Raw genomic sequence first — 71,172 nt, 5'->3', positions numbered from 1 at the left:
AACAGTTGAATGTTGTCAGGCTGCCGACAGGCTTAAACATGATGGCAACTTCCCGGGTACTATACTCCTAGTCTCTCTCCCTAAACGACTCTTTCACAACTCCTCTCCTCAAACTTCCAACCTTCCAGCTGATGACCTTGTCCCATACTTCACTGAGAAGACAGGTGCAATGACCTAAGAATCATGTCATCCACTACCATTAACCCTACCCACTGTCTGTGTCTGTGTCCCTATTCTTGCCTTGGCCTGGTGACCGTGGATGAAGGGCCTCAGCCCCTATCTAAGACCAGCTCCCATCCCTTTCCACTTCCCAGCGACACATGCTCATACCCTTGCCCCCTTCCTTTCTCTGCACCATCACCTCTCCTTTAATTAAATCTATCCCATCAGCAAACACGCATGCCATTATCTCACATCATTAGAAGGCTCTTTTGTCTCCACATGACAGCCCTTGATCTCTGTGCCTGTTCTCAGCAAAACTCTTTAGTAAAGTCACTTGCACCATTGTGCTCTTCCTCCTCCCCTCACTGCACATTGCAACGCTTGAGAGTGGTGGAGAGGATGAAGACGCACTAAGAACTAAGGAGGCCATGGGCCGCGTGAAGAGAGCCTTAGGCTTACAAAGTCCCAGGCCTTTGGAGTGGCCAGGATGCAGTGACAATCCCTCGTTGTTCAGATCCCGCAGGGGGAGCTGAGACTGAAGAGAGAATGGACTTGCCAAATGCCTCACAGTGATGGCATCGCATATGCAGCATATGAATCATGTTCATTTTCCTAGTTCTCAAATATCCCAAGCTGCCTTCAATTATTAAACTTTCTTCTGTGGTCCTTATGGTTTTAGTTCCTCAAGTAATAACATGAAATATTATAGGCAAAGAATTCTAGCCAGATTTATAGGGAGTAAAACCTAAAAGTACACCATGGCCCTCTTGCAGACCCACACACTGTATTCCTCTCCCCAGTGGTACCCATTGTCACTGTTGATAATGACAAGCGTCACACTTTACTGAACTGCCTCTGGAGAGCTTGCTGCACTTCCTCAGACACTCATCTGCCCTGGAGGTGAACTTGCCTTAGGCTGGTCAAGAACGAACTTAAAAGAGCTTAATATTCACTTGGGGGATGTGCTAAAAAACACTAAACTGAACACTTTAAAAGCATGGATTTTATGGTATGTGATATTTAAAATTTTTTATTGATTTCAGAGAGGAAGCGAGAGTGAGAGATAGAAACATCAATGATGACAGGGAATCATTGATCAGCTGCCTCCTGCACATCCCCCACTGGGGATTGAGCCCGCAAACCGGGCATGTGCCCTGACTGGGAATCTTACCATGATCTCCTGGTTCATACATAGGTCGATGCTCAAACACCATGCCACACCGGCCAGGCTGGTATGTGATTTTTAATCTCAATTTAAACAAGATAACTCATAAATATCCTATATAATAGAAAATTAATATGCAAATTATTCCCTTGGGCTGTTGTTCAATGGGGAGTTCTACTAGGAGACCAGAAGTTCAACTGCTTGCTACAACGTGTGCTGACCACCAGGGGGTGGCGCAGAACATGGCAGGCATTGGCAATGCAGCACTGGCAGAGGGTGGCATTGGAGGCGCTGCTGTCCCCAACGGGACTGCGGCAGGATGGTGGAGCAGGTGAGTGGGCGGTGCCAGGCCAAGGCGGGTGCAAGTGGGGCGGCCTGATCGCCCTGCTGGACGCCCCACAAACAGTGACTGGCTTCTGGGTGTGGCTGCCCGGCTCCCAGTCACTGAGGGAGCTGGAGGGGGGTAGCCCCGAATGATGGCCCCCCAGGTGGGATGGTGGAGAAGGTGAGGGAACTATGCCAGGCCAAGGCAGGGTGCCAGGCAGGGCTGTGTGGCTGCAGGGCTGCAGCCAGGCTGAGGGCTCAAGCTGGGGCCCGATCTCCGCAGGCCTCCTTGAGGGACCACACCCATGCAGGAATTCGTGTACCGGGCCTCTAGTCTCCAATAACTCAATACAAAGTAAAAAACAAACACCAAATCATTTTGGTGTAATGTGGTGTGATTAAGGGTGGTTTTCAATTAATTGAACGTGATCTTTAATACTATTTCATCTTTTAAGTGAGGAAACTTTCACTACATCCCTCTTCTAATGTGAAAAGAAATTCCCTAGGGGTGCCACAAGGCTTGCCCCCCTGAAGACCCTGTCTCAATAGGGGAAGAGCACCTACTAGTGTAATGCGTTAGTACAGTGGTCGGCAAACTCATTAGTCAACAGAGCCAAATATCAACAGTACAACGATTGAAATTTCTTTTGAGAGCCAAATATTTTAAACTTAAACTTCTTCTAACGCCACTTCTTCAAAATAGACTCGCCCAGGCCGTGGTATTTTGTAGAAGAGCCACACTCAAGGGGCCAAAGAGCCGCATGTGGCTCGCGAGCCGCGGTTTGCCGACCACAGGGTTAGTAAGAAGCTAGGAAAATTCCTGGGCAAGTAGAATGGGGAAACTGAGACAAGAAAATTAAACAAGGCCGAACAGTATGGGCAGCTTGCAGCCAGTTTGTGAATTGCAAGACCTTATCTCCCCTACCCAAGGACACTTGAGAGCAAATGGTTTATACCTCTCCTCCCGAACCAGAGAATACATAGCTTAAATCACCCTGGCCTGGGAAAATAGAGAACAAAGACCCAATTAATGCCATCTGTGCTGGCTAAACCCAAGGACAGATGAAGTCGGGAACAAATAACAAAAACCCCATTGATGCCAGGCAGACCTAAGATAAAAGTAAAACAATGAAACAGACCAAAGAACAATCCAAAACTCCCCTATATGCTCATTTTGATGCATCAGCATATTAACAGTGGACCTGGAGGCCGGCCGGTGTAGCTCAGTGGTTGAGTGTCAACCTATGAACCAGGTTGATTCTGGGTCAGGGCACATGCCCAGGTTGCGGGCTCGATCCTCAGTATGGGGTGTGCAGGAGGTAGCCGATCAATGATTCTCTCTCATCATTGATGTTTCTATCTCTCTCTCTCCTTGCCCTTCCTCTCTGAAGCCATGATTTATACTTGTATCAGTTTTTTCCTTCCTTGAGTTATTGTCTGCTCCACATGTACACTGTAAGGCCCACTGGAGCAGGCCTCTCTATGGCATTTGCCGCAGAATCCCAAGCATGTGGTGCAAGGCCTGGTCCAGATGAGGCCTTCCAGAAATGGCTCAGAATGAAGGGGGCGGTGATATCAGTAACAGGGTAGAAAGTGCTTGATATCAGTACTCACCAGGGGCAGATCCCCTTGCCTCCGTGTGTATGGCTGGGGGGGAGGGTATGTAGAAATGAAATGATCATTTCTTTGCCCCACTGCCAAGTCCTTTGCCTTCCCTCTGGAGTGGCCCCCTCACCTGGCCTCACTGCTAACGCGCCATCACCCGGCTGAGTACCACACTCGAGAAAACGGAGAGGACTGGGTCCTGCATGCAGAGCAAGAGTCCTAGGGGAAGCAGTGAGCACAAAGGGGCTGGAGGGGAATAAGGGAAGTAAGAGAAAGCCAAGTTCACAGGGGGAAGGTGGGGGCCCTTCCTATGAGTGGTAGGGGCTGCCTGGTGGAAGCCCCTGGGCCCAGTTCACTTCTTTGTGGCCTTAGGGCCATGCCTGGGAGCAGGTGGGAGCCAAAGACCAGGCCCACCCCGGGGCCTTCTGCCACCACCTCTAGGATCTCTGGCTCCACAGATGATTCAAGACTGCAGAAGAGGAAAGAGAAGCTGAGGACTCATGGCCATTGAGTCCCTGAGCACGGGCAGTCACTATGATCCTGTGGCACATGTCTGTCCAGTCTCTTTCTTGGAGGTTTCAAAAAGACATGCATTGGGTGAGTTTCTTGTCCCAATGGCAGAAGCAACACAAATTAACATCTGGGAGAGTGCCAATCTCCATGGCCCACGCACTGTGGGCCCTTCCATCGGCCATGTTTCCCAGTGCTGTCATGGTTAAAAATCTGCCTGTGTCCCTCAGCTGAGTTTCTGGGGCTGTCACTTTTAACCACACACCTCCAGTGTCCTTCAGCCGTGTTTCCAGGGCCCAGGCTGTGAGGTCCACCCACCTGGCCTGGAATCCCAGCACCTCCACTGAGGTGCTGCGGGCCTTTGGGCAAGTCCCTGAGCCTTCCTGTGCCCGGGGTCCTCATCTGCAGCAGAAGAGTCATAACAGCATCCACCTCCCCCAGGGCTCCTCTGAGGACTCTTTTAAAAATTCTTCACCTTTAAATATATATATATATTTATATATTTATATATTTATATATTTATATATTTATATTTATATATTTATATATTTATATATTTATATTTATATATTTATATATTTATATATTTATATTTATATATTTATATATTTATATTTATATATTTATATATTTATATTTATATATTTATATATTTATATTTATACATAAATATATATTTAAATATAAATATAAATATAAATATAAATATAAATATAAATATATACTAGAGGCCCTGTACATGAAATTCTTGCACGGGAGGGGGTCCCTCAGCCCGGCCTGCACCCTCTCCAATCCAGGACCCCTCGGGGGATATCAAACTGCCTCTCACAATTCGGGACTGCTGGCTCCTAACCGCTCACCTGCTTGCCTGCCTGATCGCCCCTAACCGCCTCTGCCTTGCCCCACACCCAGTACCCAGGATTCCCTCCTCTGGCGGGTCACAGACACCCGGGACCTGGGCTTCCCTCCCTCTGGCTGGCTGCAGGCACCTAGGACCTGTGCCAGCTTTGACCGGGCCAGCCACAGCCATGGGGACTGTGGGTGGGTGGCTTCTCCCAAGCTGCAGCCACAGGCGCTGTGCCTGGGACTGAAGGGCAGGTGGCTTTTCCCTCTCCCCAGGCCGCAGGCGCTGGTGCCTGGGACCTTGGGGCGGGCGGCTTGTCCCCCTCCCAGGCTGCAACCTGGCTTGTCCCCATTCCTCTCTCGCAAGCTTATTCGTGCCTGGCTTGTCCCAATTCCTCTCTTGGGAGCTCATTTGTGCCTGGCTGGTCCCCATTCCTCCTTCCCCAGTGTTGAGTGTCTGAACTATTATGGCATGAAACATCAATGATGAGAGAGAATCATTGATCAGCTGCCTCCTGCACGCCCCACACTGGGGATGGACCTGAAACCCGAGCATGTGCCCTGACTTGGGAATTGAACCTGGGACCGTTCAGTCCACAGGCCGATGCTCTATCCACTGAGCAAAACCAGCTAGGGCTCCTCTGAGGATTTTTGGGGAAAGATGCAGGCCCAGTTGCTCAGCCCACTGCCTGACACATAATAACGTCCATGTTACTTTTAGCTGTTTTTTCATAATTAAGGTCATGTGTTGTTTTTTTCTTTAGCATAATATTAACTATGCACACCTGTTCCTTAACTATTTTTGCATGATTGGCATATTCTGTCACATGCTATAATCTAGCTCAATTTAATGCCTTTGTAATGTTCTGGTTTAGTATCTTTTCCATGAATATTTATTTGCATTTCACATTATCTCTTAGAAATATCACTGGAGGATTGAAGAATATGAACATCTTTGAGACTGTAGACACATCTTTCCTAGCAGGCCTTTTGGCAAGAAACACCAATTTGCTTTCTTAATGCCAGCAAATGAAAATACCCATTTGTTTTCACTCAAATGATCATTTTTAATTACTCTCTTACAAATGGCAAACTTATCCTCTCCTTATTTGCATTTCTTTGACAACTAATTACAGTATTACTTAATACTTAATGGCTGTTTGTATTTTTCCTTTGGTGAATTGCCTGTATCTATTAATTACCCACTTAGCTGCTGGAGACTCAGTATTTTTATTCTCAAATTTTAAGACCAATCCATATATTAGCCTTCTGTCCATTATATTTGTTGTAGATTTTTGCTCTATGCATCACTTACATTTTAGTTGTGTTTATGATGCTTGATGTAAATATTTAAAATTTTTTATATTAAGATTTTTCTCTAATTTATTTTATTGCTTTCAAGCTCAGAATGTTCTTTTTTATTTTTATTGATTTTAGAGTGGAAGGGAGAGGGAGAGAGAGAGATAGAAACATCAATGATGAGAGAGAATCACTGATCGGTTGCCTCCTGTATGTGCCCCACTGGGTTTCAAGCCCACAACCCAGGTATGTGTCCTGACCAGGACTCCAACCATGACCTCCTGGTTCACAGGTCTATGCTCAACCACTGAGCCACCCCAGCTGGGCCAGAATGTTCTTTCCTATCCACAGAGGATGTAAGTATTCCCTGATATTTTAGGCTAATATTTATTTACGTTCACCTTCAATCCTTTTGATATGTATTTCAGAGTATGGTATGTGTTCAGGTTTTACAGTGATTTTCCCCCTCTCAATAGCTAAATGTTCTGGTACCATCTTTTAATCATCCTTACATTGTGATGACCGCTGTTTCCTTTATTTATATGGTAGATATCTGTGTGTCCCACTTTAGTCTCTTTTTTCAAAAAAATATACTTTTATTGATTTCAGAGACAGGAAGGGAGAGGGAGAGAGATAGAAACATCAAGGATGAGAGAGAATCATTGATTGGCTGCCTCCTGCATGCCTCACACTGGGGATCGAGCCCATAACCGGGGCATGTGTTCTAACTGGGAATTGAACCTTGACCTCCTGGTTTGTGGGTTGACACTCAACCACTGAGCCACACCAGCTGGGCCCACATTGGTCTCCTTTTGATCCCCTCATTTCTTGGATACCAAGGTGACTTGGTTACAGTCTATGTCAGTGATTTTCAACCTTTCTCATCTCATGGCACACAAACTAATTACTAAAATTCTGCCCCACACCAAAAAATACATTATATTTTTTTGCTAACCTGACAAAAATAGGTATCTTTTTGATTCATTCGCATCGGACGGCTCTTGTGTTGGCTGTTGTCATTTTTTCATTTGACAATCTAAGGGAAAAGAGGTCAGTGCCCCTGACTAAATAGTCAGGTACTGCATGTTTTAAAAATTCTTGTGACACCCTGGTTGAAAATCTCTGGTCTAGAATTCTATCTTGTAGCACTGGTAGAAATGTGAACCATGGGCAGAAATATATAAAAAACAATTTTTAAATATCAAGTTTGTTGGGAAGATAACCTGCATCATGCTACTGCCAAAGTTCCAACTTGCCTCAATGAACAGAGTTCAGCTTTGTAGCGTATTTTGTAGAGGAAGCTCAACTTCAGCAAGGAGTAGGAACTCCTCCACCTGCTGTACAAGTCTGAGGGCCACAGCTCCCGATATTTGCTGTGTGAGCTGTCCCACTGATGACCGCCTCCGATTGTTACAAGGCAATCACTAAGAGGCCTGTGTGTCTTCTAAAGTAAACCAAATGAGTAGCAGCTGTGTGGCAGCCAATGAAGGGAAAGCAACACTTGGAAGAGGCCCAGAAGTAGGCAAAGTTACAGGGAGTACAGTGCGATCTGACAAAATGAGTTTTGAAGAAAATCTGCTCTGTCCCACGTGGCCGAGAGGCATCAGAGAACAAGGGTGAGGGTCCTCCTTCAGGGGTGGCAGGTAACATGCTGCATTCACACTGGAGGAATCACTCAAATTCAGGAGACACACTTCACATTATGTGGAAGAAGAAACAGGAATGAGCATGACGTTCTGATTCTGGTGGGAGGCAGAGCACGCATGGCTTCAGGAGGAAGAAATGAAATTGAGGAAGGGAGAGAAGACAATAATTAAGAGGGCAATGGTCCAAGGAGGGCCCAGCTGGTGTGACTCAGCGGTTGAGCATTGACCCAGGAACCCAGAGGTCAGGGCACATGCCCAGGTTGTAGGCTCTTTCATCCTTGGTGTTTCTCTCTCTCTCTCTCTCTCTCTCTCTCTCTCTCTCTCTCTCTCTCTCTCTCAATTAAAACTAAAAATATTTTTAAAAGGAGTCTGAGGAGGCATTAAGGATGGGCTCCAGAGTACAGGTTGAAGGGCATGCTTCAAAGAGGAACCTAGAAGGAGTAGGAGAGCCTAGATGTCCAGCTTAATGGTTTATAGGTCCACCAGGAACCCTGTCATTAAAAGAGGACCCTGTGTGGGGGAATAAAAACAAGACATGGCTAATAAACACTTGGAAAAAAGTTCAATATTAAAACTGTTTTCAAAGTTTCAGGAATTTTTAAAAACAACAGTGCATGCTGGCAGAGTATGACATGCATTCTCTCATGCACTGCTATAAGAATGCACACCAGGAAGCGTTTTGGTAAGCAATTCATAACACAAATCAAGCTCCTTGATATCCAAGTGCATGACCAGAGCCCGTTTATAGGTATAATGTGTAACTATGTCCCTATATAGTTATATGCGCAGAGAAAAAAACAGGGGAAAGAAATATACCAAAACGTTAACAATGCTTTTTTTCTAACAAGTGATTTGATTTGCTCCTTTGTACTTTCCTGCCTTTTAATATTTTTCCTACAACCGACACATTATACTTTTATGATGGAAAAGAAACCGGCCAACAAGAGACATTATTTACAGACTAGGAGGGAAGAAATCCCAGTTCCCTGCAACCTTGAAGTTTAGGATTACACACACCCAAGACCAGCTCTAATGTGAAATTTCCCTCTGCCTTGAATAGCAAGCCAGAGGAGACCTTTGTTCCCAGAATGTGTGGGCTGATGTTAGCCTTGAACAATGGGGAGGGGAGAGAGATGTGGAAAGAGGAATCACGGGTCAGCCCTGGAATGTTCTTTCACACACAAGAAGAGGCGTATGTCCCACCAAATGAATGCAGTAACTGCCACAGCTTAATTCAACTGAGTTGGTCAGGGAGGAGGGGCACCACAGGTTGCTCACAGAAGCTGATTAGCTAGAGCATGGCGCACCTGTGTCTCTCACCTGCGTGAACTTGCAGGGGAAACACATTGGCTTAGATGCATCTGTGAGCCTCTGGAGCCAAATCTCACAGGTCTGACTCCTGGCTGAACCACATACTTGTTGTGTGAACTTGCACAAATTACTCTTCCAGGACCTCAGTTTCTTCACCAATAGAATGAAGATGATGGTATCTTCTCCCTAAAACTTGTTGGAAGATGAACTGAGCTATATTTGCAAAGCACATATATGTTTGCATGCCTGGCACACTGCAGAGTGTACACAAGTGTCTGCTCTTGTTATTCTTTGTTCCCATTGCCTGCATACTGATCTGGGATGATCTCAAATACAAATTGTGAATGTTAAGGGGCTCCTTTCTGAAGTGGAGGCAACCTTCAATCAGTCAGGGAGGCCCAGAAGAAGTAGGAACGACAAATTAGATCCTTGGGTGAAAATGAGTAAGTTAAAGGCAACCCCACCCCAGTGTCATCAATCTTCCTCACAGGCCGAGGAATTGTTCAGAAAATGTCAATTGATTTTTGTTGTTGTTGTTAATCCTCACCTAAGGATATTTTTCCTTTGATTTTTAGAGAGAGTGGAAGGGAGGGGGAGAGACAGAGAGAGAGAGAGAACCATCGATGTCAAAGAGATACATCTATTGGTTGCCTCCCACACTCACCCCCAACCAGGGCTGGCAATCAAGCCTGCAACTGAGGTACATGCCCCTGAACGAAATCAAACCCAGGACCTTTCAGTTCATGGGCTGACACTCTATCCACTGAGCCAAAGAGGCTAGGGCTCAATTGATTTTTTAAAAGGCCAATTCAACTTTATTTTGCATTTAGTTAAAAACAACCCAGAAAAGAAAAAAACAACTTAAATAAAATAAAAAATGACCAAGAAGTGTTCTGAGTTTTTAAAAAATATATATTTTACAGGTGTTGTGCTTCACCACCTGATCCATGATCCCACTGTGAGGAATGTATCCGTAGGAGTCAGGCTGATAAGTTTACAAAGACATAGTATAAGGTTGTTTGATTTTCACGTTGCTTAGAATAAGGAAAACCTGGAAACAACCTAAGTAGCTATCAATAGTGGATTGGGCTGAATAGATTATGATGTGTTGATAAAGTAGAATGCTATGCAGCCATGAAAGATGGTGAATATTTTTCTACACCTATATACTCACTGGCATGGAAAGCTGTCCACAACACACTACTGTACTGAAAGCAAAATGGCAGATAAAGGATCACAGCATGTACCTTAAAGCATCCATCTGTCCATGCATAATGTGCAGAGGATGCTCAGAAGAATGCTCATGTAAAGGTGGATAGTGGTTGTCTCTGGGAGGTAGTATTTCAAGACATGTGTGTTTTCTTCTTTATGTCTCTCTCTATTTTTTAATTCCTAGAATGAGCACATTTTACCTTTGCAATAAAGCAAATGTGATTGGTTAAAAACATTTAGAACCTCATAATTACATGAATAAGTAATAACAGAGATATGATAACAAAAATTGATATGCAAATGGAAAAAGACTAGAAGGAAATACACAAATTTGAAATTAGTCTTGTTGAGTAACAGAGTTATGAACAGTTTCTTTTTCTCCTACAAGAAGAAATACGTTAGTGTTAGTGTTCGTGTTGCTATAACATCTTTTTAAATAATTAAAAAAGACAACAAGCAATAATGTACCAAATGATAGCAAGGATTCAAAAGATCAAGAACCTGCTTTCAGGACAATTATTCAAGTGAAAGAGCAGAGTGGACTGGATTAACTGCAGACATCCTTAAGGCAGAGAAGAGCCTTGAGTAAACAGTATGGCACAACAGCTACAAAGACCACATGCTCCAGACAGATGACCAAGAGAGTCAGAGACCAGAACAGGCTGGCTCTGGGAGTATAGGCAAATGGAAGGAAGTCAGACAACTCCTAGACAACAGAAAGTCTTAACTTGTTTGGTGCCTAGAACTGCCACCTGTGTGGCTGGTACTTGAGAACACACCAGTTCTGTTGCATAGTTACCAGGGCCATATTCTTGCAGGTGGGGAAGTAGTGAATTCCCAAGGAGCCTGTTATTCCTTTGGGAATAGCAGAAGTTTCTGAGGATGAGGGGAGGCAGGAAGGAAAATAATATTTGTCAATTGCCTACCGTGCTAGGCACTGTGGTCAGAAGTTTACATGAAACGAACCTTCACAACTACCCCTGTAAGGTACATATCTCTTAGTATGCCCATTCACAATGGAAATACATTCAGAGTGGTTCTTGAACTTGCCTAGCACCCAGCCTGTAAGTAGCAGAACGACTTATGTATACTTATGAGCATCCTGAAAAAAATATATAGACAAATGAGAGATGATCACATTGGACAATGAGTTCATGGGTCCTTTCATGATGACCTGTTAGTTTTTAAAATATTGTTATAATAGTATTAAAATAATTTCTTTGGACTATAAGTTAAAAAGGAATTGGTTTGATGAATTCCTAGCTGTTCCCCCTCCCCAGATCCACTAATGTGATCTAAAATCCAGGTTAACAAAGTTAAGAATGAGGATTAAAAGTCTCAAAAGGTGATTGTTTGTTATAATTTTAAAGTAATTTTTAAAAAGATAAAATAACAAAAGCAAGATTTTAAAGTACAGTATAGGAAGATCTGGAAATACCAAAAACCAATCATTAAACTCTAAGTGTTTTGTGTGTGTGTGTGGGGGGGTGTTTTGTTTTGTTTACAAATAAGAGAATGAAAATATATGGACAGTTCCCTGAGGAGTAGCCAAAGGCCAGGGATCTTGGATCAGATGGCTCAGCCACGGCAGAGTTGATGCCCCTGCCAACAGAGCAGGAGAGATCCGGATGTCGGTGTTTCCATAGGAAAGAGTCCTCAAAGCAGAGTTTCTAGAGGAGCTCATTTTGTCAGAGGCTGCACTGGTGAGTCCCAGGCATGTCTACAGGGGCTGACAGGGCAGACGAACAAGCAGACCAGGGTTTCGCAAGCCCAGAATCCCACAAGCAATCGAGCTCTTCTCAGCCTCTGTACCCCCAAAAGCAAAAAGAAAAACTGAACAAACCAGTCCCCAAGAGAAAAGACTAAGGCTGATGCTTCAAGGTTGATACTAGTTAACATATTTACACTCCACAGGCAAATTTTGACATCAATTCCAAATGCAATTGATAACACAATTTTATATAATGGTGACAATAAAGACTAAAGAGGTTTATGCTCTGACTTACTCTCATATCTGTGAAAGAAAGAGCTGATCCCTTTAAGCTGCTTCTCTGCCGCAGGTGTATAAATCATGTTTAGTAAATAAGCCTGTGATCAATTAATCTATGACAAAAGAGGTGAGAACATACAATGAGGAAAAGATAGTCTCTTCAATAAATGCATTGAGAAAACTGGATATTCACATGCAAAATAATGAAATTGGACTACTCTCTTACAATGTATAAATGCTTTGAGGCACAGAGCAGGTCTCAAAGGTGTGATCAATGATTAAATGGTGGGTGGAGAGGAGAAAGTTACAGAAGGGTGTTCTATGGGTTCTGTCTTCTTCCAAGCTGGGCAATTTGTGAGAAGTTTGAGGCTATGTGAGCCAGTTCAGGGCAGGGAGGTTGATGCATTCCCTCTATAAGATTTGAGGGATGCCCGGCCAGCGTGGCTCAGTGGTTGAGCATCTATCTATGAACTAGTAGGTCATGGTTCCATTCCCGGTCAGGGCACATGCCCAGGTTGTGGGCTCGATCCCCATTTCGGGGTGTGCAGGAGGCAGCCAATCAATGATTCTCTCTCACCATTGATGTTTCCATTTCCTTATTCCTCACCCTTCGTCTCTGAAATCAATAAAAAATATATTTTTTAAAAATTTGAGGGAGCCTTTTGATAATATTTTTATGATACTTTTACATATGTTACAGAGAGGAATAAGAATCCCAGCTTACCGCTGAACAGACTGAACAGACTTCCAGGAGCCCATCAACGTTGCCCTCTTCTTTTGAGTCATTCTTTGAGGGGAAGAGCAGAGTCCTGGGAAGGTAGTGCTGGGGGAAGAGGAAGAAGCCATTAGAGACTCTGGCCCTGCCTAAAGCAATCACACTCCTAAGCTAAAAATATCCACACTTATGGGGTACTCCTTACCTGTGAAATGGCACTGTCAGATGTCCTGCCTGCCTCACAGGCACTGGAATCAAAATTAGATAAGAAACATAGCAGTGCTTTGCTAAGTGGAAGCCTGAATGAAAGGAATGATTGAATACCTGGGTGGCAAAACCTTGGCAAGACAAGGTTTCCACCAGGCAGCAGGTGACATCTGAGCTACTCCTCTATACCAAGCCCCATGAAGAGAGAACACTGTGGCTGGGCTGTCCAGTAAGGCAGCCATGGAGCCAATGTGGCAATGAGCACTTGAAATGTGTCTGAGTTGAGATGTATACAGGTCAAATACACACCAGATGTTTAAGAGTTAGTTTAAAAAAAAAAACGGAATAAAATACTAGTATTTCATTGATAACTTCTTATATTGATCACACATTGAAATGATAATACTTTTACATATGTTGGATTAAATAAAACACATAGTTGAAGTTAATTTCACCAGTTTCTTTTTAATTCTAAATATGGTTATTAGAAGTTTGAAAAGCATACGTGTAGTTCGCATTATGTTTCTATTGGACAGTGCTGCCTCTGGAGGAAATGCTTCCTGGTACTCCACCATGTGTCCTCTTGACATCTCCAAAGCAAGGGATATCTTATTTCCCCCAACCATCCAGCCTGGTAGTCCTCTGCCCCAGTGCAAAGGTTTCCTCCTCCCTCTGACTAGGAAAAGGCTGACCTGCTCCTACTTCCATCACTGTCTCAGGGACATCAGGGTACTTGCCATGCATGCCCGCGGAGAGTGCAGTCCCCCCCTGCCCACTCCCCCCCCCACCCCCCGCAGCTTACCTTCAGCGCCCAGCCCAGCCTCACCGCCTTACTGATCTCCCCCAACAAGCTCTCCTCCAGCAGTCACAGGCGCCAAAGCCAGGCCATCACCATGGCAACTCGGCCTGACCAGCAGCCTGTCACTGGACAGCAAGAAGAGGGCAAACCTCAGGCCTTCCTTAGATGGCTCTGGAAGGATGCCAAGCCTGCCACCTGCCCACGTGGCGCCTGCGCCCTGCGCCACGCCCACCCGCCCACACCTCCACTCCAGCCTTTCAAGCTCCTCCCCAGCCCCAGGTTGCAGGGTCCTGCAGATTCCTGGTCTGGCACTTCTCAGAAGGGGGTGTTAGCCACCTTTGCCCACCAAGGACACACGGAGGCGCTAGAGTCCTCCCAAAGGATCCTGGGAGTTGTAGTTCATGGCCCAGGCGCAGGCGTGGTCTAGATGGGCGTCGCCCCTCCATGGGTGGCGGCAAGGAGGCAGAAGGGGCGGAGTCAGCTGCAAGAACTTCGAGGACCGAAGACTTTGGTAATGAACTGTGTCCAACCACGCAGCTGCAGGTTCCCGTTGGCCAAGCTGCCTCCTAACACACCTGCAGCCATGTGTGTCAAGGCGGGGATGGGGACAGTTTGGGTCCTGGACAGACACATGGTGTTCCTGCGGACTTCAGGGGGCACAATGAGAATTATGAAGGTTAATTCCCACTATAACTCAAGGTGTAGTGCTTTCCGTGGGTCAGGCATTGCCCTAGGCACTGGAGAGCAGGGAACTCAAGCTCAGCCCCCGCCGTCAGTGAGTTTAGCAATGACACTGCATTTGATCAAGGTGCAAGGATGCATGCAGGGAGCTACTAAGAATGGTAGCTAATCACTAGTCCACAGCAAAGGAAAAGAGTGAGGCCGGGCAGGGAACCTTCAACTAGGGCAATGCCTGAGATACCCAGGCCTCAACCTCCGCAGAGCCTGATTCAGTTATGGGTCTATAGACCAAGTGCATGGACCAGACAGGGCCCTGCTGTAAGGAACAATACCACTTAGCCAGGCAAAAGTGAATGGCTAATACTAGTTACACCAACCATCTCCCTTAACACCCCAAACGGGATCCAATCCAAACCAAAATTCTATTCATTCTACTTTAAAATATCTTTCAAATTCCTTTACTACTCTCCACTTCCAATATTACCAACACTAGGGGCCCGATGCAAGAAATTCGTGCAAGAGTAGGCCTTCCTTGCCCGGCTGCCAGCACTGGCTTCCGTCTGGCACCTGGAACCCGGCTTCGTCCAGAAGGTCATCCAGAAGGATGTCCAGAAGGACGTCTGGTCAAATTAGCATATTATGCTTTTATTATTATAGATAGTCCAAGCCAGTAGCCTACAACAATGGAGTTTGTATGCCTCTGGGAATGTACAAGGATTAGGTGGGCAAGGCCATGTTTAATTTCTAGGTGTTTCATACCAGGTGCTTGAGATCTGACAGCTTGTGTGGCTGGGGAGTGGCCTACCCACAGGAGGTCTGAATGTGGTTGGCAGACCACTGGGACCCCTGCCTGAACAGCAGTCACTCCCTCCCTCCTTCCTGGGACCCAATTGAAAGAGCAAAACCCACAGCCCACTGCCCACAGGGAAAGGCAGGCCCAAGAGGTTAGGCTCCAAGTTTCTCCAGACACAGGACTTGCAGCGCACAAAAAGGGAAACGCCCCAACCAAGCTGGATACTAGGTCACCCTTTTTGAGGCAGGCCCTTGTCACAAGGGCAATGAATCACTCTGGCCCACCCTGCACCCTCAGTGGCAGATATCTGCTGCCCCCAGGCCCCAAGTGAGGTGTGGGCAGCGTCCTGCGTGGTGTGTGTGAGCGCGCATGTGTGCGTGGGCGCGCATGTGTGCGTGGGCGCACATGTGTGCATGTAGCCTCTACTCCACGGAATAACACCAGGTGCACCTCTAGACGAGGTGCCCCATGCCTAGCCTTGAGGCAGGACCAGTCCCGGGTGGGGAGAGGGAGAGGGAGGGGGAGGGGAAGAGCAGGTGAAGAAGCCCCTGAGGCTCCCCACCTCTGGCCTGAACGCACCTGTGGGGGCGCACCTTGGGCCCGTCCTGCATTCTCTGGCGGTCACCCCAGTGTGTGGACCCCACCCCACGCTAGCGCCCCAATGGCATGTTCCAGGAAGGGCGGGAGACAGGGCTGGAACCCAAGGGCTACCACCTGTGCCCGCTCCCCCTCGGAGGCGGGGGAAGTAGCAGGTGACGTCAACCGAGGTCCCAGGGAGCCCGCAGCGGTGGCAACCGCCCTGCCGCGTGACCCGCGAGCGCCAATGGCCTGGCGGTCTCCGGGGCAACGTGGAGGGTCCACGCTCCACAGCTACTGCGCCCCCGCCCCTAGTCCGCACTGCAGAGAGCGGTGGCGAGCAGGCACCAGAGCGCTGGCCCACGTGCGGCGCTGAGACTGGAACAGGGAAAGGAAGAGGGAGAGGCAGCAAGAGAGCCAGGGAAAGAGGGGCATCGGACCCCCACCCCCGCTGCGCGTTGCCCCGCGCCCCTCTTTCTGGGACTGACATCAGAAAGGACCCCAGCCCAGGAGAAGGTACCAGACTCGGGGAGGGCGCGCGTGGACCCTGGAGACCCCGCCGCCCCCCACCCGCTCCGGTGGGATTGCGGCAGCCTGCTAGGGCTGGGAGCAGTGTGGGGAGGAGGCTGCGCCCCCCTTGGGCCTTCGGAGGGTGGGGGTCCAGCCTGGGCTGCAGAGGCGCTGCGCAGGGAGGAGGAGGAGGGGCAGTAGCAAGGGGGTGTGAGGGGGGGTTTCAGCATTAACCTGGCTCTCGCCTCGTTCGTATTCACAGGCGGTGGAGACCTGAGCTGTCTGCTTTCGCCCTGGGAGTTGGCCCAAATTTCTGTGCATCACGCACTGATCATTCCCCCCTAAGTTAGACGCTGAGATTGGGGCCATGCCGTTGAGCCTGTTGCAGGACTGGTGCAGGGGGGAACATCTGGACACCCAGAGGTCTATGCTCATCCTGGGGGTTCCTGAGGACTGTGATGAGGATGAGTTTGAGGAGACTCTTCAGGAGGCTCTCAGCCACCTGGGCAGGTACAGGGTCATCGGCAGGATGTTCAGGAGGGAGGAGAATGCCCAAGCGTGTCTCCTGGAGCTTGCCCAAGATATCGACTACGCTTTGATCCCCAAGGAAATCCCAGGAAAGGGGGGACCTTGGGGGGTGGTGGTAAAACCTCGGAACTCAGACGGTGAATTTCTCAATAGACTGAACCACTTCTTAGAGGAGGAGAGGCGGACAGTATCGGACATGAACAGAGTCCTTGGATCAGACATCAATTGCCTGGCTCCCAGAGTGGCCATATCCCCTGATTTTTGGATTTGGGCCCAGAGCCTGGGGGCAGTAGTACAGCCTCTGCTAGAACAGATGTTATACCGGGAGCTCAGGGTGTTCTCTGGGAACACCGTGTCTATCCCAGGGGCACTGGCCTTTGAGGCCTGGCTGGAGCACACTACTGAGGTGCTTCAAATGTGGCAAGTGCCTGAGGGGGAGAAGAGGCGGAGGTTGATGGAATGCTTGCGGGGGCCTGCTCTCCAGGTGGTCAGCGGGCTCCGCGCCCACAATGCTGCCATAACTGTGAAGGAGTGCCTGGCAGCCCTGCAACAGGTGTTTGGGCCTGTGGAGAGCCGCAAAATCGCCCATGTGAAGTTTTGTAAGGCCTATCAGGAGGCAGGAGAGAAAGTGTCTAGTTTTGTGGTCCGGTTGGAACCCCTGCTCCAAAAAGCCATTGAAAAAAATGCAGTATCCCGGAGGAATGTGAATCAGACGCGCCTGAAACAAGTCTTAAGTGGGGCGAACCTTCCTGATAAACTTCGAGACAGGCTTAAGCTGATGAGACAGCGGAGGAAGCCTCCTGGTTTCTTGGCCCTGGTGAAGCTGCTGCGTGAGGAGGAGGAGTGGGAAGCCACCATGGGCCCTCTGCGGGAGTGTCTGGATGGGTTGGAAGCAGGCTTCAGGTCCCCTGCCAGGGCCTGTGGTTTCCGAGCAGTGTCTTTTCCTGGCCCTGGCAACATTCTGCAGGCCAGGCCTTTCCAGAGTTCCCGGCGCAGGAGGGGCAGGGGCCGAAGGGGAGGTGTGCCAAGGGCTGGCTCTGGAAGTTTAGGAAAATGGAAACACCACACATTCTGCTATAGTTGTGGAGAAAACGGCCACATCAGGGCAGAATGTAGCAATGCTCCCAACCGCCGCTTGGTGAGGCAGATGAGACAGGCTGCCATAGAGTCGGGAAACGGCGACCGGGCTTGGGACAAGAGCCATCCCAAGTCCAAGGCCAGATAGGCTCAGGAAGACAGGGCAGCTCTTCTTCCTGCAGGCAGAGGACACGAAAGAGATCTTGGAAGAAAAGGAAGGGGCATTCCATGCAAATAGCGGAGGACTTGAGTGGGGCAGAGGGGCTGGGCAGTGAGGACCAGGCTAAGCCCCCTCATCCTCCAGCAGCTGAAAGGGACCCCACCCATGAGGCCAAAGTCCCCTCAGGGAGAGACAAACACAGAGCCCTGAAGAGGTGCCAGCGACACAAGCAGGTGGCCACCACACCCAGCACATGGGGTGCTCCAGCCATAAGCCGGGACCCCACCATGGCAGAGGCTGAAAGAGTTTCAGCTGAGGACTCAAGCATGGGTCCCATCATCTGGCCACCCCCAAATACCCACCCTGTGAACTCAGAGCTAAGAATGCCAACAGACCCACCAGCCCCACCAAGCCCAGAAGAACCTTCCCTGGGGCCACCCCTGCCAGAAGAAGCTAGCAGCTGTGATGAGGAAGAGCTGTGTGGTGGAAATGAGGTGACCCCCCCAGAAGGGAGGCCACAGAGTCCAGCCCGTCTTCAGGATTATCTACACTGCTCTAGGGAAGCCCCACGAAGGCACCACCCTTGAGCCCCTGCGCAAGTGAGACCAGGACAGCCTGTGAGACCAGGACAGCCCGTCCCCAGCCTGCAGGCATTTCCTCCCCCTGCAGCCTGGAAAGGCTGTGGGGGCAGGAGGGCAAAGACTGAGAGGAGAGCCCCAGGCAACAGCCTGGGCTCAGCCTGCAGGGGGATGGGGACTTGGGCTAGTACCACAGCTGCTTTGGGTGGGAGGGGAGGGGATGGAAATTTGTTCTAAAGCAGGAGGAGAAGGGGGGAGCATTAGGAGAGGAGAAGGAGGGGGAGGAGGAAAACTAGGAAGATGATTAGGAGGAAAAAGTCATTAGGAGAGGAGGAGGAAGAGGAGGATAACAGGAGGTGAGCAGGAGAGGAGGAGGAGGAGGATAACAGGAAGTGAGCAGGAGAAGAGGAGGAGGATAACAAGGAGGTGAGCAGGAGAGGAGGAGGAGGAGGAGGATAATGAGGTGAGCAGGAGAGGAGGAGGAGGAGGAGGATAACAGGAAGTGAGCAGGAGAAGAGGAGGAGGAGGATAACAGGAAGTGAGCAGGAGAAGAGGAGGAGGATAACAAGGAGGTGAGCAGGAGAGGAGGAGGAGGATAACAAGGAGGTGAGCAGGAGAGGAGGAGGAGGATAACAGGAGGTGAGCAGGAGAGGAGAGGAGGAGGAGGATAACAAAGAGGTGAGCAGGAGAGGAGGAGGAGGAGGAGGATAACAGGAGGTGAGCACGAGAGGAGGAGGAGGATATCAAGGAGGTGAGCAGGAGAGGAGGAGGAGGATAACAAGGAGGTGAGCAGGAGAGGAGAGGAGGAGGAGGATAACAGGAGGTGAGCAGGAGAGGAGGAGGATAACAAGAGGTGAGCAGGAGAGGAGGAGGAGGATAACAGGAGGTGAGCAGGAGAGGAGGAGGAGGATAACAAGGAGGTGAGCAGGAGAGGAGGAGGAGGAGGAGGAGGATAACAAGAGGTGAGGAGGAGGAGGAGGAGGATAACGAGGTGAGCAGGAGAGGAGGAGGAGGAGGAGGAGGAGGATAACAAGGAGGTGAGCAGGAGAGAAGGAGGATAACAGGAGGTGAGCAAGAGAGGAGGAGGAGGAGGAGGATAACAAGGAGGTGAGCAGGAGAGAAGGAGGAGGGGGAGTTATTGGGAGGGGCAGTGTTTTGTTCTGTTTGTTTATGCAGGGCCACTGGAGGTATGGAGCGAGCAGGCAGGAGAACGGGACTGGCCTGGCGAACCACCACTCAGCAGCCACCAATGCCAAGGCCAGCCCCAGCCCCAGCCCCAAACCCTGCTACCTTGGGCAGCCTGCCTGGGAGCACCCCTGAGCACCCTTCCCAGGCCTGGGCGGGGGAGGGCACCTGAAGACATCTGCCACCTGAACAGACCTAGGAGAGGTTAGGGGCCATCTCAAGGGTGCCAGTTGTGGGGACCTCCATTCTTCACCCCTTGGGACAGGCTGCTCCCTGTACAGGGAGGTCCCCATCCATTTCTCTGTAAGCCCCATGGTGACCCACATGTCAAGTAATCACCCCTCCCCACACATACAGACATGGTAGTCATGGTGCCTGTGCAGTACCACCTGGTGTGTGTGAACCCAGGTGGGTGTCCTGGCCTACCCCCCGGGGCAGCCATCTCTCAGCCCCGGCACATGCTGTGAGCCCCACTGCCAGCCAAGGCTCTGCCAGCTCTCGTCCAGTGTCGTGAGCTCAGCCTCTGCTTTCTCGGTGTAGATTTAGGCCACCCGCTGCTTGTGCTTGTGGAGATGTGTGTGTTCTTTTCTGAGCAGTTCCCCACCACCACCCTACCCCGTAGACCCCAAGCCGAGCCCCAAGAGACTCCGGGAAAGATGGTCGAAGGCATGGTCAGCGCTCACAGGTGACCTTGGGAAGGAAGACTGGACGAGGACAGAAGGCAGCGGCCGGAGACTCCAGAGTTTGTGCTCTGATATATCACCCTGTTGTTCCTTGTGACTCAGTTTCTTAGGCTTTATGGAGTGTCCCCTGCTGTGTTTTCCAGTGTTCTGTGTCTGTCCTGTGCAGGCCACAGGGCAGGGCCAGGCCCTAGCATATTGTCCAGAGGGGGAGGGAGTCCTGCAGTGAGTGGACATCACTAGCACCCACAGTCTGCAAAGGTCAATCATGGGGCCCTCAGGAAGGTACACTATGGTGGGAGGGCCATGATGTGGGGGAAGCTGAGGTACCTAATTAGGGACCTTAGGAGTTGGGCAAGATCTATGGGCTCTAGTGGCAGTTAGAAGCTCCTCTCTGTATTGTTATTCCCTTTCTTCAATGGATTCAGTAAATGTTTCTCTTCAATAAAGTTCATTGAATGATTCAGCTCAGTCTCGCCTCTGTTTTGGGCAATTGAAGGGAAGGTCTGCTGGGGGTGGAGGGTTAATAGTGGCCTGGTTAACATTGGTGTATGTTCTGGGCAAGGCCCATGAGGACTGTTAAGTGTCCTAATTGCAAATGGCAGTGGTCAACATCCAGGGAACAATGGCTTATCGATCTGGGCAAAGGAACAGAGCTAGGCAGGCTGGGTGGTACCCATCAATAGGATGCTGATGGGAGTGGACAGTGGCTGCTTGGATTCCTAGGGCACTCAGGGAACTCTCCAGGATAAGGCAGGGCAAGGGACAGCTGGCAGTCCCAGGATTCCTAACTGTCTTGGGGATCAGAGTATTCAGACCTGAAGTATCAAAACCAGGCCAGCCTGTGTGAAAGTGTGTAAATGTAAGTGTGTGAAAGTCTGTATGAATGAGTTTGTGAATGTGTGTCAGTGAATGTGTGTGAATATGTGAGTATGTAAGGTTGTGTGAATGTGTTAGTGATGAGTATAAATGTGTTGAGTGTGTTGAATATGAACATTTGTATGTATTAGTTTGTATGTTCATGTGTGTCTGAATGACTGTGTGAGTGTGTGTGTGAATGTATGTTTATATGTATTAGTGTGTATCAGTGTCAGTGAATGCATGTGAGTGTGCATGAATGTGTACATGGATGAATACATCTAGTGTGTGAGTATGTGTTTGTGTGTGCAAGGCAGTTGTGAGTGATTGTGTTGTAAGTGTATGTGCATTAGTATGTATAAATGCATATTTGTGTCAATGAGTGTGTGAGTGTGTGAATATGTGAGAGTGAAATGTGTGTGAATATGTGTGACTGTGTGTCAGTAAATATGCATGTGTGTGAGGGATATTTGGATCAATTACAGTGTTCCTATTCTGTATTTTTCAGTTCTAGAATTTCTAGTTGGTTTTTCATTGTAGTTGTCATTTTTCTATTGAGATTCTTTCTCATTAGTACCTTCATTATAATCATTTTTTCCTTTTAATTCTGGAACACATTTATTTACAACTAGAGGCCTGGTGCACGAAATTCGTGCATGGATAGGGTCCCTAGGACTGGCCTGCGATCAGGGCTGATTGGGGCCTCCCTTCCTCTGGCTGCCGGTTGCAGACCGGGGCCTTTCTTCGTTCCATGCTGCCTCCTGGTGGTCAGTGCACATCATAGCAAGCGGTCAAACTCCCAGTAGGTCAAACTCCTGAGGGGACAATTTGCATATTAGCCTTTTATTATATAGGATTGCTGTATTTAAGTCCTTATGTGCTAATCCCATCATCCTTGCCATTTCTGGACAATGGGCACATTTTCCCCTTGGTTATGGATCATGTTTTTCTCCTTCCCATATCTCGAAATTTTTGCATAGAGGTTGGATATTTTGACTGTTATGTTGTTAAGTGTCTTGGTTTTGTTGTTTCTTTTGTTTCTGTGTTGAGTTTTGTCCCAGCAGGCAATTAGTTTACTTATGGACCAGCATGAGCCTCTTAATACTTGTTTTTAAGTTTTGTTAATGTAGATCTTATAGAGCTATGTGAGCCTTCCTCCTAATGTGTGTTCTTTCTGGATTCTGTGAGGAATATCCAGGGACTTCAATATGGTTTCTCCACTCTGGCTGGTAATAATACTGTGTAAGCTCTGGTATTTCTCCAGCTCACAGTTTCTGGAAGGTGTTCTTTGTCCAACCTTGCAGTATCTCAATCTGAGCATGTGGCATTAGTCTTGGCTTAGCAAGAACTTTGTGCAGTACTCCAGAGCTCTTTCTATGCCCAGGTACCTTCTATCCAGTATACTGCTTGTAAAATGGAGTAGCATCCAACTCCATAACTCAGCAAGACTACCACATGCTGCTTGGATTCTCTGTCTCTTTTTCATAGACTGAAAAGTACCTCCATATCAATTGCTGGCCTGATCTTTGGCCCCACATTATTTGTTTGTCTTCTGTCAGACCTCACAGTACAGTGGTTGGGGTCAAATTGTCAGAAGATATTTGGAGAGAATGTTTGTATGGATGGGGCCCAGGGTGATAGTTGGAAGGTCAAGAAGAGGGAACAGGTCCTCAGGGAGGTTGGATGGGGCCAAGAAGGGCCTGTGGTGCCCATGCTAAGAACTTTAGACTACTGCCCAGATGTGCAGCAGGCCACCAGAATCTCTAGGGAAGTATCACTACCCCAGAGGTTTGGGAAGGAGAAGGATGACCTCTCCTTTCATATCTGTGAAATAGAAAGGTTAGTGTTGGGGATGGACTAGAGGGAACATTTGTGTCACACCGGAAATGACCAGAGAAGTCCAGGAGATGGGTCAATCCAGAGATCATGGAATGTTCTCATCTGCTAAGGTTAGAGGAACAACAGAACTGAAAGTCAAGCAGATTCCTGTTAGACAGTATCTCTTTGCAGATCTGGGCCAAACTTCCCCAATGGAAACCAGCATTTTGCCTGGCCATCTTCCAGTCTCTAGAGGCAGCTGTTTTTGTCAGCTAGCTCCCCCTTCCCTCTAACCCAAAGCTACAGGCCATGGGGACATTCCATGTCCCAAAAGGGAGGGTATGAGTTTGCCCTGGAGGCCATGTGTCACTGTCAGCCTTCTCTCCTCCAAGATGACCTTGGAAAGACTCCATTCTGCCAGGGAGTGTGTGAGGACTACATACTCAGGCAGGCTTAATTTGGCCCAACTCTGCCCCAGTAAGTCATCCTATTGGAGGTCAGACATCTTGCTTATAGTCATCTGTCACTGCTAGTCACAAGCGAACTACTGGATTGCTCAGAACTTCTTTGCCTACAAGAATCATTGCTTGTGACATCCTCTCCAAGGATCCTGATCACTGCTCCTTAACACACACTCTCATGATGTGAAGAAATCAGGCTGACTCAAGCACTGTAGAAACCACCTTCCATTAAACCACCAAGAAGGACACAGAGGAGCAGGTGACCATGGAAGTCCAGTGTGGAAGCAGGTGACAGAGCAACATGGCACAGCCAATGTACATGGTCAACTCCAGCCAAACCCTGCAAAACAAATCTTTGGCAACCAGGGTCCCAAACCTGCTAAAATATATGGGCAAGCCCTACAGTGGCTTCGGAATCAAAATTTAAGGAGAAAGCCAAGCTATTTCTTGGGATAAGATATGAATTCTAGGAGAGTCCAAACTTTCCCAGGTGTATTAGGCTCCTGACTGCAGCAAAAGTTGCCGTAAACTGGGCAGGAATTTCTCAAAAAGAGAAATTTATTGTCACAGTTCTAGAGGCTAGAAGTTTGAAATTAACATGTCAACAGAATTGGTTTCTTCTGCATATTATGATGGAGAATCTGTTTCATTTATTTCTCCTACCTTCTGGTAGCTTTAGATTGTGGCAGCAGAAATCCAATATTTGCATGGCATTCCCTGTCTGTGTATGTCTTTGTGTCCAAATGTCCCCTTTTTATATAGACAACAGTCATATTGGATTAGAGCCCCACTCTACTCTGTCTTAAATTATATCTGCAAGGACACTATTTCAAAATGAGTTTACATTCTGAGATACAAAGGGTTAGACTTCATCATACAAATGAGAGGGAGGCACGATTCAGTCCATAGCACTAGGTGCTCCCCATAACACAGCCTCAAAGATGATGGTTCATACAGCACTAAGCATTGCACTAGCTACTAGACCAATTAGTTTTTAGCAGTGTATGAAATGGAGAGATGTTGACCCTAATGTTTAATAAAATTATGAGATTTATTTCTGAGGATTACCTAATTGTGACTTTTTATTCCCCAAAGACCAGCACTAGAGTAGAATACACACAATGATGCATACCATGCTTTCCATTATAATGCCTTATTTGATAACATAAAATTTTAATTACAAATTTATGGATTGATAATAAAGTACATGATGAAAAACAGCCTTATTACCCAGTTTTAGAAAATGGACAAAGTATATTACCTTTATGGCATTTAAATTTGGATGTTATCATTTCTAGTAATATGTATATTCAAAGAAATAACCTATCATGTATTTCTTTTTTTTAATATATTTTATTGATTTTTTACAGAGAGGAAGGGAGAGGGATAGAGAGTCAGAAACATCGATGAGAGAGAAACATCTATCAGCTGTCTCCTGCACACACCCTACTGGGGATGTGCCCACAACCAAGGTACATGCCCTTGACTGGAATCGAACCTGGGACCCTTCAGTCAGCAGGCCGACGCTCTATCCACTGAGCCAAAACAGTTAGGGTTATCACGTATTTCTTAGTGGTATAAAAATATTCTTCTAACCCAACTGGCATGTCTCATTGGTGAACATCTACCAATGAACCAGGAGGTCACCAGTTTGATTCCTGGTCAGGGCATATGCCTGGGTTGTGGGTTCGATCCCCACTGTGGGGTGTGCAGGAAACAGCCAATCAATGATTCTCTGTTATCATTGATGTTTCTATCTCCTTCTCCCTCTCCCTTCCTCTCTGAAATAAATAAAAATATATTAAAAATATTCTTCCAACTGCATATTGACACAATTATTTAATTTGAAAAATACAGTCAGATGTTCTGACAGAAATAAAGGCTGATTTCCCTCAGTAGTATGACAAATGATCAGGGTTTCCCCCAGTAATATTACACAACATGTATTTCTCATATATTGAATGAGCTTGATCTGCAACTCTAAGGTTTTGATAACAATGTTGAAGACATGTATAAGGTAAGAGCATTTTTATCAAAAAGTAATTATAAAAATTGTGTTTAAATTAACATTCAGTGTGCCCAGATTTTCCCCAGTAAATCAGGTAAAACAGAGTACATAGTTCTAGGTGAAAGAGAAAGAGAATCCATAGCCAGGTCTTCACAGAGGCTTTTTGGTATATTTTTCAGAAATTGTGAAATGAAGACTGATGAGTAGGGGAACCAATCCTTTTGCAGGTCAGGTTGTTTCCAGTGCTTATCAAAGGACCTAATCAAATTGTCATCTGATTGATAGGTCCTTAAAGTCAAGGGTTTTTGTTTGTTTTTTTAGCTTATAAACAACAGAAATTCATTTTTCACAGTTCTGGAGGCTGGGAAATCTAAGATGAATGTGCCAGCATGGTTGCATTCCGGTGAGAGCACTCTTCCTGGGTCCTCACGTGGTGGACAGGGCTAAAAACAAGTTTTGATGGGAGACCGTTGAGTGATAGTTGACAGACCTCATGGAAGGAATTCACAGAATGAGATTGTTACCAGTCAGGGACTGGCCTGGAGTGGGTCTGCCTCAGGCAGGCCTGTAGTGTGTTGGTTCTTGACTTTGTGCAGGACAGATTTCACAACATGAGTCCAGATGGGTTTGAAAATATATTTATTAAAGCTGGGGACAGTGAGGCAAAGAAAGGAATTAGGGCAGAAGAAACAAGGAGAGCCTAGGTGGTGCTCTGCTTTGGCTGTCTAGAATTGTTATAGGAAAAAAGTGAGCCTAGGCAGGGCTGCTTTAGCTCACTGGGAAGTCAGAGAAAAAGGGGGCCTTGAAGACAGGATCAGGGGGTGAGTCCAGGTCAAGCTGCCGCTACCCACTGCTCCCCTGGTTGCAAGTCTCTGGGGACCCTTAGAGTTTAGGAAAAAATAAAAAGTTCATGCCCCAGAAGGGGCGTGGGCGTGTTCTAGAGTGAGCCTGAATTGAGTCTTTGTCCTGAGGGCTTTTGATCCTTTTTTTTTTTTCTTCTGCAGGCCAGAATCTTAGGGGAGGGTTTCAGTAGAATTAGCATTGGCTTTCCAGGTTCATTTTTGATATGCTGCTGCATCAAAATGAGCGTATAGGGGAGTTTTGGATTATTCTTTGGTCTGTTTTATTGTTTTACTTTTATCTTAGGTCTGCCTGGCATCAATGGGGTTTTCGTTATTTGTTCCCGACTTCATCTGTCCTTGGGTTTAGCCAGCATAGATGGCATTAATTGGGTCTTTGTTCTCTATTTTCCCAGGCCAGGGCGATTTAAGCTATGTATTCTCTGGTTAGGGAGGAGGGTATGAACCATTTTCTCTCAAGTGTCCTTGGGTAGGGGAGATAAGGTCTTACAATTCACAAGCTGGTTTCAAGCTGCCTGAACTGTTTGGTCTTTAATTTTCTTGTCTCAGTTTCCCCATTCTACTTGCTCAAGAATTTTTCTAGCTTCTTACTATCCTGCCACAAGATGACATACTATATTAAATCTTCTTTTGCTCCTATCCACTTCCTTAGATGAAAAAGACAGGTAGGATTACAGTTAGAACAGGATCCTGCCTCATATTTGCACACGCCATACTTGTCCATGAAAACTTTAATTCATTGGGGAAAAAATCCCATCCATTTCTTCTAAAGATTAATTTCCAACCAACTTTTACTTTCCATGTTAATTAATTATAAAAATTGTACTCTCTGTTATTCTGAACAACTGGATACTAGGATTAATAATCGTAATTATGAAAATTTTTCATAATGAATAAAAAGGCATTTCAATTTGCTAATATATATTTATTGCAGAGAAATGCCACAGGTGTCCATAAAAGATGTTGAGGAAAACAATAGATCACACTCAAATAAAAATAAGTGAGGGAAGAGGGATGCAAACATGAATTCAAAGAAGTGAAATGTGGATGCCAATTTTCCAACTTAGAGGAGAGCTGTTTCATGTATTTTTAAATAGATGATAATGGATATCAAATTGCCTGGGTATTTAGATTTCATTGGATACCATCAAAATAGTTAATGAAATTAAAATTGTACTCTAAAAGGTCAACATTTACAACATAGCCAGAAAATTTGTGTTTACAACTATTTAAACTTAGAGTCAAATATTTTAGATGTCAACTTCCACGTGTGAGGAGGGTTGTGAGCAAACACTGACTCCTTCCCATCTAAGCTGTCCTCTGCTGGCTAGAATTATGCAGTAGCCCACTAACTGGTATTCTTAAAGACCACCTTGTCCCCTCCAAAACTTTGTCTACACTGCAACAAAGAGTGATCTTTTAGGATGCAAACCTGATCACATTAAATCTCTTGCTCAGAAATCTCACAATGACTTCCCATTGTGCTTTAAATTAGGGTTAAAATCCTTAACCTGGTTGACACAGCCTGAAAGTTGTGGTATCTGTCTGCCAATCACAATGATCTCAAAACAGCCTTCCACCCTTACTCAATCTGCCATATTTCAGGCCCTCTTAGGTAATATTGTCCCCACTGCTGGACCTTTGAACACTGCTATACCCTCAGCCTAGAATGCTCTTGCCTTCCTCCTTTCCCTAGGTCTCTCCTACATGTCCTTTAACCCAAAGTACCAGCTCTATTTCCTTAGGAAGACTTCATTGACTTTCCAGATGAACTCATACCCCCCTAGAGAGTTCCCATATAGCACTGAGTTTCCTTCATAGCACTAATCATATTTTCCATATTATATGTATAAGCAGGTCCACAAAGACTCAGGAGTAATTTTTTAAAAATCAAGACTATAGACCCTCCACATGCACCCCAACACCATCCACAGGTCAAAATCTCAGTTCTTTCTAAGAAAGAGAACAGCTCTTGGGCTTGCCTTTATTGTTCCCACACTACAGTTTGCAGGGCATTGTCCACGCTCACTTCTCATACACTTGGTGACTCTTGACAGTAAAAAGGGACAGTTTTCTGTTTCAATCACCTGGCTCTGACAAGCAAGAGTCATGGTTTTTAAGGGGATTGACTTTGCTAGGCTCCATAGAAGTGAAAAAGTAAAAAGCCAAGAGTTATACCTTTTATTCTCTTTGGACTTTTTTTCATTGTGCTCACTGCTCAAACCCCTGAATTCTAGGGTTGTATTAACTTGGAATAAGCACTCAATGAATATTGGCTGATTCTTTGCATCTCTGCACCACCCGTCCCTAGAAGAAAATGCCCATACAAAGCTTTTGCTGCCACCTGAATGGATGCTAGGACACTAAGTTGGGGGTGCAATGGATCCCCTTGATAGATATGATAGTTTGTTCCCCAGAATTTTTTTGAGGGATAATTTCCTAATGGTCTGTGGTCACCCCTTAGATAATGCAGTGAGTTAGGGTAGGGTCTATTTCTGCTCTGGCCCACAGGCATAGACTCAGCACATACTATAATGAGTGGAGCATAGCAGGTACAGCTTAACTCCTTGTTGGGTGAATTAAAGAAGGTACTCATTTTGTCTGGTGGAGGCCCTGGGAGCTCTCCAAGTTCACAGGATGCAATTTTCTTCCTTGTGTGGAGGGGAGAGGAAAATGGCAAAGCATTTATTCCTTCCCAAAGGAGAGAGACAGAAAGTCTCCCTTACATCTGATCCCCTAGAGTAGCGATTTTCAACTTGTGTGCTGCGACACACTGGTATGCCACAATAATTTTTAAAACATGCAATACCTGACCCCAATACATGCAGGGACACTGACCTCTTTTCCCTTAGATTTGTCAAATTAAAAAAAAAAATGACAACAGCCAACACAACAATAGCTGACTGGTGTGAATGAATTAAAGTTGTACCTATTTTTTTTTCAGATTGGCAAAAAATATACCTTTTGGTGTGTGCAGAATCTTAGTAACTAGTTTTTGTGGCCATGAGATGAGAAAGGTTGAAAATCACTGCCCAAGGGGCTAAAAGCGTGCTTGCCCCTTGGAGAAGAGGCCAGTCAGGAGAGTGAGGGCCCAGGAAGGGGAGCCATATGCAAGTAGGCAGAGCCTTCAGAGCTCACGAAGGACCCACGCACTGGGCTGGGTCGGTGTCCTGAGGTAGCAAGTGAACTCAGCCACTGGGGTCAAGCCATTATAGGGCAGAATATACCTTTATTCCAGGCACAGAGGTGGTGGATCAGGAGAGGCAGACCTGCCCTCCTCCCTGACAGGTCTGGGAGAGTAGGATGGAGCCTAAGAACAACATTGGGCCAGGCCTACCTTGCAAGTGAGCCAACTCTGCAGCCAGGACATTGCTATTCCTAGAGTGTTAGTGATTAGAGGACACTGAATTTCTGCTATCCCTCCCTTCCCTGTCACTCTGACCATGGCCATATCCTTCATATCAAAGGAGGCAAAGCCTGGATAGGGGTACTGTATCCATCATGGCAGGGAAAACAATATCTACGCTCTTAGCTAAGCTGGCCATCCCCTGGACTTTATTGTCAATAGCTAGTACTAAAGAAGGTGGAAGCATTCTGTCACCTCGTGGCCCTGGGCCTCTGTGAATCCTGATTGAAACATCTCCACACCACCACACCATGAAGTGCTTCTAGGTTTATTTCTCCCTGTGGTCAACATCTGCAGGGTGCTGGCTCTGTGCATGTCCCAGTGTTGGCAGTCAGGGGCACTAAGCTGAAAGATAGAAGATCCCCTGGTGCTGAGTTGAACAGATGGCACAATCACAATTCCTTTACCTCGACCAAGGAGCCTAGCTGCCCACAGGGCCAGGTGGGGGAATGGGTAGAGGTAGAGTGATCAGGGTAGAAGAGACGAAGGAGGAAGAGGGCAGAGTATGTATCTATCTGGGTGTCACACAGGATTCTGAAATGCAAGTGTGGCCACAGGAACTCATCCGCACCCATCACCCCATTTCTCTCTTCTTCTCAAAAAAGCTAGGGAAAGACAGCTGCTGCTGCAATCCCCATGTCAGGGAAGAGCCTTTCCTTCCTTTGGGTCCACACGCCAGTGAGAAATCTGGGACCCTGCTTGAGCCCTCCTTGTGTTTTCTCCATCTCTGGAGCCTGTATCTTCCCTTTTCTCTTAAACTCTTCTGCCCAAGGAGGCCCAGACCATCACCCTCTGGCCTGGACTACTGTAAAAGATCCTCTCTGCTCCAGACTTGCCTCCCTGCTACCCAGTTCACCACACAACAGGTCTGATTCATGTCATGGCCTCAGGTCCCAGGCCCCTGGCAGATGCCAGCAGGCTGACAGATTAAAGTGCTTGCTCAAAAGAAGGCACCAAGGGCCTCCTCTGGGCCACACTCAGTTCTAGGATCCTTCTCTTATGGAGCTTGTCATCTGGGGAGGGAGCCCTTGGTGCCCCAAATAAAAAACCGAAACCATCATCTCTCATGTGATGACACATAAATCAATGCTGCTAATGTGAAATGAATATGAATGGAGATTATTCAGGGGTCCACGTTTGATGTGGCTGGCCAGACAGAGGAAGCCTCTGGAAGGAGGGGAAATTTCAGCTGAGACTTGAATGAAGGAGAGGAGGAGAAAGAGAAGGATGCCACCATGGGAAGTTCTTGCTGTGGATTGTCCCTTATAGCGGAAGAGGAAAGGTAAAGACCACAGGTGAGGATGAGCTGAGTGTGCTCTGGGACCAACTGAGAAGGCCAATGCAGCAGGACTCTAGTGACAGGACCTGGGGGTGGGTGGTGAAGAAAGAGAAGGCCATCTTCAGGGTGGGGGGGACTGCTGACCAGGGGAGGAGGACTTTGGAATTTACTCTAAGGAGATGGAGAAACACAGGGAGGACCTGTCACCAGGGAGGAGAGGGGTGTTGCAGAGTTTGCCTTGGCTGCCATATGGGTGGAAGTGGAGTAGAGAGAGGAGCAGAGTAGAGGCAGAGAGAGAAGGAGGCAGGTTCATGGACTACAGAGACATGGAGAGGGGCAGCAATCAATGACTAATGTCAATAAAATCTGATGATGGATTAGACTGGGATCAGGAACAAAGGAGAGGGAATAAAGAATCTTGGCATCTTTGCTTGAGCAACCAGGTGGTAGGTGGAGCCCTTGGGGAATACTGGGAAAGAAGTAAGTGTGCTGAGGGGGATGAAGTGCTCTGGCTTGGACATATTCCTTCTAAAATTCCCATGGAGCATCCAGGTAGGCAGTTTGATGAGCACATGTGGAGCTCAGGGAAGAGGAACATTTGGAATCATTGGCAGGCAGACAAACCCTCCAATGAGAGGACCTTGGGGTTTCCAGAGCTGAGGCTGGGAGTCTACCATCACCACACTGAACTGGCGGGGAGGGGGCAAATAATCAAAGCCAGGCCAAACCGAAGGATGCTCAGGCTGTGGGGCACACAGAACTGCTCCCATGCTGCTGTTGGGAATTCTAAGGATAAGTAGGCAAAGAGGGAGGAGACCAGCCAGAAGGTGGGATGTCACAGAAGCAGAGAAAGGAAACTGTTTTGAGAAGGAAGGAGCATCAACTGTGTTGAGAGGTGGAGCAAAATGAGATGACAAAGGAGAGACAGTAGATGCATCACAGCCCAGCCCTGGCAGAGTGGGTGCTCTGAGGCAGAGCTGGAGAGTCAACAGGAAGGGACAAAAGGAAGGTAGAAAGAGGTGAGACTGAAAGCAGTGGAACTGAATCAACAGTTGGTGACACAGGACCCACATATGCTCCCATGGGAATACCCAAGCAAAGGAAGGAGCCCAAGCAAATCATGGTGGAAACCAAGAAAGCGGATAGCATGAGGTGCAAGCCATGGCAGTTAGACTAATGCTGAGGTTCAGTGGTCAGAAATTTGCCAGGCGGGTATTAAGAGCAGCAGTTCACCTGTATAACAGGCAGTCTTGGCATTCAATGGGGATAAGGGAAAGGAGTCTATGCACAAGGTCAACTGGGAAACGTGGTTTGTGATGGAACACTCATGTTTCTTCATTTACAAGCCAGGAGGTAGGAAGGTTGGGGGAGGGAGTAAGACCATATAGGCAAGCCAAGGTGCAACTATGAGACAAACTCCAATGTGGTCTACTTCTCGGAGACAGGTGAGTGTAAAAATATGAGAGTGCCTTTGAACTTGACACTAGGACCTTTCTCCTAGAAAGAGGTCAACAATGTTTCTCAACCCTGGTGAGAAAACAAGGAAAGAAGATTCACAAAAGAAGAACTAGGAATGGCCAAAAAACTTGTGTGAAGATGCCCAACCTCACTGATGACAAGGGACATGGAAGATACATGGTAACAGGGTAGTGCCTCTCCCCATGGGATGGGCAAATGGTCAAATCTGGACAAGACCAAAGGCTGCTCAGGCTGTGAGGTACACTGGACTACTCCTGAGCTGCTGGGGGAAGTGAGCGAAGCCACACATGGCAGATAATGGAGTAGCAATGCCTAATCATGGCGGCAATAGGCACAGCCGTAGTCCCAACAAAACCACTTCTTGGTATACATGCCAAAGCCTTAGTCCCGACAGTGGCTCAAACAGGTATGTGCAGGGTACTGCTGACAACAGTGGCTGTAACGGCTGAAGACTGGGAACAACCTGAATGCCAATCCATAGGGTCATAGACAAAAAAACAAGGGCTGTGATTTAACAAGGAGCATGAGCAAGCTGGACACGTGAGCAGTAATTTTGAGTGCGGGGAAATTTTGAGCAGTAAAGGTTGAGTGCGGAAAGCAAGTCACAGAGAAGGATTCTGACCAGATGCCAAGCAACAAAAGAAAAGGGGTGGGGGTAGGCAAATACCTGGAGGTGTGACCCTGAGGAAACCTGTCTACCATCTCACAGATGGAGAGGCTATTCACGGGGTCCCAGATCACATAATGAGACAGGTGCAAGATGATGAGACCCTTGGGATTGGAGGTGTTTTGAACTGAGGCAGCACTGCTCTGGTGCAGTATCTACCCCAGGTGACAAAGAAAAGGGGATGGACTCCGGGTCAGACAGACAGAGATCTCTGGAGCGGCACAACACGCATGCTGTCCTCAGGGGCCTAGAGAGCACTGTCCAAGAGCCCAAGAGGCTGGTCAGGGCACAGGGGATAGGAGACACATTGGGTACACACCAGCTTCCTATGCACACCCTCAGGCAGAGATCCCAATTCCGTTGTTCCACCGAAGCAAGGCTATAAGGGGAAAGGAATTGCCAAAGATGGACAGTAAGATACAGTCCCAAGGAGTAGAACTTTAGCACAAGCCCATTTATTAATTTGAGACTTGCAGCAAGCTAAATGGGAGAGGCCATCGCATCTTGCACAGGGCTGGCCCCTGTCACAGGGCAGCTAATCACTTTGGTCCACTCTGCACCTTCAGTGGCAGACACCTGCAGCCCTCAGCCCCCAATTGAGGTGTGGGCAACGTCCTGCGTGGTGTGCATGAGCATGCATGTGTGCCTGTGCCTTCTAGTCCACAGAATCCCACCAGGTGCCCCTCTAGACCACGTGCTCCTTGCCCAGCCTTGGGACAGGACCAGCCCTGGGAGGAGAGAGGAGAGAGGGAGGGAGAGGGGAAGAGCAGGTGAAGAAGCCCCAGAAGCTCCCCACCCCTGGCCTGAAGGCAGCCCTAGCAGGTGCACCATGGGCCCCTCCAACCACTCCAGGGCTGGCATCCCAGGGTGTGGGCATCTCCCAACTCTGGCGCCCCCAAGGGTCATTTCTGGGAGGGGTGGGAGCCAGGATGGGATCCCAGAGGGGCACATCAACTCTCTGACCCTAACCCACCCCACTTGTGCCCACACCCCCTCCGGGGCTTGGGGAGGAGCCAGTGACTTCAGCAGAGGTTCCAGGGCTCCAGCAGCTCTGGAAACAGCCCCGTCACGTGACCCGCGCGAACCAATGGCCCTGCCGTCTCCCAGGCAACACAGAGGGTCCCAGTTCCTCCTCCACTGTGCCCCTGCTCCTGGTCCGCACTGCAGAGAGCCCTGGCAAGCTGACAGGCGCTGATGCGCAGGCCCACATGCAGCCCTGAGACAGGGACAGGGAAAGGAAGAGGGAGAGACAGCCAGAGAGCCTGGGAAGGAGAGGCGTCCCTCCTGCTGGGACCTGGATCAGAAAGGACCACCCGCAGGACAAGGTAGGGGACTCAGGGAGGGTGAGCTTAGCCCCTGGAGACCCAGCCACCCTCCGCCCACGCCAGCAGGACCGCAGCTGCCCGCCAGGGCTGGGAGCAGTGTGGGGAGGAAGAGAATGGCAGTCCAGGCTGGGCTGCAGAGGCGCTGCCAGGGCAAGGAAGGCAGCGCGGGGTGGGAGGAGGGGGTCTGCATTAACCTCTCTCTCGCCCCATTGCTGTTCACAGGCAGTGCACACCTGGCACGTCCTCTCTGAGTCCTAGGCTCCCCCACCCCCAATTCATTTCCCACCCAGTGCCGCCCTGGTCTGCACCCTGAACCGGTTCCCGCCGCTAGTAGCAGCCCCCACGCTGGCGCTGGCAGACACCGAGGCCATGGAGGTGACGATGCTGCAGGACTGGTGCAGGTGGATGGGCATCAGCGCCCGCAGGGGTCTGCTCATCCTGGGCATCCCGGAGGACTGTGACGAAGACGAGCTGCACGAGTCCCTGGAGGCCTCCCTGTGGCAAATGGGCCACTTTGAGGTGCTGGGCAAAGTGTTTCGAGAGGAGGACAATGCCAGTGCGGCCCTGGTGGAGCTGGACCGGGAAGTCAACTATGCTTTGGTTCCCAGGGAGATCCCAGGCATCGGGCGTCCCTGGAACGTGGTCTTTGTGCCCCGATGCTCAGGCGAGGACTTTCTGGGTCGCGTGTTCCACTTCTTGGAGCAACAGGGGCAGACTGTGGAGAGCGTGGCCGGAGCCCTGGGGCTGGGGCTGCGCAAGGTGTGCTGGCTGAGGTCTGTCAGTCAGGCCATCCAGCCCTGGGTGGAGACAGTGCGGTACCAGCCCCTGGGGGTGTTCTCAGGGAGGGACCAGCCAGCCCCGGGGGAGGAGTCCTTTGAGGCCTGGCTGGACCACACCACTGACATGCTGCTTGTGTGGCAAGGGGTCTCAGAAAGGGAGAGGAGGAGGAGGCTGATAGAAGGCCTCCGAGGGACGGCCCTGCAGCTGGTGCACGAGCTCCTGGCGGAGAACCCTGCCAGGACGGCCCAGGACTGCCTGGCCGCCCTGATCCAGGTGTTTGGAGACCACGAGTCCCCGGCCACCCTGCGGGTCAAGTGTCTGACCGCTCAGCGACAGTCAGGCGAGACTCTCTCCGCTTTCGTGTTGCGGCTGGAAGTCCTGCTACAGAAAGCCATGCAGGAGGGGGCCCTGGACAAGGCCTCAGCCGACCACTTGCGCGTGAGGCAGGTGCTCACCAGGGCCAACATTATTGAGCCGCTGCAAGAGGCCCTGAGGAAGCTGGGCACGGTGGGGAGGCGTCCAACTTTCCTGGAGATGCTGGGGCTGGTTCATGAGACTGAGGCATGGGAGGCCAATATAGCCAGGAGCCTGAGAGCCCAGCCGGCACAAGGGGCTGCTGCCACGGCCAGTGCCCAGGCGGATGCCAGAGCCAAAGCGCAGGCCGAGGGTGACAAGGTGGAGGAGAAGCAGCAGGCGCAGGAGAATAGTGACAACCACGCCCCTGCCCCTGCAGGCCTGGGTCACACAGGGCTCTCAGAGGCCCCTGGGGGGCCCCTGCCTGCCCACATGGGCAGTGCTTCCGGGGCAGGTCCAGGAGGTCCTGGCGCTGCGCCAGAGGGCCTGGCCCGGGCGGGAGACCAGGAGGCCGAGGAGCACTCCCAGGAGGGGCTCAAGCCCATCCCGGAGGAGTCGGAAAGTGAGGACGGGGCTGGGGAGCTGAGCCCCCCCATGTCCTCCCCTGGAAAATAGGCTCACGAGGCCCGGCGCCCTCCTCTCCTCTCGGGCAGCAGAGCCCTGGAGGCGGGGGGAGGCCAGGCCAGGGCAACCTCCTCACCCCACATGGGGAGCAGGGCCCAGGGAAGGGCCCACCCAGCCCACACCAAATCCCTTATTCCCCCACCACCCTATGGGGCCCTGACCACACCATCAGCCCTTCCAAGTCACCAAGATGACCATGTTCGACACCCAATGGGGTGGGGAGAGGTGCCCCCATATGGTAGCGCCACACCTGGCCTCGGCCCCAGCCTCGGCCCCTGCCAACTTGGGCAGCTGGCCTGGGAGCACCGCTGAGCAGCCCATCTCAGCCTAGGAGAGGGGCACCTGAAGACATCTGCCACCCGCGTGGAACTGGGAGACGTTAGAGCCCATCACAGGGGTGCCACTCTTGGGGACCCCCATCCTCCATCCCCTGGGAAGCCCCCAACTCATTTCTCTATAGCCCCATAGTGACCCACGTGTCAAGTAATCACGCCCCCTCCACACACACACACAGGCCATGGTGCCTGTGCAGTACCACCTGGTGTGTGTGAACCCAGGTGGGTGTCCTGGCCTACCCCCCGGGGCAGCCACCCCTCAGCCCCGGCACGTGCTGTGAGCCCCACTGCCAGCCAAGGCTCTGCCAGCTCTCGTCCAGTGTCGTGAGCTCAGCCTCTGCTTTCTCGGTGTAGATTTAGGCCAACCGCTGCTTGTGCTTGTGGAGATGTGTGTGTTCTTCTCTGAGCTGTTCCCCACCACCACTCCTACCCCGGACGGAGACCCTGAGCCCGGGCCCAGAAGAACGGATGAGAAGGGCGGACCAGGGCGCGTCTGGCGCTCACCCAGTGACCTCTGGTGGGAAAAAATAGACCAGGGACAGAAGGCGGCTGCTGGAGGCTCCATGGGGACTGTGCTCTGATGTCACCCTGTTGTTCCCTGTGACTCAGTTTCCTCAGCATGCTGGAGTGTCCCCTGCTGTGTTTTCCAGTATCTTGTGTCTGCTCAGTGCAGGCCATAGGGCAGGGCCAGGTCCCAACATGTCGTCCAGAGGGGGAGGGGAGCCTTGCAGTGCGTGGACATGACCTGTGTCCATGGTCCTACAAAGTCCAATCAAAGGGCCCTCAGGGAGGGGCTATGGAGGGAGGGCCACAGTGTGGGGGACATTTAAGGCACCTCGTTAGGGACCCCAGGAGAAGGGGGTGTGACCTGTGGGCTCTATTGGCCATTAGAAGTTCCTCTCTGTGTTGTCATTCCCTTTCTTCAATGGATTCAATAAATGTTTCTCTTCAATAAACATCATTGAATGTTTCAGCTCAGTTTCGCCTCTGCTGTGGGCAATTGAGGGAAGGGTCTGCTGGGGGCGGTATTGGGGGGCCAGGAAAGGATTTATGCCCAGCACCCATAGGCGACTTCTTCAGGACAGCCTCCTAGGCCCTAAATAGCTTGGCTGCTCCCCTTTGTGGGATTTACTGTACTGGTTGCTACTATGGTTGCAAAGATTGCTGCTCCTCTAGGGTGCCTTCCTTCTCTGCATGTGACCTGAACATTTCTGAACTCGGTCTTCACTAGACACTCCTATAGTTTGGTTTTGATTTCTCAGGGTATGCAACACTGTGGCAGGTTCGGAAGGGTAGAAGTAGCCCCTCTGTGGGATGCCTGGGCTGTCTGTCCAGCCTTTCCTCCCCACTGGCATTGCATAAGCACTGTGAAACCCCACCTGGCCCGCCCTCCATTCTTCACCCATCACACACTCCTGTCCCCCAGACATCCCTCATTGTGAACACCAAGGCTGGCCACTTGTCAGCTGGCAGGGGTAGGCTGCTGACCAGGGATGTGTAGGCAGTCACCTCACTACACCCCAGAGTCCTGCACAGAGCTACTTGCAAGGACATCTGACCTCACGTCAGGGCCTTTCTATGGCCCTCTGGTCTCTGGACTGTACACATGACCTCCCTAACCTAATGACACCCTGGGCGCCCACACCCCTGTCAAGGATCCTAGGATCTCTAGTCCTATCTGCAGTTTCTCCCCTCTCGCCAACCTCTAAGCCACTTATTCCTGGGCCTCCTAGGGACCTAAATAGCCACTGCCAATTCCTGCAAATTCCTGATTTCAGTGCTTCTAGGCCAGGGGAACTGACAAACCTACTTGGACCCTGTCCAAAACATAGCCCAAGGATGATCCTGAGTACCAGATTACTATTGCCCCTCCAGCCTCACCCCCAGCAGACCCTTCCCTCAATTGCCCACAGCAGAGGCGAAACTGAGCTGAAACATTCAATGATGTTTATTGAAGAGAAACATTTATTGAATCCATTGAAGAAAGGGAATGACAACACAGAGAGGAACTTCTAATGGCCAATAGAGCCCACAGGTCACACCCCCTTCTCCTGGGGTCCCTAACGAGGTGCCTTAAATGTCCCCCACACTGTGGCCCTCCCTCCATAGCCCCTCCCTGAGGGCCCTTTGATTGGACTTTGTAGGACCATGGACACAGGTCATGTCCACGCACTGCAAGGCTCCCCTCCCCCTCTGGACGACATGTTGGGACCTGGCCCTGCCCTATGGCCTGCACTGAGCAGACACAAGATACTGGAAAACACAGCAGGGGACACTCCAGCATGCTGAGGAAACTGAGTCACAGGGAACAACAGGGTGACATCAGAGCACAGTCCCCATGGAGCCTCCAGCAGCCGCCTTCTGTCCCTGGTCTATTTTTTCCCACCAGAGGTCACTGGGTGAGCGCCAGACGCGCCCTGGTCCGCCCTTCTCATCCGTTCTTCTGGGCCCGGGCTCAGGGTCTCCGTCCGGGGTAGGAGTGGTGGTGGGGAACAGCTCAGAGAAGAACACACACATCTCCACAAGCACAAGCAGCGGTTGGCCTAAATCTACACCGAGAAAGCAGAGGCTGAGCTCACGACACTGGACGAGAGCTGGCAGAGCCTTGGCTGGCAGTGGGGCTCACAGCACGTGCCGGGGCTGAGGGGTGGCTGCCCCGGGGGGTAGGCCAGGACACCCACCTGGGTTCACACACACCAGGTGGTACTGCACAGGCACCATGGCCTGTGTGTGTGTGTGGAGGGGGCGTGATTACTTGACACGTGGGTCACTATGGGGCTATAGAGAAATGAGTTGGGGGCTTCCCAGGGGATGGAGGATGGGGGTCCCCAAGAGTGGCACCCCTGTGATGGGCTCTAACGTCTCCCAGTTCCACGCGGGTGGCAGATGTCTTCAGGTGCCCCTCTCCTAGGCTGAGATGGGCTGCTCAGCGGTGCTCCCAGGCCAGCTGCCCAAGTTGGCAGGGGCCGAGGCTGGGGCCGAGGCCAGGTGTGGCGCTACCATATGGGGGCACCTCTCCCCACCCCATTGGGTGTCGAACATGGTCATCTTGGTGACTTGGAAGGGCTGATGGTGTGGTCAGGGCCCCATAGGGTGGTGGGGGAATAAGGGATTTGGTGTGGGCTGGGTGGGCCCTTCCCTGGGCCCTGCTCCCCATGTGGGGTGAGGAGGTTGCCCTGGCCTGGCCTCCCCCCGCCTCCAGGGCTCTGCTGCCCGAGAGGAGAGGAGGGCGCCGGGCCTCGTGAGCCTATTTTCCAGGGGAGGACATGGGGGGGCTCAGCTCCCCAGCCCCGTCCTCACTTTCCGACTCCTCCGGGATGGGCTTGAGCCCCTCCTGGGAGTGCTCCTCGGCCTCCTGGTCTCCCGCCCGGGCCAGGCCCTCTGGCGCAGCGCCAGGACCTCCTGGACCTGCCCCGGAAGCACTGCCCATGTGGGCAGGCAGGGGCCCCCCAGGGGCCTCTGAGAGCCCTGTGTGACCCAGGCCTGCAGGGGCAGGGGCGTGGTTGTCACTATTCTCCTGCGCCTGCTGCTTCTCCTCCACCTTGTCACCCTCGGCCTGCGCTTTGGCTCTGGCATCCGCCTGGGCACTGGCCGTGGCAGCAGCCCCTTGTGCCGGCTGGGCTCTCAGGCTCCTGGCTATATTGGCCTCCCATGCCTCAGTCTCATGAACCAGCCCCAGCATCTCCAGGAAAGTTGGACGCCTCCCCACCGTGCCCAGCTTCCTCAGGGCCTCTTGCAGCGGCTCAATAATGTTGGCCCTGGTGAGCACCTGCCTCACGCGCAAGTGGTCGGCTGAGGCCTTGTCCAGGGCCCCCTCCTGCATGGCTTTCTGTAGCAGGACTTCCAGCCGCAACACGAAAGCGGAGAGAGTCTCGCCTGACTGTCGCTGAGCGGTCAGACACTTGACCCGCAGGGTGGCCGGGGACTCGTGGTCTCCAAACACCTGGATCAGGGCGGCCAGGCAGTCCTGGGCCGTCCTGGCAGGGTTCTCCGCCAGGAGCTCGTGCACCAGCTGCAGGGCCGTCCCTCGGAGGCCTTCTATCAGCCTCCTCCTCCTCTCCCTTTCTGAGACCCCTTGCCACACAAGCAGCATGTCAGTGGTGTGGTCCAGCCAGGCCTCAAAGGACTCCTCCCCCGGGGCTGGCTGGTCCCTCCCTGAGAACACCCCCAGGGGCTGGTACCGCACTGTCTCCACCCAGGGCTGGATGGCCTGACTGACAGACCTCAGCCAGCACACCTTGCGCAGCCCCAGCCCCAGGGCTCCGGCCACGCTCTCCACAGTCTGCCCCTGTTGCTCCAAGAAGTGGAACACGCGACCCAGAAAGTCCTCGCCTGAGCATCGGGGCACAAAGACCACGTTCCAGGGACGCCCGATGCCTGGGATCTCCCTGGGAACCAAAGCATAGTTGACTTCCCGGTCCAGCTCCACCAGGGCCGCACTGGCATTGTCCTCCTCTCGAAACACTTTGCCCAGCACCTCAAAGTGGCCCATTTGCCACAGGGAGGCCTCCAGGGACTCGTGCAGCTCGTCTTCGTCACAGTCCTCCGGGATGCCCAGGATGAGCAGACCCCTGCGGGCGCTGATGCCCATCCACCTGCACCAGTCCTGCAGCATCGTCACCTCCATGGCCTCGGTGTCTGCCAGCGCCAGCGTGGGGGCTGCTACTAGCGGCGGGAACCGGTTCAGGGTGCAGACCAGGGCGGCACTGGGTGGGAAATGAATTGGGGGTGGGGGAGCCTAGGACTCAGAGAGGACGTGCCAGGTGTGCACTGCCTGTGAACAGCAATGGGGCGAGAGAGAGGTTAATGCAGACCCCCTCCTCCCACCCCGCGCTGCCTTCCTTGCCCTGGCAGCGCCTCTGCAGCCCAGCCTGGACTGCCATTCTCTTCCTCCCCACACTGCTCCCAGCCCTGGCGGGCAGCTGCGGTCCTGCTGGCGTGGGCGGAGGGTGGCTGGGTCTCCAGGGGCTAAGCTCACCCTCCCTGAGTCCCCTACCTTGTCCTGCGGGTGGTCCTTTCTGATCCAGGTCCCAGCAGGAGGGACGCCTCTCCTTCCCAGGCTCTCTGGCTGTCTCTCCCTCTTCCTTTCCCTGTCCCTGTCTCAGGGCTGCATGTGGGCCTGCGCATCAGCGCCTGTCAGCTTGCCAGGGCTCTCTGCAGTGCGGACCAGGAGCAGGGGCACAGTGGAGGAGGAACTGGGACCCTCTGTGTTGCCTGGGAGACGGCAGGGCCATTGGTTCGCGCGGGTCACGTGACGGGGCTGTTTCCAGAGCTGCTGGAGCCCTGGAACCTCTGCTGAAGTCACTGGCTCCTCCCCAAGCCCCGGAGGGGGTGTGGGCACAAGTGGGGTGGGTTAGGGTCAGAGAGTTGATGTGCCCCTCTGGGATCCCATCCTGGCTCCCACCCCTCCCAGAAATGACCCTTGGGGGCGCCAGAGTTGGGAGATGCCCACACCCTGGGATGCCAGCCCTGGAGTGGTTGGAGGGGCCCATGGTGCACCTGCTAGGGCTGCCTTCAGGCCAGGGGTGGGGAGCTTCTGGGGCTTCTTCACCTGCTCTTCCCCTCTCCCTCCCTCTCTCCTCTCTCCTCCCAGGGCTGGTCCTGTCCCAAGGCTGGGCAAGGAGCACGTGGTCTAGAGGGGCACCTGGTGGGATTCTGTGGACTAGAAGGCACAGGCACACATGCATGCTCATGCACACCACGCAGGACGTTGCCCACACCTCAATTGGGGGCTGAGGGCTGCAGGTGTCTGCCACTGAAGGTGCAGAGTGGGCCAAAGTGATTAGCTGCCCTGTTACAAGGGCCTGCCTCAAAGTGGGTGACCCAGTGTCTAGGTTGGCTGGGTCTTTTCACAATCTGTGCACCACAAATCCGGTGTCTGGAGAAACTGCTTTCTCCATTTGGAGCCTATCCCCTTGAACCTGCCTTTCCCTGTTAGTGATGGGCTGTGGGTTTTGCAGTATCAGTTGGATCCCAGGAGGCATAGGAAAGAGAGAGAGAGTGACTACCCTGCAGGCAGATGGCCCAGTGGTCTGTGTGCTCCTGGCCTCCTCTTAGCAGGCCTCTCTCCACTCACACAAGGAGGGGCTTGTGGTTGTTGCCCATGTGAGGCTCATCTACCCAGCTAGGTCTGGGTAGCCCTGGGTAGTACTGGGTGTGACACAGAACTGTCCACATGCTGTTGGACCCCACATGAGATGGTGTATTACCCTTGTCTGCCTACTAGTTGTCAGGGAGGGGTGTAGTAGCAATGTCCCTTAAGGGTTTTTCCCTGGTCAACCTTCCTGAAAATCTTCATAGGAGTTATTTCATCACCTCTCACCAGAACCCTGGCAGGTAGGTACTAACATTATCCTTATTCTACTCATGAGGCTCAAATGTGCTCAGGCACACGTTAAATGTACCTTATTTCAGGTAGAGCTGAAATTGGTTCCTAAATTGTTTCCCATAGACCATTCAGTAGTAGACATTTCTCCCCTGAGGGCTATATCCACATTAGAACTTCCTTCCATTGTTTCTGTCCACTCACAATCCCTGTCACATTTACAAGAGAGGAAATTGGCAGGTTTCCTTTTGCTCAATCATGTATGAAGATGGCAAACTTTTCTAAAATTGTCTTCCTCCAAAAGTAATGATTTTCTTTCTATGGCATATGGAATGGGACCTTGTTGGGATCTTTGAAAGTCTATTATGTGTGTCTTTTTCCCCTAAAAATATCTCAGAGGGTACTCAGCATCCATCTCTCATAAAATGCTTTGTTGCCAATTTCTAAATCAGCTTTTTGTGAACCTAGAAAAGCAATGAAATAGGATGCTGATCTAAAGGACCTCATCCTGATCTGAGTTTTGCCACTCTGAGGGCTCAACCTTCTACTCAACTTACAGAAGCAGAAAGTGCAGCCAAGAGAAGGGATGTGACTAGCCCAAAGTCGCACTGTGAGTGAATGGCAAAGTTATGAGACCTCAAGGAGAGATATTCAGTATAGCCAAGGCAACGAAGCATCTGGAAGTTTTCTGGAAAGAGCAATGTAGAGGTCCCAGCCAGGCTCAGTGAAGCAGATGTGAAGATGCCCTGGATGTCTGGAAAGAAGAATTTGGGGACACCAGAGTCGAGGTGATAGTTTTAATATGTTCAGCTTTTGGACCCTTTTGTAATTGGAGTTAACCTTGATCCTGATGTAGGGGCTCCTCCACTCTGTGCCCAAAGGACAGTGAAGAATATTGTCTCCTCTGTTCAAATAGAAGACCTTCGAAGCCAGTACAAATGTGTTATTTTTAATTAATAAACTTGTATTTTTAGAGCAATTTTAAGTTCACAGCAAAATTGAGTGGAAAGTACAGAGTTTTCCAACATACTCCCTGTCCCTCACACATGCACAGCCTCCTGCACTATTGGCATCCGGCACCAGAGTGGTACATTTGTTACAATCAATCAGTGAACCCACCCTCACACACCATCATCACCCAAAGTCCATAGTTTACATTAGAGTTCACGCTTGGTATTGTACATTCTCTGAGTTTTGACAAATGTATAATGACATGTATCCATCATTACAGTATCATACAGAATAGTTTTACTGCCCTTAAAAAGCCCCTGTGCTCTGGCAATTCATCTCTTCTTCTCCTCTAAATTCTGGAAACCACTGGTCTTTTTACTGTCTCCATAGTTTTGCTTTTCCCAGAATGTCACGTACTTGGAATCACACAGTATGTAGCCTTGTCAGATTGACTTCTTTCAGTTATTAATATGCATTAAGTTTCCTCCATGTCTTTTCATGGCTTGATAGCTCATTTCTTTTTAAAACTAAATAGTATTTCATTTTCTGGATGTACCACAGGTTATTCATTCATTCACCTACTGAAGGACATCTTGGTTGCTTCCAAGTTTTTGCAAACGTATATAATAAAGAGGTAATATGCAAATTGACCATCACTCCAACACACAAGATGCCCCCCCCCCATGTGGACATAAGATGGCCGCCACAAGATGGCCCACAGGGGAGGGCAGTTGTGGGCGATCAGGCCAGCAAGGGAGGGCAGTTGGGGGGGACAAGGCCTGCAGGGGAGGGCAGTAAGGGTGACCAGGCCAGCAAGGGAGGGCAGTTGAAGGGAGGCCTGCAGGGGAGGGCACATGGGGGCAACCAGGCCTGGAAGGGAGGGAAGTTGGGGGGGACCAGGCCTGTAGGAGAGGGAAGTTGGGGGGAACCAGGCCAGCAAGGGAGAGGAGTTGGGGAGGACCAGGCCTGCAGGGGAGGGCAGTTGGGGGCAATTGGGCCAGCAGGAGAGAAGTTAGGTGTCAGTCAGGCTGGCAGAGGAGTGATTAGGGGTGATCAGGCTGGCAGGCAGAAGCAGTTAGGGGCAATCAGGCAGGCAGGCAGGTGAGCGGTTGGGAGCCAGCAGTCCTGGATTGTGAGAGGGATGTCCGACTGCCCGTTTAGGCCCTATCCCGGTGAGATTGGGCCTAAACGGGCAGTCAGACATTCCTCGAGGGGTCCCAGATTGGAGAGGGTGCAGGCTGGGCTGAGGGACACACACACACACACACCTCCCCCATGCACGAATTTCATGCACAGGGCCTCTAGTTATTAATAAAGCTGTAAAAAAGATCTTTTAAAATTTTTTATTAATCTTTATTGTTGAAAGTATTACATATGTTCCCTTTTCCCCCAGTTGATCCCCGTCAGCCCATCCCTGTCCCCCACCCTAGACCTTCACCACCCTATTGTCTGTGTTCATGGGTTATGTATATATGCATACAAGGTCTATGGTTGATTATTTCCTACCCATCCACCCTCTTCCACCTTCCCTCCAAGATTCTGCACTCTGTTTCATGCTTCCATGTCTCTGTATCCACTCCATTTGTTATAAACATCCTTGTACAGGGTTTTGTGTGGACATAAGTTTTAAGTTCCTTCAGGCGAATACCAAGGAGCACTATTGCTAAATTGTATAGTGAGACTATGTTTAGCTTTGTTAGACCTGCTGAACTGTATTCCAAAGTGGCTGTACTATTTTGCATTCCCACCAGCAATGAATGAGAGCTCCTGTTGTTCAATATCCTCACCAGCATTTGGTGTTGTCAGGGTTTAAAATTTTGGCCATTCTAAGAGGTGGGTAGTGGTATATCATTGTTTTAATTTGCATTGCCTTGATGACATATGATGTATTGTGGCATATGTTTAGTTGCCATCTGTATATCTTCTTTGGTGATATGCCTTTTCAGATCTTTTGCTCACTTTTTAATCAAGTTGTTTATTTTCTTATTGTTGAGCTTTAAGTGCCCTTTGTATATTTTGGATACCAGTCTTCTATAAGATGTGTCTTTTGCAAATATTTTCTTCCAATCTGTGGCTTACATTTTCATTCTCTTGATAATGTCTTTCATAGAAGTTTTCAATTTTAATGACATATAGCTTAGCAATTACTTCTTTCATGGATTGTGCCTTTGGTGTTGTGTTTAAAAAGTCATCACTATACCCAAGGTCATCTATATTTTCTCCTCTGTTTTCTTCTAGGAATTTTATAGTTTTGTGTTTTACTTTTAGGCCTATAGTCATTGTGAGTTAATTTTTTGTGAATGGTTAGGGTATTTGTCTAAATTCATTTTTTGCACGTTGATGTTCAGTTATTCCAGCACCATTTGTCTAAAATAGCAATTTTCAACCCTTTTCATCTCATGGCACACACAAACTAATTACTAAAATTCTGCAGCACTGCAATATATATATATATATATATATATATATATATATATATATAGCAGATCTGTCAAAAATAGTTATAATTGTTATTCATTCACATTGATGGCTATTGAGTTGGCTGTTTTCATCTTTTATTTGACAATCTAAGGAAAAAGAGGTCAGTGCCTTGACTATATAGGCAGGTATTGCATGTTCTAAAAATTCTTGCAGCACACCAGTGTGCTGCAGCATACCAGTTAAAAATCACAGGTCTAAAGCACCATCTTTGCTCCTTTGTATAAGATCAGTTGACTATATTTATGCTGGTCTATTTATAGGCTCTCTACTCTGTTCCATTGATATATTTGTTTATTCTTTCACCAATACCACAGTCTTGATTACTGTGGCTTTATAGTAAGTCTTGAAATAGGGTAGTGTCAGTCCTCCAACTTTGTTCTTCTCCTTTAATATTGAGTTGGCCTTTCTGAATCTTTTGCCTCTCCATATAAATTTTATTATTTTTTTAAAATATAGTTTTATTGATTTCAGAGAGGAAGGGAGAGAAACATCAATAATGATAGAGAATCATTGATCAGCTGCCTCCAGCATGCCCCACACTGGGGATCAAGCCTGCAACCCTGGCATGTGCCCTGGCCAGGAATCAAATCCTGACCTAGTGGTTCATAGGTTCACACTCAACCACTGAGCTACATGTGCCCTGACTTGGAATCAAAATAGCAACCTTTTGGTGCACGGGGCAGTGCTCAGCCAATTGATCCACACCAGCCAGGGATCCATATAAATTTTAGAATAAGTTTGTTGATAACCACAAAATAACTTGCTGGGATTTTTATTGGGACTGCTTTGAATCTATAGATCAAGTTGGGAAGAACTGATATCTTGACAATATGGAGTCCTCCTATTTTTTTGTATGATTTGTTTTGGATCATTTCCCCACTTAACTGGGAAAAACACATAACCTATGATATTATAGTGCTGGGAACTGGGGCCTGGATTGAAGCTTTGAACGGAGATCCTTTTGGAAAAATATAATGATGTTACAGAGAGAAATAGTGGAAAATAAGATTAGGAAAAGAACTGCTTGTTTCTAGGTAGGAGGAAGATGGGTAATAGTGTCATGGATGAAGAGCACATTGGTTCATTCAGACAATGAAAAACACAAATAAGATTTTATATACTTCATGTGTATCATTATGTTTCATATAGTTTTTGCTTTGGACTCTGGGGACCGTTTGGTGGTTGTCCTGGGGAAAGGTGGGTTTTTTCCCTTATTTCAGTCTGGGCTTGGCTGTCACATTTACTTGACTTGGCCAGTTACATCACCATGATTGCCACTCTAGAGTACATGATGACTGGAGGCTTCCATGAATGTGGTTGAACTTGACACTTCTGGAGAAGATACAGAGGGTTCAGTGATGCTTTAGGCTAGAGAGTGCTGCCTAGTCTGCCTTTGGGGTGGCAAAGGAGGATGGGTGTGTGGTGATAAAATGTTAATATTGCCCACTTGAAATCAATAGTGTTTAAATCTGAATTTGGACAGGATAGAGTGTCTTTATCTTGACCAATGGTTCATGTAGTTAATCACTATACTGGAAACCTTGATCAACTCACGAAGATAAAGTTTGGTTCATGCCTATCTGGTGCTGTCTTAAGTCCTAGTCCTGGGCAATGATCTTATGTATGTGTGAGTGGTGACACGTCAGTAGCTGGTTCTAGACTTTACATTTCTAGTTCCAGAAATGCCAGGTTTTCTGTTGGTCCTTAGGGAAGGCCTTCAGTTTCTCATTTGATCTGTATGGAGGTGTGTGTGGGAGGGTCAGGTCTCAAAGGGTGCTGAATTCATAGACCAGGATAGTTCCCTATCCAAATACTCCATTTGGGGGGCTTACCATTTCTACTATAAACTTTTCAGTTTTTCACTTCAAACATCACCAGTATTTCTTAGCAACCAAGGGAATGGAGGTGGAAACACATACAGTATGTTTAGCTATTCCCGCATGCATGCATGCTCTTGATTGCCACAGCATAATTTTCAGTATACAAAAAGTTACCCTTGCTCCCATAACCAAATGAGTCACATAACCTAAACTCCATATTTCAGTGATAGCTTAAACTTAAATCATATCTCTTAAAGAAAATGAAAATAGCTTTTGTAATCACCATTTTATAAAAGGAGTCTTAAGTGTCTTTCTCCCTAATAAGGAACATACATCAATTACATCTAAAACCTCAGCCCCAAGGGAATGAGTAGGAGAGGATTGGAAGCAAGGGAGTATTTTCTGGGTGACGGAATGATGGTTCAGGGATTATCCAGGGTGTGGTTGCCTTTGCCAAAAAGAGTATTTCCTGAGCTGGGTCTGGAAATACCAAATCTAGTTGGCTTCTAAGAGACTTCTCTTTGAGTTATGTGTGTGTTAATTTTTCAAATTAAGCATTGAGCTTCTATGGCCACATGCACTCAGGTCCCTGAAGGTAACAGGGAGCCAGCCTAGATAGCTTCTCTGTTCTGGACAGACTAGTCAAAGAGATAAAATCTTAAATGCACCAGCACCATTAGCTGCCAATCTTCTGCAGTGGCAACTTCAGTGCCCTGTCTCGGCATGGGATCCAATATCGAATCAGGGAGAGTTCCCTGGGTTGGCAGCAAGGGTTCAATGTTCACATCAGAAACTTTTTTGAGAGCAGTGTCTTTGTTGCCACTAAGAACAGATAGGGACATATCTAGTCAACCTGAAGAATACTAGAGGCTAATTTGATTAATAAAAGCAATGGGAATTCTTGAAAATTTTAAATTATGTTGCACAAAATAAGCAAAAAAAAAAAAAAAAGCCATCAGAAGGCTGATGAAACTGTTGACTAAATTAGAGAACTGGAAGTTAATGTTGTGTAGCTCTCCCAGGAAGACATAAAAGTGGAAGCCATGAAAGAAAGAGCATTATCTGGATTTCCCAAAAGTGAAACAAAGGAAAAAGGAAAACAACTTCTTCCATTTGGATGTGGAGAGCTTCCTGTCCTGGGGGTCTCTCTCTCCCACGCACCTCCCAGTCACACAGCTTTATAGAATCTTGTCTTTCTCCCTGTGTGTTCTCCAGTGAGAAAGGTTGTTCCAGAGGATTCTAACCTGGCTGAATGCACAGCCTCCCAGAGCAATTGCTCAGAGCTGCCTGGGCAAATCAACTTGAACTCTAGTTGAGACATTCAGACAGGTTATGATCACCTGCGTTTGGATGGCATATGTACCTCATGCACATACTCCTTTCATGAATCAGGAAGAAGTTTCCCAGCATCCTGTGGGGAGACCATATACCAAGCCATCCAGGCTTGTGAGAGGTTGCAAAAGGCACGGTGATATCTCCAACACCTCTCAGAGCCCTCCTCCCTTCCTGAGTCCAGAGACTGCTCTTTCAGGGCCACTGCTGGTGCTAGTGGGAGGTCCCGGTGCGGTCACAGCCCTGGAATCCAACCCGGGCCACTGGGAGCCTAACAGTTAAGTCCTCATCCAGGCTCCCACCGGCTTTTAAAGGCATTTGAAACACTAAGGACAGTCTGATATAGCAGGAAGGTAATTTTCATTAAATGTTTAGAAGTGTTTGATTAGTTTTGTCTCCAATATTTAAAAGTTTGCGGAAAGTTACTTTGTTAAATCCATAAGTAACAAGGGAATATTCATTCAGAAGAATCCTGGTCATTTGCCTTTTGAAAAATCAATTAGTTGCTTTCAACTTCCTAAGACTGATAAAAGGGCATTAGACGAAGTAGAAATATCAGTCAATATTTTTCTCTATGCCTTACCCCCTTCTCCTGAGCCTTACACACAGCCATGGGTGGTCTCTAAGGTGGCCAAGGGCATCTTGACCTCCAACCAGTCTCTGTCTCCATTTATCCAACATCCTGCCATACACAGCCATCCCATGTCCCCTGATTTTCTTAAAAAATATATTTTTTATAGATTTTAGAGAGGAAGGAGAGGGAGAGAGAGATAGAAACATCAATGATGAGAGAGAATTATTGATCAGTTGCCTCCTGCACACCCCCTACTGGGAATCAAGCCTGCAACCTGGGCATGTGCCCTGACCGGGAATCAAACAGTGACCTCCTGGTTCATAGGTCGATGCTCAGCCACTGAGCAACACCAGCTGGGCTCCCCTAAATTTCTTGTGTACCACTGTGATGGCAGATGTATTCTAGCGCCAAATTTCAGCTAGAGGGCCATTAGCTGAGAATTCATTAAGATGGTTCCTGGTATCACTGGCCTGTGACCAAGTCTTTACCCAGAGTGCTCCTTAAACAGCTGAGAGCACTGTAACTCTATTCACGTTTTCCCTCCTTTGCTTAGCTCAAAAACCACTCATGGGGGAGTAACACTGATCCAAGCCCTCAGCTTCCCCTTCTATTTCTCCTTCCACTTTGCAGTCACAGGAATATCCCCAAGGTCCAAACTTTTATACTAATTCCACTGCCCCCCTCCTGCAGTCTTTGTATGCAAGCATGTTGGTAGTTGTCTCTCCAAGGCTCCTTCCTAGCTCCTCTGTGACCATCGGATCTTTAGCTTTGGCTCATTAGGCTTGTGTGGGAGTTGTGGCTGATACTTCATGAGTGAGATTTGGTCCTGTATGAGTTTTCTATGGCTGTTGTCACAAGTTGCTACAAACCGGTGGTTTAAAACAACAGAAATTTATTCTATCATAGCTCTGGAAGCCAGACGTCCAAAATTAGTATCACCTAGTCAGGAACAACTTTGGCAGGACTGAGCTCCCTCTGGAGACTCCACAGGAGGAACCTTCTTTGCCTTTTCCAGCTTCTGTTGGCTGCCAGCATTCTTTGGTGGTGTCCACATCACTCCAATCTTCAAAGTCAGAATTTTCCAATGTCTCTCTGCTCCTTCATATTCCTTCTTCTCCTCCTCTGCATGTATGGGCATGCATGTGTGAGTGTGTGTGTGTGTGTGTGTGTGTGTGTGTGAGAGAGAGAGAGAGAGAGAGACAGAGAGAGAGAGAGAGAGAGAGAGAGAGAGAGAGAGAGAGAGAGTGTGATTTCCTTTGCCTCTCTTATAAGGATAGTGTGATTAGATTTAAGGCCCATCTGGATAACCTAGGATAATCTCCCCATCTCAAAATCCTTAGCTTAATCATATCTGCAAATTCATTTTTCCCAAATAAGGTGATATTTAGGTCATGGATTAGAATCTATTATATTTGGGGACCTTTATCCTGCCTACTATAGGTCCCAATTTGTGCCCCTGCTTTAGCCCAACCTACTGGGCCTAAAGATATCAGCTTTCTACTGATATGTTCTTTTGGAAAGTTCCTGCAGATAATTATCTAATAAATCAACACAGTAAAACAAAGTTTTGGCTTTCTGTTTTAAAAATTATTCTTGACCTTTATATACTTCCCCTACCTGGAAGCTAATAGTTCCTGGCTCTGGCTTGGGAGGTAAAGGGTGATTCTTACAGCTGTCAGTTGCTGACAGGCCCTCATAGTAATAGGCTTAGGTTTTACACATGCTTCATAGTGGTATATGTGCAAGATAAACAAGCTACTTTCTTATATTTAGATCATGCCACATGACATAATGTCATAACATGCCATTCCTTTTTTAATTCTTTAAAATTGATTTTAGAGAGAGGAAGGGATATATATATATATAATGTGTATATATATACACATTACACTGAGTGGCCAGATTATTATGATCTCTGACCACATAATAATCTGGCCACTCAGTGTGTGTGTGTGTGTGTGTGTGTGTGTGTGTGTATTAGAGGCCCAGTGCATGAATTCGTGCATGGGTGGGGTCCAGCCAGCCTGGCCAGAGGGAGGGGACATGGGCAGTTGGCCAGCCTGCCTTGCTCGTCGAACTCCTGGTAGAGGGGACAATTTGCATATTAGCCTTTTATTATATAGGATATACACTGAGTGGCCAGATTATTATGCATTCAGAGATCATAATAATCTGGCCACTCAGTGTATATATCCTATCTAATAAAGAGGGAATATGCTAATTGACTGCCATGCCCTCAAAGATGGTGGCACCCACAGCCACAAGATGGCGGTGCCCAGTCCCCTCAGCCCTGCCAGGGTGGCAGGTGCGCCGCATGGCTGGGCCTGCCCCCAGGCAGGTTTGTCCACTCCCCATGCCTGCCTCCGGAGTCCCCCAGTCCCCTCAGCCCCCCAGCCGCCCAGAGCCAGCCTGAGGCACAGGCAAGCCTTGATGGTGGCTGCCCAGCCGCCCAGGGCTGCCTGAGGTTCAGGTAACCAGGGCTGGCCTTCCCCTGATCACGGGTTGCCTCCCACCCCTGAGGGCTCCCAGACTGTGAGAGGGGGCAGGCCAGGCTGAGGGACCCCCCTCCAGTGCATGAATTTTCATGCACTGGGCCTCTAGTATACCTCTGATATTATATATATCTTATATTATATATATATATACACATACACATAACATGCACCGGGCCTCTAGTATACCTTTTATATTATATATATATATACACATATACATATATATACATATATATATATATAGATAGATAGATAGAGAGAGAGAGAGAGAGAGAGAGAGAGAGAGAGAGATTGGTTGCCTTCTGTATGCATCCTGTCTGGTATTGAACCTGTCACCTTTTGGTGTACTGGACGATGCTCAACCAACTGAGCTACACTGGCCAGGGCTAACGTTCATTCTTTTTTTTTAAAAAAAATATTTTTATTGATTTCCAAGAGGAATGAAGAGGGAGAGAGAGATAGAAACATCAATGATGAGAGAGAATCATTGATCAGCTGTCTCCTTCATGCCCCACATTGGGGATTGAGCTCACAACCCGGGCATGTGCCCTGACCAGGAATCAAACAGAGACCTCCTGGTTCATAGGTCAATGTCACACCAGCCAGGGCTAACATGTCATTCTTGACATAATTTATGCAGGAGAGATGGTGGAAAGGAAGACAGCTTGTGAAGGGGACACTGAGTCACACCCTGTCATCTTCACCTCTTTATGTAATATTCTGTCTGAAGTTTATGTAGATACACATCAAATTATAACACTATTTACCTCTAAGGAAGAGAGAGAGTTTCAGAAAGGGGTCCAAGAGGGACTTCTGGTTTTTACTCAATTGAATCATTTACTATCAACATTAAAGAATGTTTTATTTGTCTAAGTAAAAAAAGATAAAAAATATATCCTATATAATAAAACCCTAATATGCAAGTCAACCAAACAGCGGAATGACAGGCGAAACAATGGTCGCTATGACACACACTGACCACCAGGGGGCAGACGCTCAATGCAGGAGCTGCCCTGTTGGGGGGTGGGGTTGAGGGAGGCAGCTCCTGTGTTGAGAGTATGCCCTCACCACCCACGCCCCCCCCCCCAGAGGGAGGCAACCAGCAGTGGCAATCGGCGGCGGGGCTGGCCAGTGGCGGCACCAGGCCGCCAGCCAAGGTGGGTGCCAGCAGGGCACCCCCACCCTAATCGTCCCACCTGCTGGTCATCTTGCAGAGAGAGGCAACCGGTGGTGGTGGGGGGGGGGGCAGGGCCAGCTAGAGGACGGCACCAGGCCCCTCTGATCATCCAGCCCACCGGTCACCCCACAGATGGCCCTGATTGCCAGCCAGGCCTAGGGACCCTACCCTATATATTGGGAACAGTCTCTTAGATTTAAAAATTAAAGCCTGGCAAGGCTACTCTACCAATGAAAAAACAGGATGATCCAGCGATGACATGCATGGACTCTGACTTGCGCCTTTTGTGGTGAGCCCTGATTTTGACACAACTGTGTGACAAAGCCAATTACTTCTCTCTGCTTCAGTTTTTCCACCCATAAGATGGGGAAAATGGTACTACTGCCTCAGAAAGATCATGTATGTACTACTTTTTATAATCAGGGCAAAAAATGTAGCTGCCCATACAACAGCAAGATGCCTTTCACCTGTATGAAAAGTATGGTCACTGGCGCATGCAGCATCCTGGATTGTGAGAGGGATGTCTGACTGCTGGTTTAGGACCACTCGTGCAGGCCAGGCTGAGGGACACCCTCTCCCTGTGCATGAATTTTGTGCACTGGGCCCCTAGTAATTATATAATTTAGAATTCACGAGGGAAAGCAATACACTGAGCAATACTTACACAACGATCCCGGTTAAGTAAAATAATACCAAATTATAGATGTATATGTTTACATATATGAATGTTAAAGAAATAGGCAAAATTCTGGAAAGATTATCATTGAGAGGCTGACAGTGTTTACCTCTATGGAGGGAAGGACACAAAGATAGAAGTGTGACTTTCAATATTTATTCTATATATCTCCTGTTGTTTGAATTTTTTACTATGAAAATATAATCATGGAGTATGGTGTTTAATTTTATGTGTCAACTTGGCTAGGTTATACTGCCCAGTTGCTTGGTAGTATCAACAGACCAGGAAGATACTGTGGAGGAAAAGACAGCAGGAGAGTCACAACCATGATGTCATCCCAAGTGCAATAGCTGAGCTTTACTTAAATGATACAGAGGGTCTGTCTGAATAGTAATATTAGATTTCTAGATAGAAGTGTTGGAGCACTATCACAAGCATCTGGGAGGCAAGAGGAGAGATTACAAATAAGGCAGTTCAGGAGACACTTCTAGAATCATCCAGTCTTAGCCCATCTCTCCTTTATGTTTGGACAGACTGTAAGATCACCATGTCCACCAGGCTCCTCAAGGGCTTGGTGGCAGGAACTACCCATGCACTAGAAGCAGTATAGTGTAAGGAAAGGAGCACAGGTCCCAAATTTTAAAAAGCTTAGCTTTGCCCTTGCTGAGTATCTCAATTGGTTAGAGCAGTGGTCGCCAACCAGTGGTCCGTGGACCACTGGTGGTCTGTGAGGTCCGAAAGGTTGGTGACCACTGGATTAGAGCATCCTCCCAATACACCAAGCTTGCAGGTATGGTTCCCAATCAGGGCACATACAAGAAGCAACCAATGAATGCATAAATAAGTGGAACAACAAATCCATGTTCCCCTTTCTCTCCCCCCACCCTCTCTAAAATCAATCGATCAATCAATCTTTTTTTTTTTTTTAAAGCTTAGCTTTACAACTCTGTGACCAAGGCAATCCCGTCATTTCTCATGTACTCAGTTTTTACCATTGAACCAGGAAAGGCTCCATGATCTCTGGGGCTAGAAAGAGTAAGGTTCCACTGCCCTGCAGGATCTCCCCACCCACCCCATCAGCCTTCCTCTCCGAACTCTTGGAAACTAAGTCCCTCCATAGAGAGCCCCAGGGTCCAGAGCAGGTAGGTCTACCAGGGAGGTCCCTTGTTGGAGGATGGTTCAGCTGCTCTACCCACATGTTCATAGCCTCTGACCCCAGGCAGCTCTGAAGACCAAAATCTAGGGACAACCTACACCAGGGTACCCTATCGAAAAGGATGGGATCACAGGAGCCCCTTTTGGATCCTCAAGCGGCCACCCAGATCCCTTCCTCCCACCTCCGCATGGACTGCGGCAGTAGAAGGGGCTTCAACACCAAGGACAGTGGGACATTTGGGCCCATCAGGCCAGCAGAAAGGGACAGCAGGAGCCCAGGGCGGATCCAGAGGCGCGTACTGGCTCATCTGTGATCCTTGTGCGCCATCTGGTGACCAGTGCGGGAACTGCAGCAAGAGAAGCGCTGCAGAAGCCTCATTTGACCCAAGCACCCATTTCACTTTGTGGACTGTCATATTTCTCTGTAGGCAGACCCTAACTCTGGGCTGCAGGAAATGGCGGCGTGCGCAGGCGCACACAAGCCAGACTCAAGGGCGCAGAAGCCCAGGGCACGCACACGCAGGCGCACACAGGGAGGTCTCAAATTGGACTAAGTACTAATGTGCACATCTTATGCGCTGGCTGCCCAGACCCATGGAAGACTGGTGGGTTCTTTCTCCATCCACCTTTTTTTTTCTTCCCAATCTAGAATGTCCTGGCCTCCCACAGAGATTGCGAAAGTGCTGGCACAGTAGCTCCAGACACTGAATAGACATTAGAATAAATTGGTGAGCTATTAAAAAGGTATCTATGCTTTGCATCAACCCAGAACTCCATCCTGCTTAGTGTCACTTTCCCTCCTTTTTGCCCACTTATTTTCAGAGGTTTTGGTGTATGCCCTGCAGAAACAACCAAGCCACTGAGCCCACCCACCAAAGTCCTATTAAAGTGCTCTCCAGACACTCAACTCAGTTCCTTTACTTGGGTTCAAAGTCACTGCTCCCTGGCTGGTAATCACCTTTTGCAATTAAAGAACCAAACACCCCCAATGCCAACTAGGAGTCCCAGGTTGCTGTTGCCCCCCAACATCATCCCCGGTAGACCCTTCCTTCAGTTGCCCACAACAGAGGAAACACACCTGAAACAGTCAATGACATTTATTGAAGAGAAATATTTACTGAAAACATTGAAGAAAGGGAATGACAACATAGAGGAAGTTCAAATGGCCCCTAGGGCCCATAGGTCTCGACACCTGCCTTAGCTGCCCCCATTCGCCACAGCCCTCCCACCAGTCCCCCTTCCTGAGGGCCCCACTTTCAGCCTTTACCAGTAAAATGGACACTAACAATGTCCATTAGCTGCAGGTTCCCCTTCCCTTGTGGCCAAAATGCTGGGGCCTGGCTTATGGCCCGCACAGAATAGTCAAGGACGCTAGAAAGCATAGCAAGAGACACTCTACCGTGCTGAGGAAACTGAGTCACAGGGTACAACAAGGTGGCATATCAGAGCACAGTCCCCGTGGAGCCTCTAGAAGCTGCCTTCTGTCCTAGTTCAGTTCTTCCCAGGGTCACTGGATGAGCTCTGGCCCGCAGAGGACATAGGGGGTCTCATCTACCCAATTCTATCCCTGTTTCCCAACTCCTCTGGGATGGGCTTGAGCACCACTTTAAGGTGCTCCTCGGCCTCTCCTGCCTGGGCCAGGCCCTCTGGCTCACTACCAGGAGATCCTGGACCTGCCCCAGAAGAACTGCCCATGTGGATAGGCTGGGGGATCCCAGGGGCTTCTGGGGGTCCTGCCTGACGTAGGCCTCTAAGGGTGGGAGGATTTTCATCTTCCTGAGTGACTGGGAGTCCTTGGTGGTTCGTTTACTTGATGAACTCTCAGCATCATCTTCAATGGAGGTCTCAGTGGAAAGTTCTCTGGCTAGGCAGGCCTCAGCAAACTCTTCACTGATGGGGGAAGTATCTTCAATGGCAGGAGTGGTCTCAGGAGTGTCTTTAATGGGGTGGCTTCAGCAGCATCTTAATGGGCTTCGATGGCCTTGGTACCATCTTCATGGGCTGGGGTGGCCTGGGCCGTTCTCCACCCACCAGAACCTGCCCCTCAGCATCCAGGAGCTTTCTCCTTCCCAGACCTTTGCAGCCCAGTACCCCACCTCCACTCCCCACTGGCACCCTCTTCAGACCCCCGTCTGCTTCCACTGTCCTCCTGCCTGGACAGAGATCCAGCCCCTACCCAGGGCACTGGCCCACTGTAATTCTGGGATCTGGCCCTAGTGAAGCCACTAGTCGCCTGCTGACTTTCTCCACAATGCTGCCTGTGGGCTGCGGAGCCAACTCTTGGAGACTTTCCCAGAGCCCTGAAGCCAGAGAGTCAGAAGATCGTGGCCTAGGGCTGCGCAGTCCAGGGGTCTCCCGCGTAGCTCCCTCGGAGTTAAGGCTAGGTGGGCTTCCCGGGGCTTCTAGAAGCCCCGGGTAGATGAGGCAGACAGATCTCTGCGTCTGGGTGCAGAGCAAATGACTGGATCCGGAGAGCACGTGAGGAGGCGTCAGTGTTGCCCTGGCAATGGATTCATGTGGCAAGGCCCGGAGCCTACACCCATTGGCCCTCCAGCCACAAAATGACCTAGTGGGGGTGTGGGGAGGTGAGGAGGAAAAGATAGCAAAGAGAAAACTCGTTGTTTGGAGTGGGGGCTGGATGACTGGAGTCAGTGGACAGCTGGGTGCTACATCCCTAGTGCTTCTCTCCACTTACAGGTCAACGTCACCATGCCAGGAACCTCAACAACAGAGACGGTGGTTGTTCCCTAGTGAAGAGCCTCATCACAGCTCCTTATGGTGCAAAGCCAGTGGGGGCAGGAGCAGCAGAGGAACACATTTGGTGTTTCGTGTGACATGTGGGTGAGGATCCTACTAATGAACTCTTCTGGAAGATTGATTTTTTTTTTAATGTTCCAAATTCTCCACCACTCCCTTTATTATCACCCTTTGCAAAGAACTCTTCTCTTCACCAAGTAGAGTTGATTTCCTCACCTCTGATATCTAGTCTGATCTGGTGACTTGCTTTGGAAAACAGAATATGAGAGAAATAAGTGACGGGGGTTCCAATTGCTGTTGATCATGGGTCACATTTTTTTGTTACTTCACATGTTTTGGCATTTTTAAAAATTGTATGCCTAGCATTATGTTTAAAAGAGCCACAGGGATTGAAGTAAATATTTTCTCCCAAAGAGGGGATATTCTTTCCTCACTCAGGTACTATAATTTCCCTGAGGTATATAACTTCAATCCAATGAGGATTTGAGTTGGATCGTGGCTTGAGTACAATTTTAGTTAGTATCAGTTTAGTATCTGGTTCCTATGCCTTGTGTCCTATGTGTATTACATACTGCTCCCTCTAGTTGCTAGAGTGGAGCAGGACTCTGGGATCTAAACACCAGAACACTATAGTATAGTCCTTTGTGTTCCCATTCTCTTTGCCCCTCCCTGTCTCCCATGTGATGTCACAGCCAGAGGAAGGCCATTTGCAAATCAAAAAGAAAATCCTCACCAGAACCTGACCATGCTGGCACCCTGACTTTAGACTTCCAAACCTTCATAACTGTGAGAAATATCTGTTGTTTAAGCCATTAAGTCTGTGGTATTCTGTTATAGCAGCCTGGATTGACCAAGACAGCATTCCATGGGTCTCTAAGGCTCTGTTCATTTTTCTTCATTCTTTTTGTTGTTTGTTTATCAAACTGTATAATCTCATCTGACCTATCTTCATTTGCTGACTTTTCTTCTGCCTACTCAAATCTGTTTATGAAACCATTTAGTAAATTTTTTTATTCAGTTACTAGAGGCCCAGCACGCACGAAATCGTGCCCGGTTAGGGTCCCTAGGCCTAGCCTGGCCTCGGTCGCATGGCTTCTGCCACTCTGAGATGCTATGTGAAGCTCCCTGCCCCGGGACGCTCTGAGATGCTTGTGGCTCCTGCTCCGTGAAGCTTGCTGCCACCCCATGAAGCTCGCCGCTGGACGATCCAGGAAACTCCCCCTGCCCCACCACTGCTCACTGCTCCGAGAGGCTCCCCTTCGCAAAACTCACTGCCACCTGGGTGACTGCTCCACTAAGCTCATGGCCACCCCGCGAAGCAGCCCGCCACCACCACTCAACAGTCCGACGGCCAGCACCCCCTCATGGTGAGCAGCTCAGGGGCTGGGGGAGAGGGGGTACCGAGAGGTGCTCCATGCACTTCATGGTGACTGGTCGCCCGTTCAGTCACGATGCCACCTAGCTCTTTATATATATTAGGATTGTAATTTACAACCGCGAAATTTCTATCTGATTCTTTTTCATAACTTTGATTATTTTTTATATTCTGTGTTTGTTGATATATTTCTTTAAATATAAGTCGTAGCTTTTATTTTTTATAAATATATTTTATTGATTTCTTTTTTACAGAGAGGAAGGGAGAGGGATAGCGAGTTAGAAACATCAATGAGAGAGAAACATCTATCAGCTGCCTCCTGCACACTCCCTACTGGGGATGTGCCCGCAACCAAGGTACATGCCCTTGACCGGAATCGAACCTGGGACCCTTCAGTCCACAGGCCAACGCTCTATCCACTGAGCCAAACCAGTTAGGGCATGTTTGTTGATATATTATTCTTATACTTCCTTTAGTTTTCTAGACATTGTTTCCTTTAGCTCTCCCCTCACCAGGGTTTATTGTTGCTGCTCTCATTGTAGTAATAGTTGTTTAGAGAGTTTTCTGAACTAATTGTGTAAAGTCTGTATTCTTTGTCATCTGTTTGACTAGCTTGGTGATTGACTAATAATTGGACAGATATTTCCTTCAATGCCTGGAACCAATAAATCTCCTAGTTTTTTGTTGATTTTTTTTAATGAAGAGCTCTGTGTGAATAGTCTTCAACACTCAACTAGGCAGTTTACAATACCAACTTAACCTTCACTTCCTACTTGCTTAGAGCCTTAAAATCAAGCAGAGGTGAGAACTTTGGGCCTTCTAAGCTGTTTCTTGAGCATGCATATATCCCAGCAAATGCACTTGGTCTCCTAGACTCCCAGAAATATGTCAGATCTTTCCACAGCCTGTATGGAAATCTGTGGTGTAATAAGAAATGTATATTTAGTCTCTTTCCCCGGTACCTAGCACAGCACTTCTAAAATCCTGGTATTTTTCCTAAAAGATAGGAGTAATAGGAACATGTTTTGTTCTAATATGTAGTCTTTGTCCTTGGTTCATAGCATAGAGTTCCTAAATCTCTTGTAATTTCCTGAATGATAAGAGTGTGTTTTTTTTCTTCGAATAAGGTGATTCTTGGTGGACTCCTGGATAATTTCAAGAGGAGGCTGGTCACCCAAGAGACTAAGCCTTGATTAGAAGCCTAGAAGTTTCAGTCCCACCTCCCAACCCCCAGGGTGGGGGAAGAGGGACTGCATATTGAGTTAATCATTAATCGTGCCTACGTGATGCAACCTTAATAAATAAACCAAAATCATGGAGTTCAGAGATATTCTGGGCTGACAAACACATCTATATCCTTGGAGGGAGGCACTCCATGGACTAGAGGCGTCTGCACTCAGGACCCTTCTGGAACTTGCCCTATGTATGTGGTCATCTGGCTATTCATTTGTATACTTTACACTAAACTGATAAATATAAGTTAACGGTTTCTCTGAGTTTTGTGAGACATTCTAGCAAATCATTAAACCTGAAAGGGAGGTTGTAGGAACTCCCAATTTTATAGTCAAGTGGGACAGAAATGTGGGTAACCCAAGGTCCCAATATTTGCTATTGGTGTTTGATCATCAGACAATCTTGCGGGATGAAGCCCTTAAACCATTGGAGTCTGATGGTAGCTCCAGGAAGTGTCAGAATTGACTGAATTATAGGACACTTATTTGGAGTTCAAATTGGTTGGTTCCCAGAGGAGGTGGGGGAGAAACAACCTCTTAATATCTCATTCCTCAGATTTTTCTTTTAAGCTTTTGGGTGGATCTACTGTTTGCCCTATTTATTATCTATTGCCTGAGTCAGCTATGTTAAAACACTTGCAAACAGATGATTCAAACAGATACTCTAGTTGAAAGATTTTTAGCACTGGTGACCTCTAAGGTCAAAAAACACAAATCTTGAGTGGAGTCTTCCAGGAAGCTACCCCTGACAGGTCAAATAATAACAGTTCTTTGGGGCTGAGATTTTTAAAAGCTCTACCTCCATTCTTTTCCCTCTGGTACCAGCAATGTGAGTTGTTATTTTTCAAGGCATCTGCTTAGGTAGAGTGTGGGGGATGAGATTAAGGCGAATTAAAACACCACAAAGCTCACTCTTGCTATTGAGATTCAACCATTTTTTAAAATAAATATAACTTGGGTTGGTACAAGCAAGACTTTGCTTAATTTCCAGAGTTCTGAAAAAGTTAATTCTGACAATTTTTCCCACCGCTTTCATGGATGGGCACTTTTGTAGGTCCTTACTTCACCACTTTAGCAAACATCTCCATGCCATTTATTTCTCTTTCTGATGACACTCAACATCATGGAAACTGGAGGCTTTCCTGCACAGCTTTCCAGAGTCCATTCTCATTCTCCAGCTCTCCAAATATTGAGAGTGATGACTGCTTGGTTTGGCTTTTTCTTATTTCAGAGAGGGAGAGGGAGAGAGAGGAAGAAACATCAACAACGAGAGAGAATCATTGATCAGCTACCTCCTGCATGCCCCAAGCTGGGGATCAAGCCCACAACCCAGGCATTTGCCCTAACTGAGAATTAAACCGTGACCTCCTAGTTCATAGGTCGATGTGCAACGACTGAGCCACGCCGGCTGGGCTGGTTTGGATTTTTTTTTAAATTTACAGTTTGCAGCTAAGTGTCTCCATTCATGAGACTGGTACATAGTCAGGATCTCAAAAAATAAAATAAAAATAAAAAAGACTTTTTCTTATAGGTAGAAATAAACAAGGTTGGAATGAACTGGGAGAGGGAGATGTGGGATGAAAGTATAGCATGTTAGAATAGTAGACCAAAAAATATTTTACCCTGAGGCCAGCCTGTTTTAAGGAAGGGTTATTATATGTTAACTGGGGCTTAGAATAGACCAAAGTTCAGGAGCTTGGGGAAAGAAGAGAAGCTGACCCAAACTTTGCTTAAGCATTTTTGTTCCAAAACAATTTAGCAAATAATTTATGAGGCAAAGAAAAGGAATTTGGAGAGTCTGTGTCTGGCCTTGTCATAGATAAACAAGAGCGGCATCTCTGAGTCTTACCTGAGTCCTTTTGGGAAGGGATGTTATTTGAAATCAGTCCTTTCTCAGAACACAGAGGAAAGATAGCTTAACATTTGTTGTTTACCAGAATCACAAGGCTCAGGTAAAATTAAAAAATTTCAGTCCCCACTTTTGTTCAAGATGAGTATGTATCATCACTGAACATTTCAGACTATTATAGATCTCCTGAAAGGGACAATGCAGGGTTTAAAAAATAGTCTCCTGGCTAGTTGTGATGTTGCTCTTGCAAAATCATTTGAACCATCCTCTGAGAGATAGTGGTAAATGTCAGTAGTTTCAGGGTCCTAAAGAACAGGCACCTTAAAAGAGGAATGCTAAAATGAAGAGAGAAATAGTAATGTAAATGTTTGTATTCAAATCTAAGAGGACAGTAGATGAAAATCTTTCAATTATGTAGCACTGTTTGTTGAATTACTTTATGCTATTTGTGGCATTGTCCACAGTCTTGGTTACCTCTCATAAGAGACATGCATGATCTGAGCATTTTGCCAGTTTTCCCCATTGACCTAGACAGTGGCTTGGCCAGAGAGAAATCCAGCCCATGTAGGGTCCATTCTGGTGAGAAGTCCTAAGATTTATGTCACATCTTCAGATTTACCTTGCAAAGCTTCAGATTCTGGGCTAGGGAAGGAGGAAGAGCATAAGGCCAGCTTCAAGGCAACCTAGAGTCCAGATAAGGATCTGGGCAGTCAGGTTTTAGGTCCCAGTGATGCCAGGTGAGATGAGGGGGTGGTGGTGGTGAGAATTGGAAGCATTATTTTGGAGGGTTGTAACCAGATCTTGAAGGAAACCGGAAGAATTGAAAATTTGGTAAGGTTTGTGCAGAGTGACAGGATATAGGACAATTCATAGGTAGGTAAGAAAACCATCAGTTACTTACAATTTACAAGGAGGTGCAAAATAGCTGGATGACAAAATAGTAAACAGGGACAGAATCTGACAAAGTACAATAGAGTGCTATAGCTTTCTATTGAACCATTAAATCTATCTGTAAAACTGCCCTTCTTTCAATTAAGGGTTATTCTTAATAACAAAATAAGTATGATCTCATTATATTTGGCCTGAATATTTGCTGTAGCTGCAGCAAGAATGGTAATTTTCATTTAAAGTGGTAATATAGGCCTTTAAAAAATAGCTTATTAAGATTTAAATTTCCACGTCATACAATTAACCCATTTAAAGCATACAATTAAAAAGGTCTTGGTATATTATATTGTTATTTTTTTAAATTATGGTAAAATGTATATAACACAACATTTGCCATTGTAACAATGGCATTTTGACATTTTAAAGTGTATGATCCAGTGGAATTAACTACATTCACAGTGTTGTGTCAGATATGTGTTTTAAAGTTTGCTTAGCTGGAATATTTCATAGGGATGCTCAGACTGGACATTTAAAAGCCTCTCAAGGTTAGGAAGCTAAGCCAAGAGTTACCATCAGATTTCGCCTCCAATACCTATAGATTTGAATGAGTCCTCTCTTCTTTAGGTCCCCTAAATATCCTAAGGTTCCAGGGCCTTCTGAGAAGTGACATTTCTTACCCACTTGGAAGGCTGGGAACCGTGTGAATCACTTATCAGGCTGTGTGTGTGTGTGTGTGTGTGTGTGTGTGTGTGTGTGTTGTTTTTAAGAGGGCTTTGGAAGTAAGCATTGGCTTCATAAAGTCAATCTTAACTCATTAAAAATATCTGGTCACATATGGTTCTATGAACATCATTATCAAATATGACATTCCAGTGAAAACCTTGGGTATGTCAAATAAAAACAAATCTGGACTTAAGCAGAGACTTTAATGTGAAAGGGAGAATGCTTTGATCTCAGAAATCTGCAAACATCTCAAAACCAAAGAGAAAAAGGCTTTTCTTTTATAGAGTAAAGAGGAGCAAGAAGAGATGAGCATAATCTTTCAAAGAAAGATTCTGGAAAAGCAAGAAAATATGCACAACAGACGTGACAGGAAAAGTTTCTGTCTAAGGTCAGCTGATTCTCAAAACAAGTTGACTTGGCAGATGTTCATCTTTGGGATTGTTCAGGTTTGGGTACAAGTAGAGTTCAAGGACTTGGAGGAAGGAGAGAAACTTTCCTCAAGTTTGGCCAATGCAGAAAGTAAAAAAAGGGGGGCGGTAATTGTGAACACTTGGTTAGTCCCTACTGTTACAATGAACAAAATGTCCTTAAACAATATTAGGAATGAGATCAGAGTCCATGAGGTTGGTCCAGATAGTTTTCAGGGGTGGACTGACCTTCATGACCTTCATGTTCTTGTTGGCTCTGAATGACTGGTTGTGTCATCAGTTGAGAGTGCTGTTGGAAGGACAGCTGTTGGGGGTTGTTAGCATTTAATGAGACAGACTTAGGAAAATGATTAAAAATAGTTACTAAAGGTTGAATAGGGAGTAATACCAAGACGTACATCCCAGAAGAAGTCAGTCAAGATGATTCCTAGACATTGTACCTGACACATCTTGATGGTACAGTGAGGATGGCAGGAACAATCTGATTTCTTGGATTGTCTGAATATTTTTGGTGACAGCATGGATGTCAGAGAGGTTTTTGGGAACAAATGTACAGCAGCACTTCAGACTACTGTACAAATGCCCCATCAAGGAACCAGAATCATGTCCAATGCCGGACAATTTTATTTTATTTTTTTAAATATATTTTATTGATTTTTTACAGAGAGGAAGGGAGAGGGATAGAGAGTTAGAAACATCGATGAGAGAGAAACATCGATCAGCTGCCTCCTGCACACCTCCCACTGGAGATGTGCTCGCAACCAAGGTACATGCCCTTGACTGGAATCGAACCTGGGACCCTTCAGTCCGCAGGCCGATGCTCAATCCACTGAGCCAAACCGGTCAGGGCCGGACAATTTTAGAGGACCACTCACTGGAGTTCCTGGAGTCCTCTGCTTATGAAGTTGGTGGTTTCAGGAAGGTTGTCAATAGTCATGGTTATTTCCTGGAGCAGAGCCTATAAATTGGGGAGTTCTGGCAAACCTTCTAAGTGGTTCACACAGCAGCAGCTCCAGGTACAAAGGTTGCCATACGTGATTTACAACAGCAGTCAAGTCTTTTAGGTTTCCTCCAGTCTCTTAGCTTTTTATTCCAAGGCTTACTGAGAATATGGAGAGAAACAAAGGTCACAGACTCCTTCAGGGGCTGGGATTCTGTGCCTAGACTTATAGCTATAACACAATTATGTAATTTTGGAATAATATGGTGCCTGGAAAGAAGTAATAGTGTGGTAAGGTAAGAAAAGAAGGTAATTAAAGGACTAACAAGATTAGCTAGATAACAGGTCCTAGTCCAAGGAATAGGTACTGTGTTTTTTTTTTCTCAATTTGTATGTTTTATTCCCACAAGGTAGCCAGTGGTGGGGGTGCAGAGCTGTGAGCCAGACTGGGCCCAGGGGCCTTCCTCTGGCAGAGGTAAATGCCGGGTTATTGGGTCTGCCCCACCAGCGGGCTGGTTTTTAGACACTGTCATGGGTGCCAGGTGGAAGCTCCCAGGGTCACAGGTGGTGGGCTCAGATGGGGAGGTGCACATTTGTACTCTTGTCACCTGTGGTACTCCAGTCCTAATTTGCATTGGTGGCAGGGAAAATATGATTGCAAATACTTAAGCCCATTAAAAAGACCTTGGTTATGTTACAGTGGAAGCATAGGTTGACCTTTAAACAATATGTATATTAGTAATATTTTAGCCATACAAATTTAATCTAGGGAAGGCTAAGCATTTTTAAAGTTTTGACACTTCCCTGCAGTTTTATGATATTAAATAAACCTAGTCACTTTGACCCCTCTCAAAGAACAAATCCTTCGTGATTTTCCAGGCACCGTCTGGAATATCCCCAAACTCTGAGATTAAGAAGACATCAGTTAGAATTTGATTTTAGGAAAGCAAAATGCCAAAAGTTGTCAGGAAATTTGAACACTTGGTTAAATAGAATCATTTGTTAGTGAGAAACACTCCTTGGCTACCTATTAAACCAAAGTGACAAGAAAAGATTTTCAAAGTAAACATGAGATAATATGGTTGTAAAAAAAAAAAAAAAAAAAAAAAAGTCCTGTGCTCTTTTAGAAGTAAGAAGACTTGATTCTCCTAAATCTTTAAGAACGTGATAAAGTACACTTAAAACACAGGAAATTATTCTGATAAAACAATCTGTGCTTTTTAAGGAAGATTACTAAGAAAGTAAGGGAAAAGCTTTTAAGATCTATGAAGAGCAAACCAATACTCCAAGAAAATTTTGACATTTTAACAGAGATAACCAAATTCTAGTTTTGTACCTGAATAATATTTGATGCTAAAGCTGTTTTTTAAAAATATTATAAAAAACTCATTGAATTTTGGCCATGAGTAATGAAATTCCTTTTTCATGAATACTCTATAACTTCCTGTATCTATTCAGGTTTTGTCCTACAGTTTCCTCATTCTCATTTTTTAACAGCAGTCACTTTATTTTAGGACAAAATTACTCACATTTTCCTTAACAAAAACATATTTTGCATACCTTGCATGCAAAGTTGTCCCACTTTGCCATTAATGCTGCAAATAGTTTTGTTTACACATATCAATTATAATTTTTTTAACCTCCAGTAACTTTTAGTTTTCAGAGAAAACTAGGGAGTATATCATTGTGAACCATCTGTCATGTGACAGCATTTTGTGGCAAACTAGCAAATATTCTGAATATATATTTGGTAATATTATAGGTATATACATCCTTATAGTACACTTTCTCAGTGTGCCAAAAAAGAGCATTTTTATTAACAGATCCTAATATACTTAGCCTCTCTGTGCCATATAAAAATAAGAAGAAAAAGGTCTATAAATTTAAACTTATGCCTACTAATAAATTTTTCAACATTTTTTCTTTTTGAGAAATGATCTAGGTATTTAAAGAATATATATTACTTGACTTAGTTTATCATAAGTCTAAGCTTGTAAGTTACCAAAAAATATTGGAAACTACTTTTAACCAAACATATTATAACACACAATTATTGTTGAAATAATAATGAGTCAATTTGAATAAATTCAGATTTATTTTTTGTAATTTAAAACATCTAGTAAATGTAATATTAATTTATTTGACTAGTAAACCTGTATAAATTTAGGAAGAACATATCCAGGTAAAATAAAAAGGAATGCTTATATATGCTTAATGCTGATAACTGAGAGACAAAGCTAGTTTTATTAAACGAACAATATTAAACTATTCTTTGCCAAAAAGTTACCTTAATTATAAAACTTGAATTATTAAAACACTTGGGTTTCTACATTCCTAGGAGTTTTAAGAATATTTAATTTATATAAGCACCTAATTATCTCTAAGCCATTTAAAATAGAGCTCCTTTAAGATAAAAGTTAGTTTGGCAATACCATCTGGAGATAGAAAGCTATTACATAAATGCACATCATCACACAAACAGATTTAAAAAGAGATCTTGTGGCTTTAATTCTAAAATTTTTAGCCATGAGTCAGATTTAAACACAGAAACGCAAATCTTGCTGTTTCATTTTTTTTAAGTTGGCTTTTTGCCCCACCTTTACATTTTTACTAGAATTACGTCTGTGGCAGATGGAGCAAGTTGTGGTTAGTTGCTCAATAGGAGGGCTAAAGCATAGCACCCATGTTTGTAAAGCGGGCATTTTAGCCCTGTGTAATCTTATGGAGGCTGTGAACTAAATTTTGGGTGAGAGACAGAGAGACATCAAACAGCCATCAGGGTTTCTCCAAAGCTGATTAAATAAAATATCCAGAGTGTTTCTAATTAGAATGTTCACCCTCAGGTTTTTGCTTTGGGGTTCCTGAGTCCCTGGAGAGCACCCAAAGGGGGCAGGGGCAAAAATATCTAGTGACTATGGGCAGTTGAGAAGCTGAGGTTGGAAGAGAAAGGTCTGGAGGGGTGCATAGAACGATGAGGGGAGTAGGGGTGTGGAAGGGAGAGAGAGAAAAGGATTCAGAGGCCCTAACCGGTTTGGCTCAGTGGATAGAGCGTCAGCCTGCGGACTCAAGGGTCCCAGGTTTGACTCCAGTCAAGGGCATGTACCTGGGTTGCGGGCACATACCCAGTAGGGAGTGTGCAGGAGGCAGCTGATCGATGTTTCTCTCTCATCGATATTTCTAACTCTCTATCCCTCTCCCTTCCTCTCTGTAAAAAATCAATAAAATAGATTTTAAAAAAATAAATAAAAGATAATCTTGTCTTTAAAAAAAAAAAAGAAAGAAAAGAAAAGGATTCAGAGGAGTTGAAGGGAAGGTCTAAGAGGTGGTAAAAAGGAGGAAGAAGGACCAGGGATGAGTGGAAGGGAGAAATCTTAGATGAGCCAGTTTGGGGAGAGCTCAATTTTTCCAAAGAGGCCATTAAAGTTAAAATTTTGCCAATTTTTGGAGATATTGAACTGAATTAGTTCTGTAATACTGAAGCATGTAGTGAGCAGGAAGGAGAAAGGGGGTATTAGCAGATAGTTAAACCAAAGAGAAAAAATTTTCACAGGGCCAGGAAATACTTTTACTTGTTTTAAGTTCCCACACTCCCTGGGTCTGAGGGCCAAGAATACCCCACTCAATCTCCAGGTTCAGAAGCCTAAGGACCTCCATCCTTGAGCCAATGCAACCCTTCCATGGGATCTCTGAGATCAAAGAGCAGAGAGAACTGCCCAACCCCAACTCCCACCCTGAGAGCAATCTCTGGGAAAGAGCGTGAGGGAACCTCCCTCAGTCTCCCAGTTCATAGAGCCAAAGAGCCCTCCCTGCAATTTCTGCGGCCAGAGAGCCAAGGAAACCTTCCCCAAATCTCCCAGATGGGAGAGCTGATATAACCTCCTGTGCAGTTTCTGGATTCAAAAGACCTCCCCCTCCCTAGGCCCTCTCCCAACTTCTGGGTTTGAAAACCAAAGAAAGTCCTGCTCAGCCTCCTGGGAAGGAGCGCCAGGGAACCCTTCCCCCACCCATGCCATATCTGGAGTCAGAGGGAAGAAAAAAAAAAAGAGGCCTCACAGAAGGGTCAAAGCAAAGTCTTTTCGCCAGAAGAATCAAAGTAACCCCTTATTACCTGCTGGCTCAGGCTGGCGTTGGGCCAAAGTTCAGGGGTCTGTGGGAAGCAGAGGAGCTAAACCCAATTTTGTTAATAAGCACTCTACTCTGTTCCTACTTATTGATTAGTGGAAATGAAACAAAGAAGGGAAATTTGGAGGGTCCTTGTCTAGTCTTGTCAGACATAAACAACAGGGGCATTCCTGAGTCATATGGGGAAAAGGGGGTTATGTGAGTTTGCACAGTCTGCTATAACAAGACTGGGTGGCTCAACACTGGAAATGTGTTGTCTCATAATTTTTGAGGCCAGAGGTTGGAGATTAAGATTTGGTTGCTTCCTTCTGAGGGCCATGGCGAGGCGGGGGGGGGGGGGGCGGGGGAGGTTTCAGGGCTCTCTCATTGGCTTGCTGATGGCCTCCTCTCCCTGTGGCTCTTCACATCATCTTGCCTTTATGTGTGTCTATTTATCTTTGCACCCAAATGTCCCCTTTTTATAAGGATACCAGTTGTATTGGATTAGGGTCCACTAATAACCTCACTTTACTTTAATTCCATCTCTAAAGACCCTGCCTCCAAAACAGGCACATTCTGAGGCACTGGGGGGTTAGGACTTCAACATACAAATTTTGGTAAGGATGCAATTCAGCCATAGCAGTTCCTTGCAATAAGTTATTTTTCATGACATAAAAGGATAGATTTCTTTTTAATGAATTAATTTTTTAAAAAAATATTTTTCTTGATTTCAGAGAGAAAGGGAGAGGGAGAGAGAGATAGAAACATTGATGAGAATCACTGATGGGCTGCCTCCTGCATGCTCCACACTGGGGATGGAGCCCACGATCTGGGCATGTGCCCCAACCAGGAATTGAACTGTGACCTCCTAGTTCATAGGTGGATGCTCAATCACTGAACCATGCTGATCGGGGTAGAATTCTTAACCATTGCTTTTTTCCAGGGTCACAGGATTCAAGGTAGTTCAACGTTGTCAGCAGGCCACTGAGGAAGGAGCAGGGCAGCCGGAGGTGCTTGCTGCCGAAGTGCTCCAAGGAAGGATTTGCTCTGGGCTCCAGGAGGAGGAGGTGGCATCTAGAGAGG

The 71,172-nt window shown here is 47.5% G+C and overlaps 3 protein-coding genes across 3 annotated transcripts; 2 read left to right on the top strand and 1 right to left on the bottom strand.

Moving 5' to 3' along the window:
- Positions 1-16,097: 16,097 nt before the first annotated feature.
- PNMA3 (PNMA family member 3) lies at positions 16,098-18,885 on the top strand. The gene is made up of 2 exons (XM_080652651.1): positions 16,098-16,354; positions 16,611-18,885. The coding sequence occupies exon 2, from the start codon at positions 16,716-16,718 to the stop codon at positions 18,099-18,101; it is 1,386 nt and encodes a 461-aa protein (XP_080508777.1). The 5' UTR covers positions 16,098-16,354; positions 16,611-16,715; the 3' UTR covers positions 18,102-18,885.
- Positions 18,886-34,516: 15,631 nt separating this feature from the next.
- Positions 34,517-37,788, top strand: PNMA6A (PNMA family member 6A). The gene is made up of 2 exons (XM_080652652.1): positions 34,517-34,717; positions 34,940-37,788. The coding sequence occupies exon 2, from the start codon at positions 35,087-35,089 to the stop codon at positions 36,464-36,466; it is 1,380 nt and encodes a 459-aa protein (XP_080508778.1). The 5' UTR covers positions 34,517-34,717; positions 34,940-35,086; the 3' UTR covers positions 36,467-37,788.
- A 947-nt stretch (positions 37,789-38,735) lies between these two features.
- LOC308239392 (paraneoplastic antigen-like protein 6B) lies at positions 38,736-42,007 on the bottom strand. The gene is made up of 2 exons (XM_080652224.1): positions 41,807-42,007; positions 38,736-41,584 (listed from the first exon to the last, which is right to left on the bottom strand). Exon 2 carries the CDS (start codon positions 41,435-41,437, stop codon positions 40,058-40,060), a length of 1,380 nt encoding a protein of 459 aa, XP_080508350.1. The 5' UTR covers positions 41,438-41,584; positions 41,807-42,007; the 3' UTR covers positions 38,736-40,057.
- Between the last annotated feature and the right edge of the window lie 29,165 nt (positions 42,008-71,172).

Source organism: Plecotus auritus, assembly GCF_963455305.1.
Source record: "Plecotus auritus genome assembly, chromosome: X".
Classification (NCBI taxonomy): domain Eukaryota; kingdom Metazoa; phylum Chordata; class Mammalia; order Chiroptera; family Vespertilionidae; genus Plecotus; species Plecotus auritus.
The sequence above is the reverse complement of the archived record's forward strand: the minus strand, read 5'-3'. Positions and strand labels throughout refer to the sequence as shown.

Excerpts from the sequence above, each read along its gene's own strand:
- PNMA3 (XM_080652651.1), top strand. The coding sequence starts at position 16,716 with ATGCCGTTGAGCCTGTTGCAGGACTGGTGCAGGGGGGAACATCTGGAC.
- PNMA6A (XM_080652652.1), top strand. The coding sequence starts at position 35,087 with ATGGAGGTGACGATGCTGCAGGACTGGTGCAGGTGGATGGGCATCAGC.
- LOC308239392 (XM_080652224.1), bottom strand. The coding sequence starts at position 41,437 with ATGGAGGTGACGATGCTGCAGGACTGGTGCAGGTGGATGGGCATCAGC.